Below are 72,089 nucleotides of genomic sequence, written 5' to 3'. Positions count from 1 at the left end.
AGGGGAGCATGCCAGGACCAGCAGCAGGTGAACCTAAAAATGAGGTGCCTACCTTGTGAAGCTACAACACAGGAACACATGCATGTTAAACAGTGGAAGCAGCATGCGATAGACAGAGCTAAGCAATCGACAACCAACAGATCAAATCAAAGCTTTGTAGTCCTGCCACATCCAGTTGTGAATGGTGGTGGACAATTAGACAGTTAACAGGAGGAGGAGGCTCTGTGAGCATTCCTATCCTCAATGATGGGGGAGCCCAGCACATCAGTGCAAAAGACAAGGCTGAAGCAATTGCAACAATGTTCAGCCAGAAGTGCCGAGTGGATGACCCATCTTGGCCTCATCTTGAGGTCCCCAGCATCACAGATCCCAGTCTTTAGCCAATTCGATTTGCTCCACGTGGATATCAAAAAACAACTGAACGCACTGGATACTGCAAAGGCTATAGGCCCTGATAACATCCCAGCTGTAGTGCTGAAGACTTGTGCTCCAGAACATGCCGCGCCCCTAGCCAAGCTGTTCCAGTACAGCCACAACACTGGCATCTACCCGGCAATGAGGAAAATTTCCCAGGTATGTCCTGTACACAAAAAGCAGGACAAATCCAATCCCGCCAATTACCGCCACATCAGTCTACCCTCAATCATCAGCAAAGTGATGGAAGGTGTCATCAACAGTGCTATCAAGCGGCATTTCCTCAGCAATAACCCGCTCAGTGATGCTCAGTTTAGGTTCCGCCAGGGCCACTCAGCTGCTGACCTCATTACAGCCCTGGCCAAACATGGATAAAAGAGCTGAATTCCTGAGGTGAGGTGAGAGTGACTGCCTTTGTGGCATCAAGGACCCCTAGCCAAATTGAAGTCAATAGGAATCAGCAGGAAAATTCTCCACTGGTTGGAATAGAACCTAGCACAAAAGAAGATGGTTGTGGTTGTGGTTGTTGGAGGCCAATCATCTCAGTCCCAGGACATTGACACAGGAGTTCCTCAGGGTAGTGTCCTAGGCCCAACCATCTTCAGCTGCTTCATCAATGACCTCCCCTCCATCATAAGGTCAGAAGTGGGGATGTTCGCTGATGATTGCACAATGTTCAGCACCATTCACGACTCCTCAGATACTGAAGCAGTCCACGTCTGCTTGCAGCAAAACCTGGACAACATTCAGGCTTGGGCTGAAAAGTGGCAAGTAGCATTCGTGCCACATAAAGTGCTAGGCAATGACCATCTCCAACAAGAGAAAGTCTAACCATCTCCCCTTGATGATCAATGGCATTACCATCACTGAATCCCCCACCATCAACATCCTGGGGGTCACCATTGACCAGAAACTTAACTGGACTAGCCATATAAATACCGTGGCTACAAGAGCAGGTCAGAGGCTGGGAATTCTGTGGTAAGTAACTCACTTCCTGACTCCCCAAATTCTGTCCACCATCTTCAAGGCACAAGTCAGGAGTGTGATGGAATACTCTCCACTTGCCTGGATGGGTGCAGCTCCAACAACACTCAAGAAGCTCGAAACCATCCAGGACAAAGCAGCCCGCTTGATTGGCACCCCATCCACAACCTTAAATGTTCACTCCCTTTACCAGTGACACACAGTGGCAGCATTGTGTACTGTCTATAAGATGCACTGCAGCAACTTACCAAGGCTCCTTAGACAGCACCTTCCAAACCCGCGACCTCTACCACCTAGAAGGACAAGGGCAGAAGATGCCTGGAAAGATCACCACCTACAAGTTCCCCTCTCGGTTATGCACCATCCTGACTTGAAAATATATTCTGGAACTCCCTCCCTAACAGCACTGGGTGTACCTACACCACATGGACTGCAGAGATTCAGGAAGGCAGCTCACCCCCACCTTCCCGGGGGCAATTAGGGATGGGCAATAAATGCTGGTCTTGTCAGCGTTGTCAACATCCCATGAATGAATAAAAAAATTAACACACTGTATGGTATAGAATACTGGGAAAGCACATGGTATATATTATATAGCAGAATAACATGCTAAATATTATACAGGGACTAACACAACTAACACTATTATATAGGGAGTAGAACACTATGCTGGGAATACCATAAGTTGTATAGATTTTAAAGGAAATAATGCAGAGTATATATTATACTGGGAAAAACACATGATATATAGTATATAGTATACAGTATACAGAAGATTGTGCACACAGCCTACAATATACTGGGAATAACACACAGCAGTTTATATTATTTAGAGATTAACACACAGTTTATAGTATGATGGTCACACCTGTACAATATGTCTTTGCTGTAAGAATGACGGAGACCAGCTTGTCTCTCACCATCTCTGCTATGTCTGGAGCAGCCTCTCTTTGATGTTTCCGGGTATTTTCCTTCCTGAGTGAGGGTTGCTTGCTCCACACAAGTGTGAGCTGCCAATGTCATGGAGACTGTTCTCAGCTGTACTGCAGGCCGCTGATTAAGCACCTCCTGACTCCCAGAAACCCAATGTTATTTGGATGGCCATAGACTCCAGGCCCACTGTATGCAGGGTAGCTGAACTGACTTGTTGTATTCTGTAACACTCCAGACAATCTCAAATCATAGGGACTCTGCGGCACTGAAGGATGCCTTGGATTTGGTGACTGGCTTGCATTGACAATGGGGAAATCCCGACCCCCTCCATTCTCCCAGACACTCTTCCCACAATCCTTACTGTTCAACGGAGGACCAAAAATGGAACTCAACTCCAGGGGATAGGTTGCCACTACACTGGCTACTGGTTTGTCTTCAGACACTGGAAGACTTTCCGGCCCAGGTGTCATATTGCTGAACGCATTGAAAACCAATGGTTGCCCATGGGTGGTTTGTTCATTTGAGCCTCTGCCGTCATTCCCATGATATGTAGGTGACGATGTTTCTTCACAGGCTGAGAAGTTACTGTGAAAGAAAAAGACAGTTCACATTGTTTTAAATGCTTAGAACTCTGAGCTTGCATAAAAGGGTGTGAGGCACTACGTCATAGAACACAAGATATAAATGTGTGCAAGATGCAGCTGTTCAGTAAACATTGTGAGACTGTAGAACATTGACCTCCAGGAACTAGCCAACCCTGACTCCCAGGATAATAAAAACAAAATACTGCAGATGCTGGAAATCTGAAATAAAAACGAAAAGTGCTGGAAATACTCAGCAGGTCTGGCAGCATCTGTGGAGAGAGAAGCAGAGTTAACGTTTCAGGTCAGTGACCTTTCATCAGAACTGCCATCTCAATTTCTCTGCTCCACTGACTCCCAGGAATTGGCCAACATTGACCCTCAGGAATTGACCAATGTTATCCTCCAGGAACTGGCCAACATAGGAAATAGGAGCAGGAGTAAGCCATTCAGCCACTTGAGCCTGCTCCTCCATTCAACTAGATCATGGCTGATCTTCTGCCTCAATGCCATTTTCCCACACTAACCCTATATCCCTTGACATCTTTAATATCTAGAAATCTATCACTATCTTTCTTGAACATACTCAATAACTGAGCCTCCACAGACCTCTGGGGTAGAGAATTCCGAAGAGTCGCCAACTTCTGAGTGAAGAAATTCCTCCTTATCTCAGTCCTAAATGGCCTACCTCTTATTCTGAGACAATGTCCCCTGGTTCTCCTAGCCAGGGGAAACATCCTTCCTGCATCAACCTTGTCGAGCCCAGTAAGCATTTTGTATGTTTGAATGAGATCACCTCTTATTCTTCTAAACTACATAGCATAAAGGTCCAGTCACCTTCCACCATCCCAGGAATCAGCCTGGTGAACCTTTGTTGCATTCCCTCTATGGCAAGTATATTCAGTTTAAATTCCACCACCTGCCACAGTGGGATTTGAACCCATGTTCGCAGGGCATTAGCCTGGGCCTCCAGATTACATGTTCAGTGACATTGTCACTACACCACTGTCTCCCGCACCCTCCCCTCCCAAATCAGTGAAAAATCCATCCCTGGGCGGTCTGAAACCACCAACCTTTCAATAAACAGCCAAATGGGCTGGCCGATTGCACCACAGAGACTGCAATGCAAACTTTCATGTTTCCAATTAGAAAAAGGAGCTTAGTGTCAATCGTTTTAATAGAATGCGGCAGATTTTATTCTGATCAGTGATCTCCCCAGGTAGTCAACTAGAGCGGCACAGTGGCACAGTGGTTAGCACCGCAGCCTCACAGCTCCAGCGACCCGGGTTCAATTCTGGGTACTGCCTGTGTGGAGTTTGCAAGTTCTCCCTGTGACTGCGTGGGTTTCCTCCGGGTGCTCCGGTTTCCTCCCACAGCCAAAAGACTTGCAGGTTGATAGGTAAATTGGCCGTTATAAATTGCCCCTAGTATAGGTAGGTGGTAGGGGAATATAGGGACAGGTTAGGAATGTGGGATTAGTGTAGGATTAGTATAAATGGGTGGTTAATGGTTGGCACAGTCTCGGTGGGCCGAAGGGACTGTTTCAGTGCTGTATCTCTAAATCTAAAAAAAATCTAAAAATCCAGAGAAAGCAGAACCAAATTCACTGTGAGCAGGGTTTGAACCTGTGCAGGAAAACCCCACTGGATTTCAAGTCCAATGCCTTAACCACTTGACCATCACAGCTCAAAAGCTTGTAGTGTCCCTAAGGGGAGAGTTGACCCATATGGGGATCAAACCCACAACCGTGGCATTATTAGTACCATATTCTAACCAACTGAGCTAACCAGCCTCTATTAAATGAATTTAAATTCACCAGTGGCCACGGCAGGATTTGAACTCATGCGCCTGGCTCTTTGTCCAGGCATCTGGATTACTAGTTCAGTAACATAACCACTATGTTACTGTAACCCATTAACCTCCAGAAACTGACCAACTCTGATCCCTAGCAACTGGCCAACATTGAACTCCAGGTATTGGCCAGAACTGACCTCCATGAGCTAGCCCACATTGACATTCAGGAACTGGCCAGCATTGCTCTACAGGAACTGGCCAGTACTGACCTTCATGAACTAGACAGCATTGACCTCCATGTACTGGCCAGCATAGACCTCCATGAACTAGACAGCATTGACCTCCAGGAACTGGCCAGCACTGACCTCCATGAACTAGACCGCATTGACCTCCATGAACTAGCCAGCATTGACCTCCAGGTACTAGCCAGAACTGACCTCCAGCAACTGACCAGAACTGACCTCCAGGAACTGGCCAGAATTGACCTCTGGGTACTGGCCTGAACTGATCTCCAGGAACTGGCCAGAACTGACCTCCAAGTACTGGCCAGAACTGACCTCTAGGTACTGGCCTGAACTGATCTCCAGGAACTGGCCTGAACTGACCTCCAGGAACTGGCCAGAACTGACCTCTAGGTACTGGCCTGAACTGATCTCCAGGAACTGGCCAGCCTTGCTGCAGGGTGGCAAGGATAATCCAGGAAATTATAGGCCGGTGAGCCTTACGTCAGTGGCAGGGAAACTATTACAGAGGATTCTTTGGGACAGGATTTACTCCCATTTGAAAACAAACAAACCTATTAGCAAGAGACAGCATGGTTTTGTGAAGGGGAGGTCGTGTCTTACTAATTTGATTGAGTTTTTTGAGGAAGTGACGAAGATGATTGATGAGGGAAGGGCAGTGGATGTTGTCTATATGGACTTTAGTAAAGCCTTTGACAAGGTCCCGCATAGCAGTCTGGTGCAAAAGGTGAAGTCACACGGGATCAGAGGTGAGCTGGCAAGATGGATACAGAACTGGCTCGGTCATAGAAGACAGAGGGTAGCAGTGGATGGGTGTTTTTCTGAATGGAGGGATGTGACTAGTGGGGTTCCGCAGGGATCAGTGCTGGGACCTTTGCTGTTTGTAGTATATATAAATGATTTGGAGGAAAATGTAGCAGGTCTGATTAGTAAGTTTGCGGACGACACAAAGGTTGGTGGAGTTGTGGATAATGATGAGGGTTGTCAGAGGATACAGCAGGATCTAGATCGGTTGGAGTCTTGGGCGGAGAAATGGCAGATGGAGTTTAATCCGGACAAATGTGAGGTAATGCATTTTGGAAGGTCTAATGCAGGTGGGAGGTATACAGTAAATGGCAGAAACCTTAGGAGTATTGACAGGCAGAGAGATCTGGGCGTACAGGTCCACAGGTCACTGAAAGTGGCAACACAGGTGGATAAGGTCGTCAAGAAGGCATTCGGCATGCTTGCTTTCATCGGTCGGGGCATAGAGTATAAAAATTGACAAGTCATGTTGCAGCTGTACAGAACCTTAGTTAGGCCACACTTAGAATATTGCATGCAATTCTGGTCGCCACACTACCAGAAGGACGTGGAGGCTTTGGAGAGGGTACAGAGGAGGTTTACCAGGATGTTGCCTGGTCTGGAGGGCATTAGCTATGAGGAGAGGTTGGAAAAACTCGGATTGTTTTCACTGGAACGACGGAGGTGGTGGGGCGACATGATAGAGGTTTACAAAGTTATGAGCGGCATGGACAGAGTGGATAGTCAGAAACTTTTTCCCAGGTGGAAGAGTCAGTTACTAGGGGACATAGGTTTAAGGTGCGAGGGGCAAAGTTTAGAGGGGATGTGCGAGGCAAGTATTTTACACAGACGGTGGTGAGTGCCTGGAACTTGCTGCCAGGGGAGGTGGTGGAAGCAGATACGATAGCGACGTTTAAGAGACATCTTGACAAATATATGAATAGGAAGGGAATAGAGGGATATGGACCCCGGAAGTGCAGATGGTGTTAGTTTCGGCAGGCATCAAGATTGGCGCAGGCTTGGAGGGCCGAATGGCCTATTCCTGTGCTGTACTGTTCTTTGACTGATGTCAAGCTAACTGGCCTACTCAGTATTGACATCCTTTTCTTCACTATAACTGCTGCTGTGAAATGGAATTCTACATCTACCCTATTGTTGCAGATGGTTCCAAGAACATCTTCTTCATCTTTCATTCTTATTTTCCCCTCAACAGCCCTATTTCCCCTCAACTCTCCATCAAGCTCAAGTTTATTCAAGCCTAAGATTGTCCAAGCACAGGTCTGTCCAAGCTCGAGGTGGTCTGAGCCCAAGGCTTCTCTGCTAGGATGATCTCTCTGTCCCTGAGGGAAAAGGTATCTGCTGGTGATGTGACATCAGGCTGACAGTCTGAGCCTGTCCCCCACCCAGTGTGTACACACACATTCCTTTCCAACAGGGATCACGGAACAACAATAGAAACCTTGGTGATATTTCCTTTCTTAATACAGGGGGTTCTGAGGCCAATTGTTGAAGTCCTCTTAATGCCCCAAACAAGGCCTGGAACTGGGATCATCTATCATCTTCATCTCTATGGCTCAGCTACTCACTGGATAAACTTGCTGAGGCACTGGGGGAACCATTTGAAAAACCCCATCGCCTAAAGAATACATCTCGATTTATACCAGCTTCTCATCTGCTGCTTTTTGACTTCAGTTGTTTGCTATTCTGTGGATCCGGCCCTTTTCTAAAGTTCCTGGAATAAGGAGGAAAAAATAAATCAGCTCAGCTTCCTGTTCCTTATCATTGATCCAGTGACCACTGCTGGAGGGGCTGCTGTGTAGACATTCAGCGAGATATGTTCAGATGCTGCAGGATTCCCTTGACAGTTCAGTGGTCCTTCAAGTCCACATACATGCTGTCCATTAGGGTAACATACAAAGGATGACTGACCAAGGGTAGAACTGTGGACCTTCCTGTCCTGTCCTCAGTCACATCTATCATTGCATTCATCAATGATGCCATTGGTGCAGCCTGCAAATGGAAAGCATTTAATGGCCTGAAATGTTAGCTCAAAGAATGAAACAAGAGTTTGTACCAGCACATGCTACTCACCACTGTGTCTCCTCCTTGCTTTGTGCTGACTGGCTATTATTTGTAATTGCCCAGTTTGCCCTGTTTAAAGTTGGGGGTATTAATGTGACCGAAGCATCTACTTCCTGGTTGGAAACACCTACGTTTGTACAGCAGACCAGACAAGGCCACTCGACTTCCAGAGATGCATCCTGTTTCTGCTGCTTACAATCTGTGGACCAAGAATAAAACACAGAGATTTTCTCAGTGTACACAATTCGGGTGTTACTCAGTATACGTAATCCAGGTGTTATTTAGTGTACACAATCCAGGTGTTACTCAGTGTACAGAATCCAGGAGTTATTCAGTATACACAATCCAGGTGTTTCTAGAAACAAAGGAACTGGAGTTGACCATTTAGCCCCTCAAGCTTATTTCCGCCATTCAGTTAGATCATGGCTGACCTGTATCTCAACTCCACCTACCCGCTTTGCTTCCCTGACCCTTTAATACCAGTAGCTAATAAAAATCTGTCAACCCCAGTTTTGAAATTTTCAATTGATCCCAACCTCAACAGTTTTTTGGAGGTGAGAGTTCTAGATTTCCTCTACCCTTTGTGTGAAGACGTGTTTCCTCACATCATCCTGAATAACTTGGCTCGAATTCTCAGATTTTGGTCCCTTTGTTCTGGGCTCCTACAGCAGAGGAAATGTTTTCTCTCTATCAAACCCTTTAAAATCATCCGACACACCACAATGAGATCTTCTGTATTCAGGGGAATTCAATCTAGTCTATGCAACCTGTCCTCATAAATTAACCCTTTTAGCCCTGGTATCATTCTGGTGAATCTGTGCTGTACGCCCAGCAAGGGCAATAGATCCTTCCTGAGGTGCAGTGCCCAGAACTGAGCACAGTGCTCCAAATGCATTATATAACATCCCTGTGTATTCCAGCCCTCTTGAGATAAAGTCTAAATTATTTTTGTACCTATTCGCTGGCTTTCGTGATCCCTGTATAGGGACAGCTAAATCCTTCTGCTCATCCACAGTTCCTAAATTCTCATCATTTTAGAAAATGCTCTGTTCTGTCTTTCTTAGGTCCAAAGTGGATCCAGGGGTTTGTCAGTGCGGATAATCCAGGAGTTTCTCAGTGCGGATAATCCAGGGGTTTCTCAGTGCGGATAATCCAGGAGTTTCTCAGTGCGGATAATCCAGGGGTTTCTCAGTGCGGATAATCCAGGGGTTTCTCAGTGCGGACAATCCAGGGGTTTCTCAGTGCGGATAATCCAGGAGTTTCTCAGTGCGGATTATCCAGGAGTTTCTCAGTGCGGACACATGTGGAGCACATACAAAGAGGAGAGAGAGCAACAAGTTTATTTTGAGTTTATTGTGATATTGCTCAGGGTCAGGCTGCAGGAAGTAGCAGATTCTGAGCAATTATGGAGCACTGACTGAGATTGAAAGCAGTAAAAGCAGTAAAACCAATAAAATCTGAATTCAGGTCTATGACCAAGGCCACTGCTTCAAGGCAGCTGAATACATTTAACTTGATTCTTGTTACTTTAGTTTACTTAGGTTTTATTGCTGTTTTGGCATCATGTTCTGAGACTCAATTTGTTTTACTGTGCAAGTTGAATTCCAATGGGCTCTCATGTTTGACAAACAATGAGTGTTGTAGGACATGTACTGGCCACAATCTATGGTGCAGCTATACATAACATCATAGGGGAAAAATGTAACATGCAGAAATGCAAACTTAGTGGTGGTGGGTTTAGGACGTTTTGCCAGGAGAGAATCTCTGATCATGTCAATTATTTTCTAAAGGGGAAGCCCTGAGGTCTTGTCCCTCCACAAACCCCAACATACCACCCAGGAAAATTCAGATTTTTAGCCTTTTTCGCTGGTGCAGTTAGAATCATAGAATCATAGAATGTTCAAGGCACAGAAAGAGGCCACTTGGCCCATCGTGTCTGTGCCAGTTGAAAAACGATCCACCTATTCTAATCCCACCTTCCAGCATTTGGTCCGCAGCCCTGCAGTTTACGGCACTTGAGGTGCATATCCAGACTTCTTTTGAATGAGTTGAGGGTCTCTGCCTCAAATACCCTTTCAGGAAGTGAGTTCCAGATCCCCACCACCCTCTGGGTGAAAACATTTTTCCTCATCTCCCCTCTAACTTTTCTACCAATCACTTTAAATCGATGCCTCCTCGTCACTGACCCTTCACCTCCACTCTATCCAGGCCCCTCAAGATTTTGTACATTTCAATCAGATCTCCCATCAGTCTTCTCGGTTCCAAGAACAACACCAGCCTATTCAATCTTTCCTCAAAGCTGCATTTTTCCAGTCCTGGCAACATCCTTGTAAATCTCCTCTCTACCCTCTCTAGTGCAATTACATCCTTTCTGTAATGAGGTGACCAGAACTGCACACAGTACTCAAGTTGTGGTCTAGACAATGAGTTATACAGTTCCAACATAATCTCCCTGCTCTTATATTCTATACCTCTGCTAATAAAGGAAAGGCTTCCATCTGCCTTCTTAACCACCTTATCGACCTGCCCTGCTACCTTCAGGGACCTGTGGACATTCACTCCAAGGACCCTCACTTCCTCTACACTTCTCAGTATCTTCCCATTAATCGTGTATTTCTTTGCCTTGTTTGACCTCCCCAAATGCATCACCTCACGCTTCACTGGGTTGAATTCCATTTGCCACTTTTCTGCCCACCTGACCAGACCATCAATATCTTCCTGCAGCCTACAGCTAACCTCCTCGCTATCTACCACACGGTCAATCTTTGTGTCATCTGCAAACTTCTTGATCATGCCCCCTACGTTTACGTCCAAATTGTTAATATATACCACAAAAAGCAAGGGACCCAGTACTGAGCCCTGCAGAGCACCACTGGAAACAGCCCTTCAGTCACTAAAACACCCGTCAGCAATTACCCTTTGTTTCCTGCCACTGAGCCAATTTTGTATCCACCTTGCTGCATTTCCCTGGATCCCATGGGCTTTTATTTTTTAACCAGTCTGCCATGTGGGACCTTGTCAAAAGTCTTGCTAAAATCCATGTAGACCACATCAACTGCACTACCCTCATCAATATTCCTTGTTACTTCTTCAAAAAATTCGATCAAGTTGGTCAAACAAGATCTTCCCTTAACACATCCACGCTGACTATCCTTGATTAACCTGTGCCTTTCTAAGTGACAGCTTATCCTATCTCTCAGAATAGATTCCAATAATTTGCCCACTACATGGTTAGAATGGCCAGTTTATCCTTTGCTCCCTTTTTAAACAGAGGTACAATGTTAGCAATTCTCCAATCCTCTGGCACCACACCTGTATCCAGTGAGGACTGGAAAATGATGGTCAGATCCTCTCCTATTTCCTCTCTTGCTTCTTTGAACAGCCTAGGGTACATTTCATCTGGCCCTGGTGATCTATCAACTTTTAAGGATGCTAATCTTCTTAATACTTCCTCTGTCCCCATGTTTATCACATCCAATACTTCACACTCTTCCTCCTTAACTACAATATCTGCATTGTCCCCCTCTTTTGTGAAGACAGATGCAAAGTATTCATTAAGAACCCTACCGACATCTTCCTACACATAGGTTACTCATTGGTCTTTTATGGGCCCTACTCTCTCCTTAGTTATCCTCTTACTCTTAATGTATTGATAAAACATCTTTAGGTTCACCTTGATTTTGCTTGCCAATATTCTTTCATGCCCTCTCTTTGCCTTCCTAACTTCCTTTTTGATTTCACCCCCGCACTTTCTATACTCCTTTCAGCTTTCTGTAGTATTGAGTTCTCGGTGTCGGGCATAAGCCTTCCTTTTCTGCCTTATCTTACCCTCTAAGCTCCTTGACATTCATGGAGCTCCAGATTTGGCCGTCTCACCCTTTTTATTTGTGGGAACATGTTTACTCTGAACCCCTTGAATCTACCCTTTGAATGTCTCCCACTGTTCTGACACTGATTTACCTTTGAGTAGCTGTTTCCAGTCCACTTTCGCTAAATCACTCCTCTGTTTAGTAAAATTGGCCTTGCCCCAATTGAGAACTCTAACTCCTGTTCTATCTCTGCCCTTTTCCATAATTATGTTAAAACTGACTGAATTATGGTCACTACTACCAAAATGCTCTCCCACTGCTACCCTTTCCACCTGCCCATCTTCATTTCCTAAAATTAAGTCTAAAACTGGACCCTTTCTTGTTGGACTTGCTGTATACTGGGCAAAAAAGTTCTCCTGAATGTACCTCAAGAATTCTGCTCCCTCAATTCCTTTCACACTAAAACTATCCCAGTTAATATTGGGGTAATTAAAATCCCTTACCATCACTTCTGACTGTTTTGGGGGTCTATAGTACACTCCCAGCAATGTGATTGCCCCTTTTTTGTTCCTTAGTTCAATCCATATGGCCTCATTTGATGAACCTTCCAACATATCATCCCTCCTCACAGCTGTAATAGTTTCCTTGACCAAAATTGCCACTCCCCCTCCTTTCTTATCTCCCACCCTATCGTGTCTGAAAACCCTGTAACAAGGAACGTTGTTGAGCTGCCATTCCTGTCCCTCCTTAAGCCATGTTTCTGTAATAGCTATGATATCATACTGTCACGTGTCCATTTGTGCCCTCAGCTCATCTGCTTTATTTGCTATACTTCTTGCATTGAAATAGATACCCTTGAGCACTGTCAAACTCTTTATTTTATTTTCTAACCCTCGATTCCTCTGCCTTCCAGACTCATCCATTCATTTTCTGCCTTCCATTTTCATTTCCGATTTTGTCCCAACTGAGTCTACCCTCAGGTCCCCATCCCCCTGCCAAACTAGCTTAAACCCTCCCCAACAGCACTAGCAAAACGTCCCACAAGGAACTCAGTCCCGGCTCTGTTCAGGTGCAACCCGTCCGGCCTGTACAGGCCCCATCTCCCCCAGAGCCGGTCCAATGTCCCAGGAATCTGAAGCCCTCCCTCCTGCACCATCTTTCCAGCCACACATTCATCTGTCTTGTCCTTCTATTTCTATACTCACTTGCGCGTGGAACTGGGAGTAATCCGGACATTACTACTTTTGAGGTCCTGCTTGCTAGTTTCTTACCTAGCTCCCCAAATTCGGACTGCAGGACCACATCCCTCTTTCTACCTATGTCGTTGGTTCCGATGTGGACCACAACTGCTGGCTGTTCACCCTCCCCCTTCAGGATGCTCTGCAGTCGCTCAGTGACATCCTTGACCCTGGCACCAGGGAGGCAACACACCATCCTGAATTCACGTCTGCGGCTGCAGAAAAACGCTGTCTGGTCCCCTGACTATTAAATCACCTATCAGTATGGCTCTTCCAGTCTTCCTTGTACCCCCCTCCCCACCCCCGTGCAGCTGAGCCATCCATGGAGCCATGGACTTGGCTCTGGCTGCACTTCCCAGGTGAAGCATCACTTTCCTCAGTATTCAGAACTGAGTACCTGTTGGAGAGTGAGATGCACTCAGGGGTCTCCTGCACTACCTGCCTTATTCTTTTTGACTGCCTGGTGGTCACCCATTCCCTCTCTCCCTGCATATCCTTTTATCTGTGGGGTGACCACATCTATAAACATGCTATCCATGAAGCTCTCAGCATCATGAATGCACCTCAGTGTCGCCAGCCACCGCTCAAGTTCCAAAACCCGGAGCTCAAACTGCTTCAATTGATGACACTTCCTGCACATATGGTTCTCCAGGATACAGGAAGGATCCTGGATCTCCCACATAGCACAGGAGGTGCACTCTTAAGGTTGAAGCACCCCTGCCATTCCTTTATTTATTAGTTGACCCTTTGTCACTGCTAAAAAAAAACCTTACCAATACTACAACACCTTAGAATTATTAATAAAACCTTACTGGTACTGCTAAATCCTACTAAAAATCAATACAGTTCACTAGTTATAATATACCTTACTCAAAAAAAAATTCACCAGCTACTCACTTGTTCCTTATTATTAATACTTAATTTTTTACTCTTTATTAGTCTGCCAGTTGTTGAGATGCTATAACCCAGCTATTTACACATGCACCATAACACTAATGTACTTTCCCAGCTATTTGCTGATACTCCCTAACAGCAGTTACGTACCAACCAATCACCTTGCAGCTTTCCTGTGATGTCACTGTTCACGTTGTTTTCAAACTCCGGCGTGCCTGGACTCCTATCCGCTGCTCTCCTGGAAGGTAAGTGCTGTAGGCGTGACTGGGCTATATTTATCCGCTCCCCACTCCATGTTCCTCCCACAGGTTTGCTCCTGTCCGCTACTGTCCCGGAAGGTAAGTGCTCTAGGCTGCGATCCTCGGGCTGTATTTATCAGCTTCCCGTTCCGTGTTCCTCCTACAGGTCCGCTCCTGTTCACTGCTCTCGCGGAAGGTAAGTGCTCTAGGCCTCGATCCTCGGGCTGTATTTATCTGCTCCACGCTCTGTGTTCCTCCCACAGGTCTGCTCCTCTCCACTCCTCTCCCGCAAGGTAAGTCAGCAGTAGTTCCTACTACAAGATACAGTTTCATGAACTCTGGAAGCTCCAGGGGTCCATACTGATACCCGCAGCATCACTAAACAGTCCGAGGATTCTGGGCAGTAGGTTGCAAAAGATGATTTTTCTTTTAATTATCCTATCTTGGGATGTGAGTGTCACTAATCAAGACCAGCATTTATTGTCCATCCCTAATTGCCCTTGAGAAGGTGGTGGTGCGCTGCCTTCTTGAACCACTGTATTCCATGTGGTGTAGGAACACCCACAGTGGTATTAGGAAGGGAATTCCAGGATTTTGACACAGTGACAGTGATAGTTCCAAGTCAGGATAGTGTGTGACTTGAAGTGGGACATGCAGGTGGTGGTTTTCCCATGCATCTGCTGCCCTTGTCCTTTCAGGTGGTAGAGGTCACGGATATAGAAGATGAAGCTGAAGGAGCCTTGCCGAGTTGCTGCAGTGCATCTTGTGGATGGTACACACTGCTGCCATTGTGCACTGGTGGGCGAGGGAGTGAATTTTTAAGATGATGGATGGGATGCTGATCAAGTAGGCTAGTTTGTCTTGGATGGTGTCGAGCTTCTTGAGTGTTGTTGGAGCTGTACTCATCCAGGCAAGTGGAATGTATTCCATCACATTCCTAACTCATGCCTTGTAGATGGTGGACAGGCATTGGAGAGTCAGGAGGTGAGTTGCTCACCACAGAGTTCCTAGACTCCGGCCTGACTTGAATCAGTTGCTTGTTTCACACACACTATACCCCATCCAACTCCCTATCCTCTCACACACACTGTACCTCATCCAACTCTACATCCTCTCACACACACTGTACCTCATCCAACTCTACATCCTCTCACACACACTGTACCTCATCCAACTCTACATCCTCCCACACGCACTGTACCTCATCCAATTCTACATCCTCTCACACACACTGTACTCCATCCAACTCCCCATCCTCTCACACACACTGTACCCCATCCAAATCTACATCCTCTCACACACACTGTACCCCATCCAACTCCCCATCCTCTCACACACACTGTACCTCATCCAACTCTACATCCTCTCACACACACTGTACATCATCCAACTCTACATCCTCCCACACACACTGTACCCCATCCAACTCTACATCCTCTCACACACACTGTACCCCATCGAACTCCCCATCCTCTCACACACACTGTACCACATCCAACTCTACATCCTCTCACACACACTGTACCCCATCCAACTCTACATCCTCTCACACACACTGTACCCCATCCAACTCTACATCCTCTCACACACACTGTACCCCATCCAACTCCCCATGCTCTCACACACACTGTACCCCATCCAACTCTACATCCTCTCACACACACTGTACCCCATCCAACTCCCCATCCTCTCACACATACTTTACCCCATCCAACTCTACATCCTCTCACACACACTGTACCCCATCCAACTCTACATCCTCTCACACACACTGTACTCCATCCAACTCTACATCCTCTCACACACACTGTACCCCATCCAACTCCCCATCCTCTCACACATACTGTACCCCATCCAACTCTACATCCTCTCACACACACTGTACCCCATCCAACTCTACATTCTCTCACACACACTGTACCCCATCCAACTCTACATCCTCTCACACACATGGTACCTCATCCAATTCTACATCCTCTCACACACACTGTACTCCATCCAACTCCCCATCCTCTCACACACACTGTACCCCATCCAACTCCCCATCCTCTCACACACATTGTACCCCATCCAACTCTACATTCTCTCACACACACTGTACCCCATCCAACTCCCCATCCTCTCACACACACTGTACCCCATCCAACTCCCCATCCTCTCACACACACTGCACCTCATTGAAATCCCCACCCTCTCACACACACTGTACCCCATCCAACTCCCCATCCTCTCACACACACTGTACCCCATCCAACTCTACATTCTCTCACACACACTGTACCCCATCCAACTCTACATTCTCTCACACACACTGTACCCCATCCAACTCTACATCCTCTCACACACACTGTACTCCATCCAACTCCCCATCCTCTCACACACACTGTACCCCATCCAACTCCCCATCCTCTCACACACATTGTACCCCATCCAACTCTACATTCTCTCACACACACTGTACCCCATCCAACTCCCCATCCTCTCACACACAATGTACCCCATCCAACTCCCCATCCTCTCACACACACTGCACCTCATTGAACTCCCCACCCTCTCACACACACTGTACCCCATCCAACTCCCCATCCTCTCACACACACTGTACCTCATCCAACTCTACATCCTCTCACACACACTGTACCCCATCCAACTCTACATCCTCTCACACACACTGTACCCCATCCAACTCCCCATCCTCTCACACACACTGCACCCCATCCAACTCTACATCCTCTAACACACACTGTACCCCATCCAACTCCCCATCCTCTCACACATACTGTACCCCATCCAACTCTACATCCTCTCACACACACTGTACCCCATCCAACTCTACATCCTCTCACACACACTGTACCCCATCCAACTCTACATCCTCTCACACACACTGTACCCCATCCAACTCTACATTCTCTCACACACACTGTACCCCATCCAACTCTACATCCTCTCACACACACGGTACCTCATCCAACTCTACATCCTCTCACACACACTGTACTCCATCCAACTCCCCATCCTCTCACACACACTGTACCCCATCCAACTCCCCATCCTCTCACACACATTGTACCCCATCCAACTCTACATTCTCTCACACACACTGTACCCCATCCAACTCCCCATCCTCTCACACACACTGTACCCCATCCAAATCTACATCCTCTCACACACACTGTACCCCATCCAACTCCCCATCCTCTCACACACACTGCACCTCATCGAACTCCCCACCCTCTCACACACACTGTACCCCATCCAACTCCCCATCCTCTCACACACACTGTACCCCATCCAACTCTACATCCTCTCACACACACTGTACCCCATCCAACTCCCTATCCTCTCACACACACTGTACCCCATCCAACTCTACATCCTCCCACACACACTGTACCCCATCCAACTCTACATCCTCTCACACACACTGTACCCCATCCAACTCTACATACTTTCACACACACTGTACCCCATCCAACTCCCCATCCTCTCACACCCACTGTACCCCATCCAACTCTACATCCTCCCACACACACTGTACCCCATCCAACTCTACATCCTCTCATACACACTGTACCTCATCCAACTCTACATCCTCTCACACACACTGTACCACATCCAACTCTACATCCTCCCACACACACTGTACCCCATCCAACTCTACATCCTCCCACACACACTGTACCCAATCCAACTCAACATCCTCTCACACACACTGTACCCCATCCAACTCCCCATCCTCTCACACACACTGTACCCCATCCAACTCTACATCCTCTCACACACACTGTACCCCATCCAACTCTACATCCTCTCACACACACTGTACCCCATCCAACTCTACATCCTCTCACACACACTGTACCCCATCCAACTCTACATCCTCTCACACACACTGTACCCCATCCAACTCCCCATCCTCTCACACACACTGTACCCCATCCAACTCTACATCCTCTCACACACACTGTACCCCATCCAACTCTACATCCTCTCACACACACTGTACCCCATCCAACTCTACATCCTCTCACACACACTGTACCCCATCCAACTCTACATCCTCTCACACACACTGTACCCCATCCAACTCCCCATCCTCTCACACATACTGTACCCCATCCAACTCTACATCCTCTCACACACACTGTACCCCATCCAACTCCCCATCCTCTCACTCACACTGTACCTCATCCAACTCTACATCCTCTCACTCACACTGTACCTCATCCAACTCTACATCCTCTCACACACACTGTACCCCATCCAACTCTACATCCTCTCACACACACTGTACCCCATCCAACTCTACATCCTCTCACACACACTGTACCCCATCCAACTCCCCATACTCTCACACATACTGTACCCCATCCAACTCGACATCCTCTCACACACACTGTACCCCATCCAACTCTACATCCTCTCACACACACTGTACCCCATCCAACTCCCCATCCTCTCACACACACTGTACCCCATCCAACTCTACATCCTCTCACAGACACTGTACCCCATACAACTCTACATCCTCTCACACACACTGTACCCCATCCAACTCTACATCCTCTCACACACACTGTACCCCATCCAACTCCCCATCCTCTCACTCACACTGTACCTCATCCAACTCTACATCCTCTCACACACACTGTACCCCATCCAACTCTACCTCCTCTCACACAAACTGTACCCCATCCAACTCTGCATCCTCTCACACACACTGTACCTCATCTAACTCTACATCCTCCCACACACTCTGTACCCCAACCAACTCTACAACCTCTCACACATACTGTACCCCATCCAACACTCCATCCTCTCACACACACTGTACCCCATCCAACTCTACAACCTCTCACACATACTGTACCCCATCCAACACTCCATCCTCTCACACACACTGTACCCCATCCAACTCCCCATCCTCTCACACACACTGTACCCCATCCAACTCCCCATCCTCTCACACACGCTGTACCCCATTCAACACTCCATCCTCACACACACACTGTACCCCATCCAACTCCCCATCCTCTCACACACACTGTACCCCATCCAACTCCCCATCCTCGCACACACACTGTACCCCATCCAGCTCCCCATCCTCTCACACACACTGTACCCCATCCAACTCCCCATCCTTTCACACACACTGTACCCCATCCAACTCCCCATCCTCTCACACACACTGTACCCCATCCAACTCCCTATCCTTTCACACACACTGTACCTCCTCCAACTCCTCACCCTCTCACACACTGTACCCCATCCAACTCCCCATCCTCTCACACACACTGTACCCCATCCAACTCCCCATCCTCTCACACACACTGCACCCTATCCAACTCCCCACCCTCTCACACACACTGCACCCCATCCAACTCCCCACCCTCTCACACACACTGGACCCCATCCAACTCCCCATCCTTTCACACACACTGTACCCCATCCAACTCCCCATCCTCTCACACACACTGTACCCCATCCAACTCCCTATCCTTTCCCACTCACTGTACCTCCTCCAACTCCTCACCCTCTCACACACTGTACTCCATCCAACTCCCCACCCTCACACACACACAGTACCCCCTCCAACTCCCTAGCCTCACACACTCACTGTACCCCATATGTAGTATAATGTGTTATAGCGTTGTTATTGGGCAGAATATATAAATAATCATCCTGAAGGTGATGGAACAGAACTTGTACCGAACCTTGTGTAGAGTGTAAGTGGAAGCCATAGTTGCAAGACGTGTGTAAATAAACTCCTGTTCCTGTAACCATCTGTCTCTTAGATATTTTGTTTTAAGCCTTAACTGGATCAGAATATTATATAGTGGCAACGGTAAACTGAGGAAAAGATGGAAAAATCTCAGCCCCTATCGGAGAACTTTGAAAAAGTAGCTGGACAGAACCAAGCAGAGGCATGGCCGAAAGGGCCCAAACGTTTGCAAGGTACCGTATTGCATTGGGTCTTGTGCAGAAGCCAGACAAGGAGCAGGTCAGTATTATATGCAATGGGGGAGCGTGTAAATGACATCCTCATTATATAAGGCATAGACGAAGGGAAAGCTATGTATGACGAAATCATTAAGGCACTGGAGTCTTACTTTAATGTAAGGAAAAATGTTATCGTCGAGCACACCAAAGCCAATAAGCGTTCTCAGCAGAGAGGAGAGAGTATTGATTCGTTTATCAATGACTTATATAGACTCACTGAAGATTGCAAATACGGCAGTTTGCAGGAAGAGTTAATCAGAGATTGGATTGTGGTAGGAGTAGCAGACGCTCTCTTGGATCATCTGCAGTTGAGAGATGATCTTACATTAACCAAGGCAATTCGGTTGAGCAGGCAAGTAAAGGTTAGACAATGTAATGGTGTTGTCACTCGAGGGGACAGGATGAGTCCAATCTCGAAAGTAGCAGACTCCATTGAATACTTAAAGAAAGCAAATGCAAAAAATGGCGGCCAAAGACAGGAAAGGCAGGAAGAGCAGCTCGAGGCAGCAGCGTCTCACTGCAGTAGGTGTGGCCGAGTGAGACACCAGCAGGAATTTTGCCCAGCCAGAGAAGCAGAGTGTTTCGTATGTATAAAGAGGGTGCACTTCCAATTGGTAAGTAGCAGAAAGAAACCACAGCTGCAAAATATTAAAGAAAATAAAAAAATTATTGAAGTACAGGATGTACAATGTGTTGAATGGCTGTTTCTAGGAGAAATCCACCGACTAAATGAAGATTCCTGGATGGCAGAGATTCTTGTAGGAGGCTATCAGACAAGATTCAAACTGGACACTGGAGCAGCAGTCTCAGTACTGACAGACATGGAGCTGTGGCTGAAGAAGATGAGCCATAAACCTGGAGGTAAAAAACTGTATAGACCTGGATGCATCGAGTTGAAGGTAATGGGAGAGTTGAAAACAATTCTGAGTTACCAAGGAAAAGAAATTCCTGAGGCATTATATATTATCAAGAATCAGAGTTGTTCACTCCTAAGCAGAAAGGCTTGCATAGACCTACAGTTAATACGTAGAGTAGAAGAGCTTAAAGGTATGGAGGAATAACCAAAGAATTTTAGGGCCGAATTCCCGAAATTATTCAAAAGATTGGGAAAACTAAAAACAGCCGACCGCATCACATTGAGAAGGAATGCAGAGCCATGTGTTTATATACATTGAGAAAAGCTTTGCATCCAATCCTAGAGAAAATTAAGAAAGAAATTGAATTAATGACCAAACAGAGAGTCATTTCAACTGTTACAAAACCTACAGGATGGTGTTCAGGTATGGTTCCAGCGAAGAAACCTAATGGCTCCATTTGAATTTGTTAGACCTCACACAAATGAATAAGGTCGTGGAAAGAGAAATCCATCCAATGTCATCAGTAGATGAGAGTTTGGCAAAGTTAGGGAAAAGCACAATTTCCACTAAATTAGAGACGAACAGCAGATTTTGGCAATTACCTGTGGATGAAGAATCTAAACTATTGACAACTTTTATCACACCATTTGGAAGATAGTTTTAACAGATTACCATTCGGAATTACATTAGCACTGGAGCTCTTTCAAAGGATGACGTTGAGAATCCTGGAAGGATTAGATGGGATCATCTGCCACATGGAAAACTTGTTGATCCACGGTGCCAATCAGCAGGAGCATGATACGAGAGTGCGAGCAGTGTTGCAGAGATTGGAGGAAGCAGGTCTAGCGTTGAATGAGAAATGTGTCTTTTCACAACAAATGGTGAGATTTCTAGGACATATTGATGGTTCAGGCATCAGAGTGGATCCTCAAAGGACAAAAGTCATTAAAGACTTTCCAGAGCCTAAAAACATCACAGGGTTGCAAAGGTTTATGGGCATGGTCAATCAGGTGGGGAAATTTCTACAAATCTAGCCATGATAAATGAGCCATTACGGCAGTTGTTAAAAAATGACAAGGCCTGGTGTTGGAGCATGGTTTAGCAAGGATCTTTTGAAAAAAATAAAGATGCTAGTTTCGTCAGAAGAATTCAATTTAAGATTGAAACAGATCACAAGTCATTAGTTACTGGACTAAATACAAAAGAACTAGCAAAGTTACCTCCAAGGTTTAGATTAAGAATGGTGAGATTCAGCACTAAAACCAGGGAAACAGCAGATGCGTTATCACGTATTTCATCCGCAGGACCTGAAGAAGGTAACATTTTATGTCTTGATGAAGTCAAAATGTTTGCTCTGACAACAACAGCAACTTCGCCTGCTTCAGCTGCGAAACTGGGTGAAATCAGGAAGGCTCAAAAAGGTGATGTTTGTGCAGCAATCAGAGAATATAGCGTACATGCAAAAAACCCCCAGTGTTAAGGCAATATTATGAACAAAGGGGTCATCTGAGTATTGTTGATGATTTATTGATCTACGATGAGACATTAGTTATCCCTAGGATACTGAGATTAGAGATCTTGGAGAGATTACACCAAGGACATTTAGGAATAACAAAGTACCGAGCCAGGGCAAGACAGTCAGTTTGGTGGCCTGGTATAGAGAAGATATCAAGCTGTATCACGTGTCCCATCAATCATCATGAGATGAAGCAGCCTCTCATGTCATCATTTTTTCATAGAGACCATGGAAGAGTCAAGGTCTGGATCTTTTCAAGCATAAAAATAAGATTTTCTTAATGCTGTTGATTACAATTCGAGGTGGATTGAAGTAAAGCAACTACAAGGTCAGGGTTCAGAAGCTGTAATCACATCCTTGAGAGAAATCTGTGCTATGCACAGGATTCCAGATATTGTAATTTCTGACAATGGGCCACAATCTGTAAATGAAGGCTTCAGAGAGTTTACCAGCAGCATATGGCTTTATCCACATCATCAGTTCACCGAGGTACCCTCAGGTGAATGGCGAAGCAGAGAGAGGTGTAAGGGGTACACTCGCACACACACTGTACCCCATTCAACTCCCCACCCTCCCATATACTTTATGTGAAAGCTTTATTAAAAAGAATGAAGATCTTCAATTAGGACTTCGATTGACACCACTTCAGAATGGTTTAGCCCCATGTGAATTGTCAATGGGAAGAACGTTGAAGACCCAACTTCCTATACTTCCAAGAACATTCAAGCCACAAGTGAGTGCAGAAGACTTGGAAAAAGTGAGGGAGAGGATAGAGAGAGATCAAATCAATCAGAGAATTATGACAAACATCATGGAAGCAAACACTTGACAGGCATACAACCTGGAGAATCAGTTTGGGTTAAAGATCAGAGAAGGTGTGGAGAAGTGATAGAACAATCGCCATATCCACGATCATACATTGTCCAAACTGACCAAGGGATGATAAGAAGAAATGGAAGGTCATTGGTGGTGATACCAAAAAAGCAGCAGATCCAAGAGGAACAATCATCTCAAGAAGTTGATGAACCAATGATACTGCAATCAGTCATCAATCCAGAGGACAACCAGAGTGAAGAACATGAGTCATCAAACAGTTTGACTGAAGTACAAAGGAATATGAAGAAGGAACTAGAAGACTCAAAACCTCAAGCCCTTCAATGAAAGACAAATGCGTTATGGCAGACTTGTAAACATGCCACAGTGGTTAACAATCTGAAAAGAAAAGTCAGAGATTTGGGGGAAGATGTAGTGTAATGTAATATAGGGTTGTTACTGGGCAGAATATGTAAATAGTCTGTGAGCGTCTTCACAGGAAGTGATGTAACAGAAGTTGTACAGAACCTTGTGTAGAGTGTAAGCGGAAACCATAGATGCAAGACATATGTAAATAAACTCCTGTTCCTGTAATCGTCTGTCTCTTAGATATTCTGTTCTAAGCCTTAATACTATCAGAATATAACACCATGCAACTCCCCACCTCACACACGGACTATACTCATCCAACACCGCCCCCCACACACAAACTGTACCTCATCTAACTTGCTCCCCCCTCCACACACATTGCCCCCATTCAACTCCCCATCTTTTCAAATACACTGTACCCCATCCATCTCCCCCCAGCACACACTGTACCCCATCCAACTCCCCACCCTCTCAAACACATGGTATCCCATTCAACGCCCCACCCTCTCACACACACACACTGCACCCCATCCAACTCCCCATCCAAACACACAAACTGTACCCCATCCAACTTTCCAACCTCACGCACACACTGTACCCCATCCAACTCCCTAACCTCACACACACACTGTACCCCATCCAACTCCACACCCTCACACACACACTGTACCCCATCCAACTCCCCACCCTCACACACACACTGTACACCATTCAACTCTCCAACCTCACACACACACTGTACCCCATCCAACTCCCCACCCTCACACACACACTGTACCCCATCCAACTCTCCAACCTCACACACACACTGTATCCCATCCAACTCCCCACCCTCATACACACACAGTACCCCATCCAACTCTCCAACCTCACACACACTGTATCCCATCCAACTCCCCACCCTCCCACATATTGCACCCAATCCAACTCTCCAACCTCACACACACACTATGCTCCATCCAACTCCCCACCCTCCCACATACTGTACCCATTCAACTCCCTATCCTACCTGATAATTTCTCCATTCCTTCCCCCCCCCCCCCATCCCACCTATTGCTATTATCTCCTCCTGCCCTGTAATCATTCACAAGCTCTGCTTTCCTCCTATTCTGACCTATTATGCAGCCTCTCGCTTCATGATGCACTTCATTTGACTTGGCCCTATGTTTTGGAATACCCTCCGGAAATCTCAGCATCTCCCTCTCCTCCTAAAGAACTTCCTTAACACCCAACTCCGACCAAGCTGTGGTTCCACTCCTGATGACTACTGCTTTGGCTCAGCTTTCATTGTTGTCTAATAATAGGCCGGTGAAGAGCCTTGGGATATGTTCTACATTAAATGCACTATCGAGATGCTAGGTGTTGTTCCTGTTGTTAGATCTGATGTTTGTTACAATGTTAGCATGATTCCTGTTGTGAAATCAATGTGTGCAGAGGTGGGAGAGAACCTTCAGCCCATCTGGGTGCTGCTTGGCGGGGTACCTGGTGCTATGGCATGGTTCAGAACCCCTTGTCACAGCTCCCTCTGTGTGTCTGGAGGCAGCCGCCATGCTAGCTGCTGCATGACTAGTGCGACAGTTTACCTGTGCTGGTGTCACAATCCCTCTCCTCAGCAGCCGGGCGTGTACGGCACTGTAAGACCATTGCTTCTCGCTCCCTGAAAGCACAGAAAGATCCACATTTAGGATGTTAGACCTCATCACTGAGGGATGCTGCTTATTACAATTACTGATAAAACAAGGATTCTCCTTTTTGGCTATTTAAGTAGGAAATGCAGCACAACTGAGAACAATGCTTTCCTTACCCACTGTCCAAACATGATACTTCCTGGCAATGATGACAGGGCAGTAAGCAGGAGTGAGAGCAGAGCAGTAACAGGAGCAGGAGCGGAATGGGAGCTGGAGCAGGAGTGGGAATGGGAGCTGCAGCAGGAACAGGAGCAGGAATGGGAGCTGGAGCAGGAGCAGGAGTGGGAATAGGAGCTGGAGCAGGAGCAGGAGTGGGAATAGGAGCTGGAGCAGGAGCAGGAGCGGGAATGGGAGCTGGAGCAGGAGCCGGAATGGGAGCTGGAGCAGGAGCCGGAATGGGAGCTGGAGCAGGAGTGGGAATGGGAGCTGGAGCAGGAACAGGAGCAGGAATGGGAGCTGGAGCAGGAGCAGGAGTGGGAATAGGAGCTGGAGCAGGAGCAGGAGCGGTAATGGGAGCTGGAGCAAGAGCAGGAGTGGGAATAGGAGCTGGAGCTGGAGCAGGAGCAGAAGTGGGAATAGGAGCTGGAGCAGGTGCCGGAATGGGAGCTGGAGCAGGAGCAGGAGTGGGAATGGGAGCTGGAGCAGGAGCCGGAATGGGAGCTGGAGCAGGAGCCGGAATGGGAGCTGGAGCAGGAGTGGGAATGGGAGCTGCAGCAGGAACAGGAGCAGGAATGGGAGCTGGAGCAGGAGCAGGAGTGGGAATAGGAGCTGGAGCAGGAGCAGGAGCGGGAATGGGAGCTGGAGCAGTAGCAGGAGTGGGAATAGGAGCTGGAGCTGGAGCAGAAGCAGAAGTGGGAATAGGAGCTGGAGCAGGAGCAGGAATGGGAATAAAAGTGTTTACTCTGTCATCCTTTAGTACTTACGTTTTACTGTTCATCCCATTGACCCTGAATCCCTTTGCAAAGGGATTATTATCGATCTTCAGCTGTGTAATCTGGGAGAAAGGGAACATCCGTCAGTACCACACTGACTCTCGGTGCAGTTACTCTGAGTAAAATGACTTTGGGTCTACAGTAACTCTGGGGTGCAGTGACTCTGCGGACCCTGAGTGTAGCACACTGGAGGTATAGTGTCCTTTAGTCGGATCTTCAAAGCTCACTGAATGCAGGAATGGAGGCGAGTGCGATTTGAAGCTTGCGTTCTCAGAGGTTCGCACTAGGACCTGCCACCTCCAGACTGCGACACCACTTTTAAAAAGATGCTGGGAGGCAGGGAATGGGTCAGGTATACACCTCCATTTAAATGCCTGCTGAGATCATTAAAGAGCTCATTAACAGGCTTGTCACTATCAGTGAAAGGCTGGGAATGGGGAAGGCACCATGGGGGGAATACAACAGTGCTGTGAAGATATGAATCATGTGGAGGGACAAGAGAGCTTTGGGAAGAGCTGATTAAACTAAAGCCGAGGCAGCAAATAAAGCTCAGCTGCTTCAGGTGTACCTCAGTGTGGTTATTGTTGCAGCTGGAAGAGTTGAATTTCTCATTGGTAAGTGGCAGGAAACCAGAGAGGGAGGTGAGCATGCTGGCATCACAGGGGCAGCTGGGGTTGGCAGGGGAAGGCCTGGTGAAGATACAAAGCCCAGCTGAGGGAGTTCAGATGGAAACAGGCTTCTCTGACATTGGACAGAGCAGCCAGGATGAGCTTCAGTAGATTCAACCTCCTGGAAATTTGCAGATAACACAAAAATTGGTCATGTAGTTGATAGTGAAGAGGATAGCTGTAGACTCCAGAATGATATCAACGGTTTGGTTGAGTGGGCGGAAAAGTGGCAAGTGGAATTCAATCTGGAGAAGTGTGAAGTAATGCATTTGGGGAGGGCAAGCAAAGCAATCGAATTCACAATAAACGGGAGGATATTGAGAGGGGTAGAAGAAGTGAGAGACCTTGGAGTGCATGTCCACAGGTCCCTGAAGGTGGCAGAACAGGTAGATAGAGTGGTGAAGAAGGTATATGGAATGCTTTCCTTTATTGGCCGAGGTATAGAATTCAAAAGCAGGGATGTGATGCTGGAACTGTATAAAACGTTGGTTAGGCCACAGCTGGAGTATTGCGTACAGTTCTGGTCACTGCATTACAGGAAGGACATCATTGCTCTGGAGAGAGTACAGAGGAGATTTACAAGAATGTTGCCAGGGCTTGAAAGTTGCATCTATGAGGAAAGATTGGATAGGCCAGGGTTATTTTCCTCAGAACAGAGGAAGCTGAGGGGTGACTTAATTGAGGTGTACAAAATTATGATGGGCTTAGAAAGAGTAGACAAGAAGGACCTGATTCCCCCTAGCAGAGAGGTCAATTACCAGAGGGTATAGATTTAAGGTGATTGGTAGAAGGATTAGAGGCGACATGAGGAAAAACATTTTCACCCGGAGGGTGGTGGGTGTCTGGAATTCACTGCCCGGAATGGTGGTGGAGGCAGAAACCCTCAACTCATTTAAAAATGTACCTGGACATGCACCTGAAGTGCTGTAACCGGCAAGGCTACGGACCAGGTGCTGGAAGGTGGGATTAGATTGGGCGGCTAGAATTTTTTCAGCTGTTGCAGACAGGATGGGATGAAGGGTCTCATTCTGTTCCGTAACTTTTCCATGGTTCTATAGGTCTGGGCCAGAGAAGCCCGGTGGGGGCCTGCAAGGGGAGGAAGGCATAGGGTGCACAGCCCAGGAGTCAGCTCCCTGCAAAGGACAGAGCGCCAGTGCCGGAGGAAGCTGCGCCTATCCAAACAGCTGTTCTCACTTCTGTGTGCTCTCTCATGGTCCCCTTTTTTCAGTCCCCTTCCTGTAGCCATCAGGGTCTCCGTTGCCCTGAACTTTTATGCAGCCAGGTCGTTCCAGGGGTCAGCTGTGGTCGCAGCTGGCATCTCGCAGTCAGCATCTCATCATGCCATCAAGCAGGTCCCAGATGCCCTTTTCAGGAGGGCAGGAGACTACACCATCTTTTACACAGATGGGCTTGTGCAGGCACAGAGGGCATTGGGTTCAGCCTCCATCGCTGGATTCTCCCAGGTGCAGGGCATCATCACTTGTGCACATGTGGGCATCAATGCCCCAAGTGACCGGCCAGTGAGATCCATTAACGGGAAGGGCTTCCACTCCTTCAACATCCAAATGGTCTGTGACTACAACAAGAGCCTCCTCCATGTGGGCACTCGCTTTCCTGGCAGCTGCCACGACTCCTTCATCTTCCGCTAGTCCAGGCTGCCTCGGATCTTCACTCCATCCTCCAAAGTGCATGGATGGATCCAAGGAGACAAGGGAAAAGCCTTGAAGAGATGGTTACTGACCCCTCTACAGAAGCCCCAGACAGAGGCACAGAGGTGATACAGCCAATGCCACCTCTTCAGCAGGACATTGAACAGGCCATTGGATTTCTGAAGATTTGATTCTAGTGCCTGGACCGGGCGTGTGCCACCCTCCAATACCCTTCTGCAAGGGTCTCTGTCATTGTGGTGGTCTGCTGCTCTCTCCATAACATGGCCCTCCAGAGAGGTGTGGACCTTGAGCACAGTGAGGCCCTGGAAGGAGGCAGCTCATTGGGGGAGGAGCAGGAAGTAGGGGAGGAGGAAGAAGAGGGGGTGGAGGGGGAATGCCACTGAACAGAGAGGTGCCCCTGCTGCACGAAGAGGTGGCCTCCTCCTGCCACCCTGCTGGAAGAGAACCTCCCTCCTCTCCCTCACGGCCTGCAGCATTAGATCCAGGTGGGCATCGATGAAGTGAGGGTCTGCCCTACCCCTGGTGCCAGGCCACCAGCTCCCCTATGACATCTCACTTTCCTCTGGTGCTGTGGAAGGCAGATCTCTCCCTCAGGACTACCAGCAGCCTCAGTGATGGCTGCTGTGGAAGTCTACATGAGCCCACACTTGATCTGACACACTGCCATTTTCAATCCCACTGGTTCTAAGTGGACAGGAAACCCATCTCCATATCAATTAAGCCTTTCCCGCTTGAAAATTGAATCTGAATCAGCTTCCCAGAGAACCCAGGTTTCAGACCTAAAACCAGACCCTGTTCCTATTTCCCAGCTCCATAATAAAAATGTAGCCTTCTGGGTCTACAGTCACTCTGGGGTACAGTCACAACTCTGAGGCACAGTAACTCTGGGACATAGAGACTCTGGAGGTACAATTACTCTGGGTACAGTGGTTCTGGGGATGCAATCACTCTGGGTCTACAGTGACTCTGGATACAGTGAGGCTGGGAGTACAGTGACTCTGGGGGTACAGTGACTCTCGGGGTACAGTGAGGCTGGGGGTACAGTGATTCTGGGTGCAGTGACTCTGGATACTGTTACTCGGGGGTTACAGTGGCTCTGGGGGTAGAGTGAGCCGAGGGGTACAGTGACTCTGGGGGTACGATGGCTCTGGGGGTACAGTGGCTCTAAAGGAACAGTGACTCTAAATGCAGTCATAGTCATAGAGTTATAGAGTTAACCAGCACTGAAACAGGCCCTTCGGCCCATCGTGCCCATGCCAGCCATCAAGCGCCTATCTATTCTAATCCCATTTTCCAGCACTTGGCCCATAGCCTTGTATGCTGTGGCGTTTCAAGTGCTATCTAAATACTTCTTAAATGTTGTGAGGGTTCCTGCCTCTACCACCTCTTCAGGCAGTGCGTTCCAGATTCCAACCACCCTCAGTGAAAATATTTTTCCTCAAATCCCCTCTAAACCTCCTGCCCCTTACCTTAAATCTATGCCCCCTGGTTATTGACACCTCCGCTAAGGGAAATAGTTTCTTCCTATCTACCCTATCTATGCCCATCATAATTTTGAATACTTCAATCAGGTCCCCCCTCAGCCTTTTCAGTCTCTCATCATAGCTGAAATGCTCCAGTCCAGGTAACACCCTGGTGAATCTCCTCCGCACCCTCTCCAGTGCAATCACATCCTTCCTATAGTGTGGCGACCAGAACTGGACACAGTACTCCAGCTGTGGCCTAACTACCATCTTATACAGCTCTATCATAACCTGCTCTTATATTCTATGCCTCGGCTAATAAAGGCAAGTATCCCATATTCCTTCCTAACCACCTTATCTACCTGTGCTGCCGCCTTCAGTGATCTATGGACAAATACACCAAGGTCCCTCTGACCTTCTGTACTTCCTAGGGTCCTACCATCCATTGTATATTCCCTTGCCTTATTAGTCCTCCCAAAATGCATCACCTCACACTTCTCAGGATTAAATTACATTTGCCACTGCTCCGCCCATCCTACCAGCCCATCTATATCTCCCTGTAATCTAAATCTTTCCTCCTCACTATTTACGACACCATCAATTTTTGTGTCATCTGCGAACTAACTGATCATATCTTCTATATTCACGTCTAAATCATTAATGTACACTACAAACAGTAAGGGTCCCAGCACTGATCCCTGTCATACACCACTGGTCACAGGCTTCCAATCACAAAAACAACCCTTGACCATCACCCTCTGCCTCCTTGCCACTAAGCCAATTTTGGATCCAATTTGCCAAATTGCCCTGGATCCCATGGGTTCTTACCTTCTTAACCAATCTCCCATTCAGGACCTTATCAAAAGCCTTACTGAAGTCCATGTAGACTACATCAACTGCTTTATCCTCATCTACACATCTAGTCACCTCAATTCAATCAAGGTTGTGACTCTGGGGTACACTGTGGGCTGACCTGGGACCTATACAAGTTTAACAATCTTCGCTACTCTTTGAATTCTGTACTTCTGGAAATAAATCCGTATTTTGTTTACATTTTTAATTGCTTTGCTAATCTGTGATGCTGCTTCAATTTGTTCACCTATATCCCTAGATCCCTTTGCTCTTCTGCCCTGTTCAGTGTTTTTTTTATTTTCTGAGGTGTAAGTGATAATTTAAGGATAAGGGGTAAGCCATTTAGCACTGAGATGAGGAGAAATTTCTTCACCCAGAGAGTGGTGAACCTGTGGAATTCTCTACCATAGAAAGCAGATGAGGCCAAATCATTAAATATATTCAAGAAAGAGTTAGATATAGTTCTTAGGGCTAAAGGAATCAAGGGATACAGGGAGAAAGCGGGAACAGGTTACTGAGTTTGGATGATCAGCCATCATCATATTGAATGGCGGTGCAGGCTCGAAGGGCCGAATGGCCTACTCTTGCTCCTATTTTTCTATATTTTTATGTTTCTATTCCATTTTCCTACCAAAATGCATAACCTCACATTTATCTATATTAATGTTTATTTTGCACTTAAATGTTCAGTCTGCAAGTTTTCTAATATATTCTTGTAATATGTTGCATTCTTGCTCAGTGTTAGTTCTACCCTGCAACTTGGTTTCATCTGGAAATTTTAGTATTGAGTTACTTGTTCCTAAGTCCAAATCATTCATGTAAATTATGAATAACAGTGATCTCAGTTCTGATGCTTGTGGAACACTGCTTTCTATCTTCCTCCAATAACTACCCTTTACCCCTACTCTCTGCTTTCTATTTTAACATCAGTTTGCTATCCATTTGGCTATTTATCCCTTGACTCCACATGCCCTAAGCTTTCGCATGAACTAACTGTGTGGTACCTCATCAAAGGCCTTTTGAAAATCAAATATATGACATCTACTACATTACACTTGCTTACTCTTTCCGTTACCTTTTCTTACTGGTTTGGAATGGCATTGTGCGAAACATCACAACTGCCCTCAGACTAGCTGTGAGCAATGTTAGGATTTTATAAATTGGGGGAGCAGTCAACACAGATTGCATTTGTAATATTCTGATGCTGATTAGACTTAGAATATTTTAGAGATTGATGGTTACAGGAACAGAATGTATTCGATATTTATGGCTTCCAGTTTCACTCTACACAAGGTTCTGTCGAAGTTCTGTTACATTACTTCCTGTGATGACACTCATAGACTATTTACATATTCTGCCCAGTAACAACCCTATTTACATTATCCTACATCTTCCCCCAAGTCTCTGACTTCACTTCTTAGAATGTCAACCACTGTGGCGTTTTTACAAGACTGGGATTCCATGCGTAGCAAAGATTTCTCTCAAGGATGTGATCACAGCTTCTGAACTCTGACCTTGCAGCTGCTTCACCTCGACCCACCTCGAATTAAGAACATCTTATTCTTATGGTTGTAAAGATCCAAACCCAGACATTCCCATGGTCTAGCCGGAAAAAGACGATGACATTAGTGGCTCCTTTGTCTCATGACGATTGATAGCACACGTGATACACCTCGATATCATCTCTTCGATCACTTTCGATATACCAGGATATCAAACTGCCTGTCCAGCCCTGGCTCTACATTTTGTTATTCCTAAATGCCTTTGGTGCAATCTTTCTAAGATCTCCAATCTCAGTATCCTGGCGTTATCTAATGTCTCGTCAACAAATCATCGATACTCAAATGACTTCATTGCTCATAATATTGCTTTATCACTGGGTTGTGTGGCATTTCTGCTGACTGTCATGCAAACAATATTCTCAAATTGCTGCACACACTTTGTCTTTTTGAGCCTTCCTGATTTCACTTAACTTCTGATTTGTAGCAGGTAAATACTCTGTAGTTGTTCGAGCAAACACTGTTACTTCCTCAAAAACTAGAATGTCACCTTCTTCAGATCCTGCTGATGTAATGAATGATGACGCACTTGCTGTTATTTGCTGTTTCCCAGTAAACATGGTTTCAGTGTCAAATCCATATCTCAATGGAAACTCTTGCAGTCTCAGAGGTAACTTTGCTAGTTCTTTTGTATTAGCCGAGTAACGGTTTGTGATCTGTTTCAATCTCCGATTGAAGACCAAGTAAAGTGTGGCTACCCAACCCGAACCCGACCAGACCCAACGACATGTGTCGGGTTCAGGTCGGGTCGGTCTCTCTTCCGGGTCGGGTTTGTGTCAGGTCGGGCTGGACGTGGACGGTGCTGCCTTGCCTTTCAAATGAACATTCAGGATGTCAAGGAGGGAGACATGCAGTCCGGACTCCACTCTTTCCAGTAAAGCCTGGCTACCCAACTCAAACCCGACTACATGTGTCAGGTTTGAGTCAGGTCGGGCATTTAAAAAATTAAAGGACCCGGGCCCAGGTTGGCTGTTGTCGAGTCGGGCCCAAGTCGGGTTTAAATCTTATACCCGAGCCAGGCTTTAAGACCTGGCACATAGTCAGAGAATTTCTCGCATGTCCAAGTTACTGCCAATGCTTAATGCTTCCTTCTTGATGATCACATATCCTTGGTCTGTTTCTGTCAAATAATGAGATGCAAAATACACAGGCCCGCAATTCCCATCACTTTGTACCTGAAGCAAGACTGCACCTAGCCCTGCTGCTATAATGGTTGGCAATTTTGGATCATAATGTGCTAGTACTTTTGAAGAAAGAGGTTTCTGCTAGATTTTTTCAAAAGATTCTTTTGGACCTCGCTCCAATTCTAGGCCTTGTTATTTTTTAATAACTGTGTCAGTGGTTTGTTTATTATCACCAGATTTGGCAGAAACTTTCCCATCTGATTGACCATCTTTGTGATCCTGTGATGTTTTTAGGCTCAGGAAAGTCTGGACTTTTGTCTTTTGAGGGTCTGCTCTGATGCCTGATCCACTAATAATATGACCTAGAAATCTCACTGTTTGTTGTAAAAAGACACACTTCTCATTCAGTATTAGATCAGCTTCCTGCAGTCTCTGCAACACTGCTCACACTCTCGCACACTCTCATCATATTCCTGCTGACCTGCACCGTCGATCAACACGTCATCCATGTGACAGATGATCTCTTCTAATCCCTCCAGGATTCTGGACATTTTGTTATTTGGAAAATTTCCAGTGCTGACCTAATTCCAAAAGGTAATCTGTTAAAACAGAATCTTCCAAATGGTGTTATAAAAGTTGTCAATAGTTTAGATTCTTCCTCCAAAGGTACTTGCCAAAATCCACTATTGGCATCTAATTTAGTAAAAATTGTGCTTTTCCCTCGCTTTGCCAAGCTCTCATCCACTGATGGCATTAGAGGTATTTCCAGCTCTACAGCCTTGTTTAATTGCATAAGGTCTACACAAATCTGGATGGACCCATTTGGTTTCTTCACTGGAACCATACCGAAACACCATCCAGTAGGCTTAGTAACTGGGGAGATGTCTCCCTGTTTGGTCATTAGCTCGATTTCTTTCTTAACTTTCTCTAAGAGTGGGTGGAACTTCTCTTGGTGTATATATACACAATGGTTCTGCATCTTTTCTTAATGTGATGTGGTTTGCTGTTTTTAGTTTTCCTTTGAATAATTTAGGGAATTTAGCCCTAAAATTTCTTGGCTGTTCCTCAATGCCTTTCAGCTCTTCAACTCTGCATATTAGCTGTAAATCTATGCAAGCTTTGCAGCTTAATAACAAGCAATTCTGATTCTTGATAATATATAACATCTCGGGAATTTCTCTTCCCGGTAACTCGGAATCGTCTTCAGCTCTCCTATTACCTTCAGCTCACTGCTTCCAGGTCCATACAGTTTTTACCTGTAGGTCTGACGCTTACTTTCTTCAGCCACAGCTCCATGTCTGTCAGTACTGAGACTACTGCTCCAGTGTCCAGTTTGAATCTTGTCCGATAGCCTCCTACAAGAATCTCTGCCGTCCAGGAATTTGCACTTGCTCCGTGGATTTCTCCTAGAAACAGTCATTCAACACATTGTACATCCTGTACTTAGTTAACTTTTTGATTTTCTTTGGATTTTCCCTTTTATATTTTGCAGCTCTGGTTTCTTGCTGCTACTTACCAATTGGAAGTGCCCCCTCTTTATACATATGAAACATTCCGCTTCTCTGGCTGGGCAATTTTCCTGCCGGTGCCTCACTCGGCCACACCTGCTGCAGTGAGACGCTGCTGCCTCGAGCTGCTCTTCCTGCCTTTCCTGTCTTTGGCCGCCATTTTTTTGCATTTGCTTTCTTTAAGTATTCAATGGAGTCTGCTACTTTCGAGACTGGACTCTTCCTGTCACCTCGAGCGACAACATTGACTAACCTATACTTGCCTGCTCAACCGAATCGCCTTGGTTAATGTAAGATCATCTCTCAACTGCAGATGATCCAAGAGAGCGTCTGCTACTCCGACCACAATCCGGTCTCTGATTAACTCTTCCTGGAAACTGCCGTATTCACAATCGTCAGTGAGCTGGTATAAATCATTGATAAACGAATCAATACTTTCTCCTCTCTGCTGAGACCATTTATTGAACTAATGTCCTTTAGGGAAGGAAATCTGCTGTCCTTACCTGGTCTGGCCTACAAGTGAATCCAGACCCACAGCAATATGGTTGACTCTTACATGCCTTCTGAAATGGCCTAGCACGCTACTCAGTTGTATCAAACCGCTACGAAGTCAAGAATGAAACTGGACGGACCACCCGGCATCGACCTAGGCACTGGAAGTGACAACGGAAAACCCAGCCCGTCGACCCTGCAAAGTCCTCCATACTAACATCTGGGGGCTGTGCCAAAATTGCAAGAGCTGTCCCACAGACTAGTCAAGCAACAGCCTGACATAGTCTTTCACACGGAATCATACCTTACAGACAATGTCCCAGACACCGCCATCACCAACCTCGTGCATCTCTTGTCCCACTGGCAGGAAAGACCCAGCAGAGGTGGCAGCACAGTGGTATACAGCTGGGAGGGAGTTGCCCTGGGAGTCCTCAACATCGACTCTGGACCCCATGAAGTCTCACGACATCCGGTCAAGGAAACCTCCTGCTGATTACCACCTACCGCCCTCCCTCAGCTGATGAGTCAGTACTACCCCATGTTGAGCACCAAATGGAGGAAGCACTGAGAGTGGCAAGGGCGCAAAATATACACTGAGTGGAGGTATTCAATGTCCATCAACAAGAGTGGCTCGGTAGCACCACTACTGACCGAGCTGGCCGAATCCTAAAGGGCATAGCTGCTAGACTGGGTATGCGGCAGGTGATGAGAGAACCAACAAGAGGGAAAAACATAGTTGACCTCATCCTCACCAATCTGCCTGCAGCAGATGCATCTGTCCATGACAGTATTGGTAGGAGTGACCACCACACAGTCCTTGTGGAGACTAAGTCCTGCCTTCACCTTGAGGATACCCTCCATCGTGTTGTGTGACACTATCATTTTGCTAAATGGGATAGTTTCGAACAGATCTAGCAACACAAAACTGGCATCCATGAGGCGCTGTGGGCCATCAGCAGCAGCAGAATTGTACTCAACAACAATCTGTAACCTCATGGCCCGGCATATCCCCCACTCTACCATTACCATCAAGCCGGGAGACCAACTCTGGTTCAATGAAGAGTGCAGGAGGGCATGCCAGGAGCAGCACCAGGCATGCCTCAAAATGAGGTTTCAACCTGGTGAAGCTACAACACAGGACTATCTGCGTGCCAAACTGCCAAAGCAGCACGCAATAGACAGAGCTAAGCGATCCCATAACCAATGGATCAGATCTAAGCTCTGCAGTCCTGCCACATCCAGCCGTGAATGGTGGTGGACAATCAAACGACTAACTGGAGGAGGTGACTCCACAAATATCCCCATCCTCAATGATGGGGGAGCCCAGCACTTCAGTGTAAAAGATAAGGCTGAAGCATTTGCAACAAGCTTCAGCCAGAAGTGCCAAGTTGATGATCCATCTACGCCTCCTCCTGAAGTTCCCAGCATCTCAGATGCCAGACTTCAGCCAATTCAATTCACAAGTGTGATATCAAGAAACAACTGAAGGCACTGGATGCTGCAAAGGCTATGGGCCCTGACAATATTTTGGCAATAATACTGAAGACCTGTGCTCCAGAACTTGCCGCGGCCATAGCCAAGCTGTTCCAGTTACAACACTGGTATCTACGCGACAATGTGGAAAATTGCCCAGGTATCTCCTGTACAGGTAAAACAGGACAAGTCCAACCCGGCCAATTACTGCCCCATCGGTCTACTCTCAACCATCAGTAAAGTGATGGAAGGTGTCATCGACAGTGCTATCAAGTGGCGCTTGCTTAGCAATAACCTGCTCAGTGACGCTCAGTTTGGGTTCTGCCAGGGCCACTCAGCTCCTGACCTCATTACAGCTTTGGTTCAAACATGGATAAAAGAGCTGAACTCAAGAGGTGAGGTGAGAGTGACTGCCCTTGACACCAAGGCAGCATTAGACCCAGTACAGCATCACGGAGCCCTGAGCCAGGGCGGCACAGTGGCGCAGTGGTTAGCACCGCAGCCTCACAGCTCCAGGGACCCGGGTTCGATTCCGGGTACTGCCTGTGTGGAGTTTGCAAGTTCTCCCTGTGTCTGCGTGGGTTTTCTCCGGGTGCTCCGGTTTCCTCCCACAAGCCAAAAGACTTGCAGGTTGATAGGTAAATTGGCCATTATAAATTGTCACTAGTATAGGTAGGTGGTAGGGAAATATAGGGATAGGTGGGGATGTTTGTTGGGAATATGGGATTAGTGTAGGATTAGTATAAATGGGTGGTTGATGTTCGGCACAGACTCGGTGGGCTGAAGGGCCTGTTTCAGTGCTGTATCTCTAATCTAATCAAAACTGAAGTCAATGGGAATCAGGGTGAAAACTCTCCGCTAGTTGGAGTCATATCTAGCGCAAAGGAAGATGGTTATGGTTTTTGGGAGGTCAATCATCTGAGCTCCAGGACATCACTGCAGGAGTTCCTCAGGGTTGTGTCTTAGGCCCAAACATCTTGAGCTGCTTCGTCAATGGCCTTCCTCAATCATAAGGTCAGAAGTGGGGATGTACGCTGATAATTGCACAATGTTCAGCACCATTCGCGACTCCTCAGATACTGAAGCAGTCTATGTAGAAATGCAGCAAGACCTGGACAATATCCAAGCTTGGGCTGATAAGTGGCAAGTAACATTCGCACCACATAAGTGCTAGGCAATGACCATCCCCAACAAAGAGAATCTAACCATCTCCCCTTGACATTCAATGGCATTACAATTGCTGAATCCCCCACTACCAACATCCTGGGGATTACCATTGAACAGAAACTGAACTGGAGTAGCCATATAAGTACCTTGGCTACAAGAGCAGGTCAGAGACTAGGAATCCTGTGACGAGTAACTCACCTCCTGACTCCCCAAAGCCTGTCCACCATCTACAAGGCACAAGTCAGGAGTGTGATGGAATACTCTCCACTTGCCTGGATGGGTGCAGCTCCAACAACCCTCAAGAAATTCGACACCATCCAGGACAAAGCAGCCCGCTTGATTGGCACCCCATCCACCAACATTCACTCTCTCCATCACTAACGTATAGTGGCAGCAGTGTGTACTATATACAAGATGCACTGTAGCAATGCACCAAGACTCCTTTGATAGCACCTCCCAAACCTGTGGCCTCTACCAACTAGAAGGACAAGGGCAGCAAATGCATGGGAACACCACCACCTGGTGGATGTTCCCCTCCAAGTCACACACCATCCTGACTTGGAACTATATCACCGTTCCTTCACTGTCGCTGGGTCAGAATCCTGGAACTCCCTTCCTAACAGCACTGTGGGTGTACCTACCCCAAATGGAGTGCAGCGGTTCAAGAAGGCAGCTCACCACCACCTTCTCAAGGGCAATTAGGGATGGGCAATAAATGCTGGCCTGGCCAGCAACACCCACATCACACGAATTAATAAAAAAAAAATGTGCAAGCTCAACGTTCAGGTTTAGTCTGACATTGAAGCAAGACTCCAGAGCCTTAATGACCTCCTCGTACATAGCTTTTTCTTCATCTATGCCCTGTGTTATGAGGATGTCATCCGCACATTGTCTCATGGCATATAACATACTGACCTGCTCCTTGTCGGCTTCTGTGCGACACCTGATGCAGTACAGTACCTAGTAAATCTTTGGACCCATTTCAGACACACCTCTGCTTGGTTCTTTCCAGCTACTTTCTCGAAGTTCTCCTGTAAGGGCAGTGATTTTGCTATTTCTTCTTCACTTGACCGTAACCACCATATAATATTCTGATGCTGCTTAGTCTTAGAATACCTGACAGATTGACGGGTACAGGAACAGGAGTTTATTTACATGGATCTGACTTCTGTGGCTTCCAGTTTCACTCGACATTAGGTTCTGCACAAGTTCTGTTCCATCATTTCCGGTGATGACACTCACAGTCGGTTTATGCAACAGTAACAACCCTATATTACATTGTACTGCAGTATTCATCCATCATGCTTTTAGGAATTATTGATCCAGAGTCACTGCACGCAGAGTCACTGCACCCAGACTCACCGCACCCTTGTCACTGCAGCCATAGACACTGAACGCAGAGTCACTGCACCCAGTGACACCGTACCCGCAGTCACTACACCCGCAGTTACTGCACAAAGAGTCACTGCAACCAGAGTCACCGCACTCAGAGTCACTCTACCCAGAGACACTGCATCCAGCGTCACTTCACCTAGTGTTACCACACCCGTAGTCACTGCACCGCAGTCACAGCACAAAGAGTCACTGCAACCAGAGTCACCACACCCAGAGTCACTGCACCCAGAGTCAATGCATCCAGAGTCACTGCATCCAGAGTCACTGAACCCAGAGTCACCGCACCCAGAGTCACAGCACCCAGAGTCACTGCAACCAGTCACCGCACCTATAGTGACAACACCCAGAGTCACTGCAACCAGTGTCACGGCACCCAGAGTCACTGCACCCAGAGTCATTGCACCCAGAGTCACTGCATCCAGTGTCATTGCACCCAGAGTCACAGCACCCAGTCAACGCACCAAGAGTCACTGGACCCAGAGTCACTGCACCCAGATCACTGCATCCAGTATCACTGCTCCCAGAGTCACTGCACCCAGTCAATGCACCCAGAGTCACTGAATCCAGAGTCACTGAACAAAGAGTCACCGCACACAGAGTCACTCCACCCAGAGACACTGCATCCAGCGTCACTTCACCTAGTGTTACCACACCCACAGTCACTGCACCGCAGTCACTGCACAAAGAGTCACTGCAATGAGAGTCATCACACCCAGAGTCACTGGACCCAGAGTCACTGCTCCCAGACTCACTGCACACAGAGTCACTGCAACCAGTCACCGCACCGATAGTGACTACACCCAGAGTCACTGCATCCAATGTCATGGCTCCTAGAGACACTGCACCCAGTCAACGCACCAAGATTCATTGGACCCAGAGTCACTGCAACCAGAGTCACTGCACCCAGAGTCACTGCATCCAGAGTCACTGCATCCAGAGTCACTGTACCCAGAGTCACCGCACCCAGAGTCACCGCACCCAGAGTCACTGCAACCAGTCACCGCATCGATAGTGACTGTGCCCAGAGTCACTGCATCCAGTGTCATGGCACCCAGAGTCACTGCACTCAGTCAACGCACCCAGAGTCACTGCACCCAGAGTCATTGCACCCAGAGTCATTGCGCCCAATCAACGCACCCAGAGTCACTGCACCCAGAGTCACAGCTCCCAGACTCACTGCACCCGGAGTCACTGCAACCAGTCACCGCACCGATAGTGACAACACCCAGAGTCACTGCATCCAGTGTCACGGCACCCAGAGTCACTGCACCCAGAGTCATTGCACCCAGAGTCACTGCACCCAGTCAACGCACCAAGAGTCATTGGACCCAGAGTCACTGCACCCAGATCACTGCATCCAGTGTCACTGCTCCCAGAGTCACTGCACCCTGAGTCACTGCACCCAAGTCACTGTACCCAGAGTCACCGCACCCAGAGTCACTGCACCCAAGTCACTGCAACCTGTCACTGCACCAATAGTGAATGCGCCCAGTCACTGCATCCAGTGTCATGGCACCCAGAGTCACTGCACCCAAGTCACTGCAAACAGCCACCGCACCAATGGTGACTGCGCCCAGAGTCACTGCATCCAGTGTCATGGCACCCAGAGTCACTGCACCAAGTCAACGCACCCAGAATCACTGCACCCAGAGTCATTGCACCAAGAGTCATTGCGCCCAGTCAACGCAACCAGAGTCACTGCACCCAGATTACTGCACCCAGAGTTACTGCTCCCAGACTCACTGCACTCAGAGTCACTGCAACCATTCTCCGCACTGATAGTGAATACAACCAAAGTCACTGCATCCAGTGTCATGGCACCCAGAGTCACTGCACCCAGAGTCACTGGAACCAGAGTCACTGCACCCATATCACTGCATCCAGTGTCACTACTCCTAGAGTCACTGCACCCACAGTCAACACGCCCAGAGTCACTGCATTCACAGTCACTGCATCCAGAGTCACTGCACCCAGAGTAACTGCACCCAGTGTCACCGCACCCAAGTCACTGCACCCAGAGTCACTGCACCCAGAGTCACTGCACCAAGAGTCACCGCACCCAGAGTCACCACACCCAGAGTCACCGCACCCAGAGTCACCGCACCCAGAGTCACTGCACCCAGAGTCACTGCACCCAGAGTCACTGCACTGAGTGTCACCGCACCCGCAGTCACTACACCCACAGTCACTGTACAAAGAGTCACTGCACCCAGAGTCACTACACCCAGTGTCACCGCACCCAAGTCACTGCACCCAGAATCACCGCACCCAAGTCATTGCACCCAGAGTCACCGCACCCAAGTCATTGCACCCAGACTCACTACACTCAGTGTCACCGCATCAGCAATCACTGCACCGCAATCACTGCACAAAGAGTCACTGCACCCAGAGTCACTGCACCCAGAGTCACTGCATCCAGAGTCACTGCATCCAGAGTCACCACACCCAGAGTCACTGCACCCAAGTCACTGCAACCAGTCACTGCACCAATAGTGAATGCACCCAGTCACTGCATCCAGTGTCATGGCACCCAGAGTCACTGCACCAAGTCAACGCACCCAGAATCACTGCACCCAGAGTCATTGCACCAAGAGTCATTGCGCCCAGTCAATGCACCCAGAGTCACTGCACCCAAGTCACTGCACCCAAGTCACTGCACCCAGAGTCACTGCACCCAGAGTCACTGCTCCCAGACTCAGTGCACCCAGAGTCACTGCAACCAGTCACCGCACTGATAGTGACTACACCCAGAATCACTGCATCCAGTGTCACCGCACCCAGGTCACTGCACCCAGAGTCACTGCACCCAAGTCATTGCGCCCAGACTCACTGCACCAGCAATCACTGCACCGCAGTCACTGCACAAAGAGTCACTGCACCCAGAGTCACTGCACCCAAGTCACTGCAACCAGTCACTGCACCAATAGTGACTGCGCCCAGTCACTGCATCCAGTGTCATGGCACCCAGAGTCACTGCACCCAAGTCACTGCAACCAGCCACCGCACTGATAGTGACTGCGCCCAGAGTCACTGCATCCAGTGTCATGGCACCCAGAGTCACTGCACCAAGTCAACGCACCCAGAGTCACAGCACCCAGAGTCATTGCACCAAGAGTCATTGCGCCCAGTCAACGCACCCAGAGTCACTGCACCCAGAGTTACAGCTCCCAGACTCACTGCACATCAGAGTCACTGCAACCATTCACCGCACTGATAGTGAATACAACCAAAGTCACTGCATCCAGTGTCATGGCACCTAGAGTCACTGCACCCAGTCAATGCACCCAGACTCACTGCACCCAGAGTCATTGCACCCAGAGTCAATGCACCCAGTCAACGCACCAAGAGTCACTGGACCCAGAGTCACTGCACCCATATCACTGCATCCAGTGTCACTGCTCCCAGAGTCACTGCACACAGAGTCACTGCACCCAGAGTCACTGCAACCAGTCACCGCACCGATAGTGACTATACCCAGAGTCACTGCATCCAGTGTCATGGCACCCAGAGTCACTGCACCCAGATCACTGCATCCAGTGTCACTGCTCCCAGAGTCACTGCACCCTGAGTCACTGCACCCAAGTCACTGTACCCAGAGTCACCGCACCCAGAGTCACCGCACCCAAGTCACTGCAACCTGTCACTGCACCAATAGTGAATGCGCCCAGTCACTGCATCCAGTGTCATGGCACCCAGAGTCACTGCACCCAAGTCACTGCAAACAGCCACCGCACCAATGGTGACTGCGCCCAGAGTCACTGCATCCAGTGTCATGGCACCCAGAGTCACTGCACCAAGTCAACGCACCCAGTGTCACAGCACCCAGAGTCATTGCACCAAGAGTCATTGCGCCCAGTCAACGCAACCAGAGTCACTGCACCCAGAGTTACTGCACCCAGAGTTACTGCTCCCAGACTCACTGCACTCAGAGTCACTGCAACCATTCACCGCACTGATAGTGAATAAAACCAAAGTCACTGCATCCAGTGTCATGGCACCCAGAGTCACTGCACCCAGAGTCACTGGAACCAGAGTCACTGCACCCATATCACTGCATCCAGTGTCACTGCTCCCAGAGTCACTGCACCCACAGTCAACACGCCCAGAGTCACTGCATTCACAGTCACTGCATCCAGAGTCACTGCACCCAGAGTAACTGCACCCAGTGTCACCGCACCCAAGTCACTGGACCCAGAGTCACTGCACCCAGAGTCACTGCACCAAGAGTCATCGCACCCAGAGTCACCACACCCAGAGTCACTGCACCCAGAGTCACTGCACTGAGTGTCACCGCACCCGCAGTCACTACACCCACAGTCACTGTACAAAGAGTCACTGCACCCAGAGTCACTACACCCAGTGTCATCGCACCCAAGTCACTGCACCCAGAGTCACCGCACCCAGAATCACCGCACCCAAGTCACTGCACCCAGAGTCACTGCACCCAGAGTCACTGCACCAAGAGTCACTGCACCCAGAGTCACCACACCCAGAGTCACCGCACCCAGAGTCACCGCACCCAGAGTCACTGCACCCAGAGTCACTGCACCCAGAGTCACTGCACTGAGTGTCACCGCACCCGCAGTCACTACACCCACAGTCACTGTACAAAGAGTCACTGCACCCAGAGTCACTACACCCAGTGTCACCGCACCCAAGTCACTGCACCCAGAATCACCGCACCCAAGTCATTGCACCCAGAGTCACCGCACCCAAGTCATTGCACCCAGACTCACTACACTCAGTGTCACCGCATCAGCAATCACTGCACCGCAATCACTGCACAAAGAGTCACTGCACCCAGAGTCACTGCACCCAGAGTCACTGCATCCAGAGTCACTGCATCCAGAGTCACCACACCCAGAGTCACTGCACCCAAGTCACTGCAACCAGTCACTGCACCAATAGTGAATGCGCCCAGTCACTGCATCCAGTGTCATGGCACGCAGAGTCACTGCACCAAGTCAACGCACCCAGAGTCACTGCACCCAGAGTCATTGCACCAAGAGTCATTGCGCCCAGTCAATGCACCCAGAGTCACTGCACCCAAGTCACTGCACCCAAGTCACTGCACCCAGAGTCACTGCTCCCAGACTCAGTGCACCCAGAGTCACTGCAACCAGTCACCGCACTGATAGTGACTACACCCAGAATCACTGCATCCAGTGTCACCGCACCCAGGTCACTGCACCCAGAGTCACTGCACCCAAGTCATTGCGCCCAGACTCACTGCACCAGCAATCACTGCACCGCAGTCACTGCACAAAGAGTCACTGCACCCAGAGTCACTGCACCCAAGTCACTGCAACCAGTCACTGCACCAATAGTGACTGCGCCCAGTCACTGCATCCAGTGTCATGGCACCCAGAGTCACTGCACCCAAGTCACTGCAACCAGCCACCGCACCGATAGTGACTGCGCCCAGAGTCACTGCATCCAGTGTCATGGCACCCAGAGTCACTGCACCAAGTCAACGCACCCAGAGTCACAGCACCCAGAGTCATTGCACCAAGAGTCATTGCGCCCAGTCAACGCACCCAGAGTCACTGCACCCAAGTCACTGCACCCAGAGTTACAGCTCCCAGACTCACTGCACATCAGAGTCACTGCAACCATTCACCGCACTGATAGTGAATACAACCAAAGTCACTGCATCCAGTGTCATGGCACCTAGAGTCACTGCACCCAGTCAATGCACCCAGACTCACTGCACCCAGAGTCATTGCACCCAGAGTCAATGCACCCAGTCAACGCACCAAGAGTCACTGGACCCAGAGTCACTGCACCCATATCACTGCATCCAGTGTCACTGCTCCCAGAGTCACTGCACCCAGAGTCACTGCACCCAGAGTCACTGCAACCAGTCACCGCACCGATAGTGACTATACCCAGAGTCACTGCATCCAGTGTCATGGCACCCAGAGTCACTGCACCCAGATCACTGCATCCAGTGTCACTGCTCCCAGAGTCACTGCACCCTGAGTCACTGCACCCAAGTCACTGTACCCAGAGTCACCGCACCCAGAGTCACTGCACCCAAGTCACTGCAACCTGTCACTGCACCAATAGTGAATGCGCCCAGTCACTGCATCCAGTGTCATGGCACCCAGAGTCACTGCACCCAAGTCACTGCAAACAGCCACCGCACCAATGGTGACTGCGCCCAGAGTCACTGCATCCAGTGTCATGGCACCCAGAGTCACTGCACCAAGTCAACGCACCCAGTGTCACAGCACCCAGAGTCATTGCACCAAGAGTCATTGCGCCCAGTCAACGCAACCAGAGTCACTGCACCCAGAGTTACTGCACCCAGAGTTACTGCTCCCAGACTCACTGCACTCAGAGTCACTGCAACCATTCACCGCACTGATAGTGAATACAACCAAAGTCACTGCATCCAGTGTCATGGCACCCAGAGTCACTGCACCCAGAGTCACTGGAACCAGAGTCACTGCACCCATATCACTGCATCCAGTGTCACTGCTCCCAGAGTCACTGCACCCACAGTCAACACGCCCAGAGTCACTGCATTCACAGTCACTGCATCCAGAGTCACTGCACCCAGAGTAACTGCACCCAGTGTCACCGCACCCAAGTCACTGGACCCAGAGTCACTGCACCCAGAGTCACTGCACCAAGAGTCATCGCACCCAGAGTCACCACACCCAGAGTCACTGCACCCAGAGTCCTTGCACTGAGTGTCACCGCACCCGCAGTCACTACACCCACAGTCACTGTACAAAGAGTCACTGCACCCAGAGTCACTACACCCAGTGTCACCGCACCCAAGTCACTGCACCCAGAGTCACCGCACCCAAGTCATTGCACCCAGAGTCACCGCACCCAAGTCATTGCACCCAGACTCACTACACTCAGTGTCACCGCATCAGCAATCACTGCACCGCAATCACTGCACAAAGAGTCACTGCACCCAGAGTCACTGCATCCAGAGCCACTGCATCCAGAGTCACTGCACCCAGAGTCACCGCACCCAGAGTCACTGCACCCAAGTCACTGCAAACAGTCACTACACCAATAGTGACTGCACCCAGAGTCACTGCATATAGTGTCATGGCACCCAGAGTCACTGCACCCAGTCAGCGCACCCAGAGTCACTGCACCCAAGTCACTGCACCCAAGTCACTGCACCCAGAGTCACTGCTCCCAGAGTCAGTGCACCCAGAGTCACTGCAACCAGTCACCACACTGATAGTGACTACACCCAGAATCACTGCATCCAGTGTCACCGCACCCAAGTCACTGCACCCAGAGTCACTGCACCCAAGTCATTGCACCAAGACTCACTGCACCAGCAATCACTGCACTGCAGTCACTGCACAAAGAGTCACTGCACCCAGAGTCACTGCACCCAAGTCACTGCAACCAGTCACTGCACCAATAGTGACTGCGCCCAGTCACTGCATCCAGTGTCATGGCACCCAGAGTCACTGCACCCAAGTCACTGCAACCAGCCACCGCACCGATAGTGACTGCACCCAGAGTCACTGCACCAAGTCAACGCACCCAGAGTCACAGCACCCAGAGTCATTGCACCAAGAGTCATTGCGCCCAGTCAACGCACCCAGAGTCACTGCACCCAAGTCACTGCACCCAGAGTTACTGCTCCCAGACTCACTGCACTCAGAGTCACTGCAACCATTCACCGCACTGATAGTGAATACAACCAAAGTCACTGCATCCAGTGTCATGGCACCTAGAGTCACTGCACCCAGTCAACGCACCCAGACTCACTGCACCCAGAGTCATTGCACCCAGAGTCAATGCACCCAGTCAACGCACCAAGAGTCACTGGACCCAGAGTCACTGCACCCATATCACTGCATCCAGTGTCACTGCTCCCAGTGTCACTGCACCCAGAGTCACTGCAACCAGTCACCGCACCTATAGTGACTATACCCAGAGTCACTGCATCCAGTGTCATGGCACCTAGAGTCACTGCACCCAGTCAACGCACCAAGAATCACTGGACACAGAGTCACTGCACCCAGATCACTACATCCAGTGTCGCTGCTCCCAGAGTCACTGCACCCAGAGTCAATGCACCCAGACAACGCACGCAGGGTCACTGCATCCAGAGTCACTGCACCCACAGTCACTACACCCGCAGTCACTGTACAAAGAGTCACTGCACCCAGAGTCACTACACCCAGTGTCACCGCACCCAAGTCACTGCACCCAGAGTCACCGCACCCAAGTCATTGCTCCCAGACTCACTGCACCCAGAGTCACCGCACCCAGAGTCACTACACTCAGTGTCACCGCACCAGCAATCACTGCACCCAAGTCACTGCACAAAGAGTCACTGCACCCAGAGTCACTGCATCCAGAGTCACTGCATCCAGAGTCACTGTACCCAGAGTCACCGCACCCAGAGTCACTGCACCCAAGTCACTGCAACCAGTCACTGCACCAATAGTGAATGCGCCCAGTCACTGCATCCAGTGTCATGGCACCCAGAGTCACTGCACCAAGTCAACGCACCCAGAGTCACAGCACCCAGAGTCATTGCACCAAGAGTCATTGCGCCCAGTCAAGGCACCCAGAGTCACTGCACCCAAGTCACTGCACCGCAGTCACTGCACAAAGAGTCACTGCAATGAGAGTCATCACACCCAGAGTCACTGGACCCAGAGTCACTGCAACCAGAGCCACTGCACCCAGAGTCACTGCATCCAGAGTCACTGTACCCAGAGTCAATGCACCCAGAGCCACTGCACCCAAGTCACTGCACCCAGAGTCACTGCTCCCAGACTCACTGCACCCAGAGTCACTGCAACCAATCACCGCACCGATAGTGACTACACCCAGAGTCACTGCATCCAATGTCATGGCACCTAGAGTCACTGCACCCAGTCAACGCACCAAGATTCACTGGACCCAGAGTCACTGCAACCAGAGTCACTGCACCCAGTCAACGCACCAAGATTCATTGGACCCAGAGTCACTGCAACCAGAGTCACTGCATCCAGAGTCACTGCGTCCAGAGTCACTGTACCCAGAGTCACCGCACCCAGAGTCACCGCACCCAGAGTCACTGCACCCAGTCAACGCACCCAGATTCACTGCACCCAGAGTCATTGCACCCAGAGTCATTGCGCCCAATCAAAGCACCCAGAGTCACTGCACCCAAGTCACTGCACCCAGAGTCACAGCTCCCAGACTCACTGCACCCGGAGTCACTGCAACCAGTCACCGCACCGATAGTGACAACACCCAGAGTCACTGCATCCAGTGTCACGGCACCCAGAGTCACTGCTCCCAGACTCACTGCACCCAGAGTCACTGCTCCCAGACTCACTGCACACAGAGTCACTGCAACCAGTCACCGCACCGATAGTGACTACAGCCTTAGTCACTGCATCCAATGTCATGGCTCTTAGAGACACTGCACCCAGTCAACGCACCAAGATTCATTGGACCCAGAGTCAATGCAACCAGAGTCACTGCACCCAGAGTCACTGCATCCAATGTCATGGCTCCTAGAGACACTGCACCCAGTCAACGCACCATGATTCACTGGACCCAGAGTCACTGCAACCAGAGTCACTGCACCCAGAGTCACTGCATCCAGAGTCACTGTACCCAGAGTCACCGCACCCAGAGTCACCGCACCCAGAGTCACTGCACCCAGTCAACGCACCCAGAGTCACTGCACCCAGAGTCATTGCGCCCAATCAAAGCACCCAGAGTCACTGCACCCAAGTCACTGCACCCAGAGTCACAGCTCCCAGAGTCACTGCACCCGGAGTCACTGCAACCAGTCACCGCACCGATAGTGACAACACCCAGAGTCATTGCATCCAGTGTCACGGCACCCAGAGTCACTGCACCCAGAGTCATTGCACCCAGAGTCACTGCACCCAGTCAACGCACCAAGAGTCACTGGACCCAGATTCACTGCACCCAGATCACTGCATCCAGTGTCACTGCTCCCAGAGTCACTGCACCCTGAGTCACTGCACCCAAGTCACTGTACCCAGAGTCACCGCACCCAGAGTCACTGCACCCAAGTCACTGCAACCTGTCACTGCACCAATAGTGAATGTGCCCAGTCACTGCATCCAGTGTCATGGCACCCAGAGTCACTGCACCCAAGTCACTGCAAACAGCCACCGCACCAATGGTGACTGCGCCCAGAGTCACTGCATCCAGAGTCATTGCACCAAGAGTCACTGCACCAAGTCAACGCACCCAGAGTCACAGCACCCAGAGTCATTGCACCAAGAGTCATTGCGCCCAGTCAACGCACCCAGAGTCACTGCACCCAGAGTTACTGCACCCAGAGTTACTGCTCCCAGACACACTGCACTCAGAGTCACTGCAACCATTCACCGCACTGATAGTGAATGCAACCAAAGTCACTGCATCCAGTGTCATGGCACCTAGAGTCACTGCACCCAGTCAATGCACCCAGAGTCACTGCACCCAGAGTCATTGCACCCAGAGTCAATGCACCCAGTCAACGCACCAAGAGTCACTGGAACCAAAGTCACTGCACCCATATCACTGCATCCAGTGTCACTGCTCCCAGAGTCACTGCATCCAGAGTCACTGTACCCAGAGTCACCGCACCCAGAGTCACCGCACCCAGAGTCACTGCACCCAGTCAACGCACCCAGAGTCACTGCACCCAGAGTCATTGCGCCCAATCAAAGCACCCAGAGTCACTGCACCCAAGTCACTGCACCCAGAGTCACAGCTCCCAGAGTCACTGCACCCGGAGTCACTGCAACCAGTCACCGCACCGATAGTGACAACACCCAGAGTCATTGCATCCAGTGTCACGGCACCCAGAGTCACTGCACCCAGAGTCATTGCACCCAGAGTCACTGCACCCAGTCAACGCACCAAGAGTCACTGGACCCAGATTCACTGCACCCAGATCACTGCATCCAGTGTCACTGCTCCCAGAGTCACTGCACCCTGAGTCACTGCACCCAAGTCACTGTACCCAGAGTCACCGCACCCAGAGTCACCGCACCCAGAATCACCGCACCCAGAGTCACTGCACCCAAGTCACTGCAACCTGTCACTGCACCAATAGTGAATGTGCCCAGTCACTGCATCCAATGTCATGGCACCCAGAGTCACTGCACCCAAGTCACTGCAAACAGCCACCGCACCAATGGTGACTGCGCCCAGAGTCACTGCATCCAGTGTCATGGCACCCAGAGTCACTGCACCAAGTCAACGCACCCAGAGTCACAGCACCCAGAGTCATTGCACCAAGAGTCATTGCGCCCAGTCAACGCACCCAGAGTCACTGCACCCAGAGTTACTGCACCCAGAGTTACTGCTCCCAGACACACTGCACTCAGAGTCACTGCAACCATTCACCGCACTGATAGTGAATGCAACCAAAGTCACTGCATCCAGTGTCATGGCACCTAGAGTCACTGCACCCAGTCAATGCACCCACAGTCACTGCACCCAGAGTCATTGCACCCAGAGTCAATGCACCCAGTCAACGCACCAAGAGTCACTGGAACCAAAGTCACTGCACCCATATCACTGCATCCAGTGTCACTGCTCCCAGAGTCACTGCACCCAGAGTCACTGCACCCACAGTCAACACGCCCAGAGTCACTGCATTCACAGTCACTGCATCCAGAGTCACTGCACCCAGAGTAACTGCACCCAGTGTCACCGCACCCAAGTCACTGCACCCAGAGTCACTGCACCCAGAGTTACTGCTCCCAGACTCACTGCACTCAGAGTCACTGCAACCATTCACCGCACTGATAGTGAATACAACCAAAGTCACTGCATCCAGTGTCATGGCACCTAGAGTCACTGCACCCAGTCAACGCACCCAGACTCACTGCAGCCAGAGTCATTGCAGCCAGAGACAATGCACCCAGTCAACGCACCAAGAGTCACTGGAACCAGAGTCACTGCATCCAGAGTCACTGCACCCACAGTCAACACGCCCAGAGTCACTGCACCCAGAGTAACTGCACCCAGTGTCACTGCACCCAGAGTCACTGCACCGAGAGTCACTGCACCGAGAGTCACCGCACCCAGTGTCGCTGCACCCAGTGTCACAGCACCCAGAGTCACTACACCCAGTGTCACCGCACCCAAGTCACTGCACCCAGAGTCACCACACCCAGGTCATTGCACCCAGACTCACTGCACCCAGAGTCAGTGCTCTCAGTGTCACCGCACCCGCAGTGCACCGCAGTCACTGCACAAAGACTCACTGCACCCAGAGTCACTGCATCCAGAGTCACTGCAGCCAGTGTCACCACACCCGCAGTCACTACACCCACAGTCACTGTACAAACAGTCACTGCACCCAGTGTCACAGCACCCAGAGACACTGCACTCAGTGTTACCGCTCCCGCAGTCACTGCACCGCAGTCACTGCACAAAGAGTCACTGCACCCAGAGTCACTGCATCCAGAGTCACTGCATCCAGTTTCACTGCACCCAGAGTCAGTGCGCCCAGTGTCACTGTACCCAGAGTCACGGCAACCAGTGTCACTATACACAGAGTCACTGCACCCAGTGTCACCACACCCACAGTCACTGCATTCAAGTCACTGCACCCAGAGTCACTGCTCCCAGACTCATTGCACCCAAAGTCACTGTGACCAGTCACCGCACCGATCGTGACTGTGCCCAGATTCACTGCATCCAGAGTCACTGCACCCAGTTTCACTGCACCCGTAGTCACTACACCCACAATCACTGCACAGTCACTGCAACCAGAGTCACCACACCCAGAGTCAGTGCACACAGATTCGATACACCCAGTGTCACTGCACCCAAGTCACTGCACCCAGAGTCACTGCTCCCCGACTCACTGCACCCAGAGTCACTGCAACCAGTCACCGCAACGATAGTGACTGCACCCAGAGTCACTGCATTCAGAGTCACTGCACCCAGTGTTACCACACCCGCAGACACTGCACCAAGAGTCACTTCACCCAGAATCACTGCATCCAGTGCATCCAGAGTCACTACACCCAGAGTCATGGCAACCAGAGGCACTACACCCAGAGTCACTGCACCCAGTGTCATGACACCAAGAATCACTGCACCAAGAGTCACTGCACCCACAGTCACTGCACCAACAGCCACTGCACCCAGAGTCACTGCACCCCGTGTTACCGCAACCAGAGTCACTGCACAAAGACTCACTGCAACCAGAGTCACCGCACCCAGAGTCACTGCACCCAAGTCACTGCATCCAGAGTCACTGCACCCAGTGTTACCACACCCGCAGACACTGCACCAAGAGTCACTTCACCCAGAGTCACTGCACCCAGTGTCACTGCCCTCAGATTTACTGCACCCAATCAGCACACCCAGTGTCACTGCACCCAGAGTCACTGCATCCAGTGTCACCGCACCCATAGTCACTGCACCCAGAGTCACTGCTCCCTGAGTCGTTGCATCCATAGTCACTGCATCCAGTGTCACTACACCCAGAATCACTGCACCCAGTGTCACTGCACCCAAGTCACTGCACCCAAGTCATTGCACCCAGAGTCACCACACCCAGAGTCCCTGCACCCAGTGTCACAGCACCCAGAGTCACAGCACCCAGAGTCACAGCACCCAGAGTCACTGCACCCAGAGTCACCAAACCCAGAGTCACTGCACCCAAGTGACTGCACCCAGAGACCCAGCTCCCAGACTCACTGCTCACAGAGTCACTGCAACCAGTCACTGCACCGATAGTGACTGCGCCCAGAGTCATTGCATCCAGTGTCATGGCATCCAGAGTCATTGCACCCAGTCAATGCACCCAGAGTCACTGCACCCAAGTCACTGCACCCAGAGTCACTGCTCCCCGACTCACTGCACCCAGAGTCACTGCAACCAGTCACCGCACCGATAGTGACTCTACCCAGATTCACTGCATCCACAGTCACTGCACCCAGTGTTACCACACCCGCAGACACTGCACCCAGAGTCACTGCCCCCAGATTTATTGCACCCAATCAGCACACCCAATGTCACTGCACCCAGAGTCACTGCATCCAGTGTCACTGCACACAGAGTCACTGCACGCAGAGTCACTGCACCCAGACCACTGCATCCAGTGTCACTGCACCCAGAGTCAGTGCGCCCAGTGTCACTGTACCCAGAGTCACAGCAGCCAGAGTCTCTATACACAGAGTCACTGCACCCAGTGTCACCACACCCACAGTCACTGCATCCAAGTCAATGCACCCAGAGTCACTGCTCCAAGAATCATTGCACTCAAAGTCACTGTGACCAGTCACTGCACCGATCGTGACTGTGCCCAGAGTCACTGCATCCAGAGTCACTGCACCCAGTGTCACCGCACCCATAGTCACTGCACCCACAATCACTGCACAGTCACTGCAACCAGAGTCATCACACCCAGAGTCAATGCACCCAGAGTCGATACACCCAGTGTCACTGCACCCAAGTCACTGCACCCAGAGTCACTGCAACCAGTCACCGCAACGATAGTGACTGCACCCAGATTCTCTGCATCCAGAGTCATTGCACCCAGTGTTACTACACCCGCAGACACTGCACCAAGAGTCACTTCACCCAGAGTCACTGCATCCAGTGCATCTAGAGTCACTGTACCCAGAGTCATGGCAACCAGAGGCACTACACCCAGAGTCACTGCACCCAGTGTCACGACACCAAGAATCACTGCACCAAGAGTCACTGCACCCACAGTCACTGCACCCACAGCCACTGCACCCAGAGTCACTGCACCCCGTGTTACCGCAACCAGAGTCCCTGCACAAAGAGTCACTGCAACCAGAGTCACTGCACCCAGAGTCACCGCACCCAGAGTCACTGCACCCAAGTCACTGCATCCAGAGTCACTGCACCCAGTGTTACCACACCCGCAGACACTGCACCAAGAGTCACTTCACCCAGAGTCACTGCACCCAGAGTCACTGCCCCCAGATTTACTGCACCCAATCAGCACACCCAGTGTCACTGCACCCAGAGTCACTGCATACAGTGTCACTGCACCCAGAGTCACTGTACGCAGAGTCACTGCACCCAGTCAACACACCCAGAGTCACTGCACCCTGAGTCACTGCTCCCAGACTCATTGCACTCAAAGTCAATGTGACCAGTCACCGCACCGATAGTGACTGTGCCCAGAATTACTGCATCCAGAGTCACTGCACCCAGTGTCACCGCACCCGTAGTCACTACACCCGCAGTCACTGCACAGTCACTACAACCAGAGTCACCACACCCAGAGTCAATACACCCAGTGTCACCGCACCCAAGTCACTGCACCCAGAGTCACTGCACCCAGAGTCACTGCATCCAGAGTCACTACATCCAGAGTCACTACATCCAGAGTCACCACACCCAGAGTCACTGCACCCAGTGTCACCGCACCCGTAGTCACTACACCCGCAGTCACTGCACAGTTACTACAACCAGAGTCACCACACCCAGAGTCAATGCGCCCAGTGTCAATACACCCAGTGTCACCGCACCCAAGTCACTGCACCCAGAGTCACTGCACCCAGTGTCACTGCACCCACAATCACTGCACAAAGAGTCACTGCAACAAGAGTCACTGCACCCAGAGTCACTGCACCCAGAGTCACTGCATCCAGAGTCACCACACCCAGAGTCACTGCACCCAGTGTCACAGCACCTAGAGTCACTACACCCAGTGTCACCACACCCAGTGTCATCGCACCCAAGTCACAGCACCCAGAGTCACTACACCCAGTGTCACCGCACCCAGGTAACTGTACCCAGAGTCACTGCATCCAGAGTCACTGCATCCAGAGTCACTGCATCCAGACTCACCACACCCAGAGTCACTGCACCCAAGTGACTGCACCCAGAGACCCAGCTCCCAGACTCACTGCTCCCAGACTCACTGCTCACAGAGTCACTGCAACCAGTCACCGCACCGATAGTGACTGCGCCCAGAGTCACTGCATCCAGTGTCATGGCTCCCAGAGTCATTGCACCCAGAGTCACTGCATCTAGTGTCACTGTACCCAGAGTCACAGCAACCAGAGTCACTATACACAGAGTCACTGCACCCAGTGTCACCACACCCACAGTCACTGCATCCAAGTCACTGCACCCAGAGTCACTGCTCCCAGACTCATTGCACCCAAAGTCACTGTGACCAGTCACTGCACCGATAGTGACTGCGCCCAGAGTCACTGCATCCAGTGTCATGGCTCCCAGAGTCATTGCACCCAGAGTCACTGCATCTAGTGTCACTGTACCCAGAGTCACAGCAACCAGAGTCACTATACACAGAGTCACTGCACCCAGTGTCACCACACCCACAGTCACTGCATCCAAGTCACTGCACCCAGAGTCACTGCTCCCAGACTCATTGCACCCAAAGTCACTGTGACCAGTCACTGCACCGATAGTGACTGTGCCCAGAGTCACTGCATCCAGAGTCACTGCACCCAGTGTCACCGCACCCGTAGTCACGACACCCGCAGTCACTGCACAGTCACTGCAACCAGAGTCACCACACCCAGAGTCAATGCGCCCAGAGTCAATACGTCCAGTGTCACCGCACCCAAGTCACTGCACCCAGAGTCACTGCACCCAGAGTCGGTGCATCCATAGTCACTGCATCCAGAGTCACTACACCCAGAATCACTGCACCCAGTGTCACAGCACCCAGAGTCACTACACCCAGTGTCACTGCACCCAAGTCACTGCACCCAAGTCACTGCACCCAGAGTCACCACACCCAGGGTCACTGCACCCAGTGTCACAGCACCCAGAGTCACAGCACCCAGAGTCACTGCACCCAGAGACACTGCATCCAGAGTCACTGCATCCAGAGTCACCATACCCAGAGTCACTGCACCCAAGTGACTGCACCCAGAGACCCAGCTCCCAGACTCACTGCTCCCAGACTCACTGCTCACAGAGTCACTGCAATCAGTCACTGCACCGATAGTGACTGCGCCCAGAGTCACTGCATCCAGTGTCATGGCTCCCAGAGTCATTGCACCCAGAGTCACTGCATCTAGTGTCACTGTACCCAGAGTCACAGCAACCAGAGTCACTATACACAGAGTCACTGCACCCAGTGTCACCACACCCACAGTCACTGCATCCAAGTCACTGCACCCAGAGTCACTGCTCCCAGACTCATTGCACCCAAAGTCACTGTGACCAGTCACCGCATCGATAGTGACTGTGCCCAGAGTCACTGCATCCAGAGTCACTGCACCCAGTGTCACCGCACCCGTAGTCACGACACCCGCAGTCACTGCACAGTCACTGCAACCAGAGTCACCACACCCAGAGTCAATGCGCCCAGAGTCAATACGTCCAGTGTCACCGCACCCAAGTCACTGCACCCAGAGTCACTGCACCCAGAGTCGGTGCATCCATAGTCACTGCATCCAGAGTCACTACACCCAGAATCACTGCACCCAGTGTCACAGCACCCAGAGTCACTACACCCAGTGTCACTACACCCAGTGTCACTGCACCCAAGTCACTGCACCCAAGTCACTGCACCCAGAGTCACCACACCCAGAGTCACTGCACCCAGTGTCACAGCACCCAGAGTCACAGCACCCAGAGTCACTGCACCCAGAGACACTGCATCCAGAGTCACTGCATCCAGAGTCACCATACCCAGAGTCACTGCACCCAAGTGACTGCACCCAGAGACCCAGCTCCCAGACTCACTGCTCACAGAGTCACTGCAACCAGTCACTGCACCGATAGTGACTGCGCCCAGAGTCATTGCATCCAGTGTCATGGCATCCAGAGTCACAGCACCCAGAGTCACTGCACCCAGTCAATGCACCCAGAGTCACTGCACCCAGTCAATGCACCCAGAGTCACTGCAACCAGTCACCGCACCGATAGTGACTCTACCCAGATTCACTGCATCCACAGTCACTGCACCCAGCGTCACTGCCCCCAGATTTACTGCACCCAATCAGCACACCCAGTGTCACTACACCCAGAGTCACTGCATCCAGTGTCACTGCACGCAGAGTCACTGCATCCAGTCAACGCACCCAGAGTTACTGGACACAGAGTCACTGCACCCAGACCACTGCATCCAGTGTCACTGTACCCAGAGTCACGGCAGCCAGAGTCACTATACACAGAGTCACTGCACCCAGTGTCACCACACCCACAGTCACTGCATCCAAGTCACTGCACCCAGAGTCACTGCTCCAAGAATCATTGCACCCAAAGTCACTGTGACCAGTCACCGCACCGATCGTGACTGTGCCCAGAGTCACTGCATCCAGAGTCACTGCACCCAGTGTCACCGCACCCATAGTCACTGCACCCACAATCACTGCACAGTCACTGCAACCAGAGTCACCGCACCCAGAGTCAATGCACCCAGAGTCACTGCACCCAGAGTCACTGCACCCAAGTCACTGCACCCACAGTCACTGCACCCACAGTCACTGCACCCAAGTCACTGCACCCAGAGTCACTGCCCCCACCGTCACTACTCCCAAAGTCACTGCACCCAGTGTCAGCATACCCAGAGTCTCTGCACCCGGTGTCACTGCACCCGGAATCACTGCACCCGGAGTCACTGCGTCCAGAGTCACTGCACTAGTGACACCCATGTTTATTGTGATACATATTGAGTCAATGTGGCACCAACAGAAGCCATCCCTCCAGAAACCTCAAACTTCCATTGTTGCCCGTCACTCCAGTATCCTTACTCCCAATTGAAGCCCATTTCTATAGCATCCTCACTCCCCATTAGACATCCTACCATTGTCCTCACTTCCCTATTGAAGCCCATTCCTCCAGTGTCCTCATTTCCCCACTAAGAACCATACCTCCACTATCCTCACTCCCCACTCCCTCCAGTATCCTCACTGAGGGCCATCCCATCACATTGAGGATAGAACTAATATCACAAAGAAGAATTCTTTGTACAAACTGTTGGAGGAAGTGAAAAAGTGACTGTAAATCTGAACTCCAATCTAAACGTTGGGGATCTATCTGGTCAGAATTCAACTGGAATCTCTAATTGCTCTGTTTGAATGGGTGTGGAGACAGAGCTTTGAAGAGTCAGTGAGGGAGTGGTTACCTGGGAATTCTGGTAGGCTGTTACTGCAATGAAGACCATCTCAGGGAACACAAACGTGGCAAAGCTGTTCCAGCAGAGACTGTACAGGTCATTGGCCTGCACAACATGAAAGCGGGGCTGGTATCTGTGCATGGAGTGCAGGATGATCTGGAAGAGCAAGTTTTTGCCTGAGGTTAGACAACCTGTCAGAAATTGGAATCCTCGAATGTTTAATGCACAGGACAAATACAAGTGAGGTAGACCATTCAGCCCATCTTAACTGTCCCATCCACTTTCCCCATTTCTTAAAGTATTCCTGGCTTTCCATTTCCCTTGTCCTGTCTGTGGCTGCATTCCATGTATGGAGCACTCCATGTGTGTGAAGAGACTCCTAGCCATTTGGAGATGGTGAAGTCTCTTTGTCTGCTATTTTAACCCGGGTCTTAACCCATTTTATTTTAAATATGAATATTCAAAAGGTCTGATTCCAAGACTGTTGAATCAAGTGCAGCAGGATCTGCAGATATAGATGGGGGGCATCTAAGCGAGTGCAGCCAATCAGGCGAGTGCTAGCTATGACCACTTCTCATGCAGTAACATTACAATGGGGACACAGTGTGATCGGGATGTTTGTGAGCCACCCATATTTCTGTGGCACCATTGGAGCTTCCTTTAAGGAGTTTCCTTTAAGAACAGAGCTCTCTAAGTGCACTGCTCACCTGACACCTCACCTGAAGTACAATCAGAGGTGGGCATTGTTCACATACTTTAAATGCAATGGCTGTGGTTATGTAGGAACCTTTTGTTGGGGAGGCTCTGGGAGAGTAAAAATGACCACCCTAAGCTGCCAAACAGAAAAGGCAGGCTGCCACGAGAAGGGTGAAAACTCAATTTCTTGCCATGTCGAGTTGTCAACTTCCCGGAGTCACCAGGGATTAAATATTAATTTCATGAACACTACAGCCAGGAGGAAAATCGTATGGCCATAAGAAAGTATTGGAGATGGGAATAAAGGTTATTTGACTCAATCAGAAATCATCCAATCAGGTAAGAGTCTGTTTACTCTCCAATTGGAAAGATGTGAGTATCAATGTGTCAGGTGACCAATAAGGGGAGCATGGAAGTTGCAGCTGGGAGGTCATGTGATGAAACTTACAGGAATACGACCAATCAGAGTTGGCAACTCTGTTGCCAGATCTCCTATTGGACATTGCCCATTGGCAGCAAAGCCCCAGAGAATCAGTACTGATTACTGGGCAGCCGATGAAGGCCACAAACTGGGTGACAGATTTGCTGAGATAGACAACTCATTACACTGGGGTTGGCGATGGGTGTCCTGCTGTATATGGATTCTCAAGCTCATAGTTTGATGCATTTGTAATGGTCAAATTAACATCTGAAGGAGAAAACAATCTACGACAAGGAACTGGCAAAGAGTCTAATCATTTACACAATAGCCATCTATTATCATTCATATTGTGGACAGGCAAATGTCTGCACCAGCTTACGATTATAAACCTCAAGAGCACAAATTAACTTTGACTGAACTTCCTGATTGATTAATATCCAGCATCAGAACCTTACCTAAAGTAAGAGGATATTCCATTGCTCAGCACTCACATCCCTGAGGATCAAATTCACCAAAAACTATCAGTACATCTGATCCATTCATCCACCCAGAAAGTCTTTTAGTCTTGACATATGTTTATACAAGCAACAGTGAATCTTGTGCTGGTGCAGAACCTCATGTTCAGATGGAACCTCATACTGAGGCAGAACCTTTTGCTGAGGTAAACTTCATATTGAGTAGAAACTCATGTTAAATAAAACCTGCTGTTAGGCAATTGGCTGAAACAGGCCCTACTCCAACAAGTCAGAGAGCTCCCAAACGTTTGTTATCTTACATGTCCGTGCTGGTCAAGAGTGTTGTTAGTTAGCTTGAGCTTGTGGAAGGAGATCGGCTTGCTCATCCATGAGGATCCGAAGCTCGGAGAATCTGGGTGGATGTAGAACCGCCGAGGGAGGTTGGGTTCTGCTTTCCCTCCTGCTTCCCAACACTTGGACAGCCACTTATAGCGTATGTTATCCACTGGAACAATGTCCATTAGCATAGTGTATTGAGAATGGGGATCCAGACCCGACACACTCACACGGCACTGAGGGAAAGTCCGTCTGTCAGAGAGACAAAAGAACACAGAATTAGGAGCTTCCATCAGTAAGGAATCACAAAATACCCCAGTCTGCACTCATCAAACTACTCTTGGGGATTTTGTATGGCTGGTTCTTTTAGTTTGGCAGATCACCTGGTGGTGCTGACTCTGTACTGGGTTCAGTCCCATAATGATCCACCCCAGCTCTGGTACCTCATCCAGTGGTCAATCCTCACGCCGACATGAACCTAAATACTGAGACTATTCAATCATGGTCTGCAACATGTCTACGTCTGTGCCTGTCCTCAGCCGGCATCCACATACACACACACGTGCACCATTCAGTATTGTTCTGTTGACAGTGACCAGGTGAAGTTGATTTTCCATCTCTTTAACCCGGGGGTATGAGACTGCCTGAAGTTCCCTACTGCTGCCCCACTTCAGCACAGCAATATCAGGGCCTAAAAGACACTGAACAAAAAGTAGTTTGACCTTCTGTGATCAACACCAACGAAATGTGCTGACCATCTTTACCAGGACACAGGGAGTTCTGGAAAATTCGTCTCTGGTACCGCCATATTAGGAATAATTTTGACGTTCGGCAACGCGTTAAAAATACCTTCCACAACTTCAGAAGGACAGACAAACAATACATAAAAAGGGTAAGCTGTTTGTCAGGAGGAAATCCAGAGGGGTAAGGGCACTGACTGATAATCTGTAGTGCAATTTATTAATTGATAACCTGCAGTGTGATTTATTGATTGATAACCTGAACTGTGATTTACTAATTGATAACCTGAACTATGATTTACTAATTGATAACCTAAAGTGTGATTTACTAATTGATAACCTGAACTATGATTTACTAATTGATAACCTAAAGTGTGATTTACTAATTGATAACCTGAACTATGATTTACTAATTGATAACCTAAAGTGTGATTTACTAATTGATAACCTGAACTATGATTTACTAATTGATAACCTAAAGTGTGATTTACTAATTGATAACCTGAACTATGATTTACTAATTGATAACCTAAAGTGTGATTTACTAATTGATAACCTAAAGTGTGATTTACTAATTGATAGCCTGCAGTGTGATTTACTAATTGATAACCTAAAGTGTGATTTACTAATTGATAACCTGAACTATGATTTACTAATTGATAACCTAAAGTGTGATTTACTAATTGATAACCTGAACTATGATTTACTAATTGATAACCTGAACTATGATTTACTAATTGATAACCTAAAGTGTGATTTACTAATTGATAACCTGAACTATGATTTACTAATTGATAACCTGAACTATGATTTACTAATTGATAACCTAAAGTGTGATTTACTAATTGATAACCTAAAGTGTGATTTACTAATTGATAACCTGAACTATGATTTACTAATTGATAACCTGAACTATGATTTACTAATTGATAACCTAAAGTGTGATTTACTAATTGATAACCTGAACTATGATTTACTAATTGATAACCTGAACTATGATTTACTAATTGATAACCTAAAGTGTGATTTACTAATTGATAACCTGAACTATGATTTACTAATTGATAACCTGAACTATGATTTACTAATTGATAACCTAAAGTGTGATTTACTAATTGATAACCTGAACTATGATTTACTAATTGATAACCTGAACTATGATTTACTAATTGATAACCTGAACTATGATTTACTAATTGATAACCTAAAGTGTGATTTACTAATTGATAACCTGAACTATGATTTACTAATTGATAACCTGAACTATGATTTACTAATTGATAACCTAAAGTGTGATTTACTAATTGATAACCTGAACTATGATTTACTAATTGATAACCTGAACTATGATTTACTAATTGATAACCTAAAGTGTGATTTACTAATTGATAACCTGAACTATGATTTACTAATTGATAACCTGAACTATGATTTACTAATTGATAACCTAAAGTGTGATTTACTAATTGATAACCTGAACTATGATTTACTAATTGATAACCTGAACTATGATTTACTAATTGATAACCTAAAGTGTGATTTACTAATTGATAACCTGAACTATGATTTACTAATTGATAACCTGAACTATGATTTACTAATTGATAACCTAAAGTGTGATTTACTAATTGATAACCTAAAGTGTGATTTACTAATTGATAACCTGAACTATGATTTACTAATTGATAACCTAAAGTGTGATTTACTAATTGATAACCTAAAGTGTGATTTACTAATTGATAGCCTGCAGTGTGATTTACTAATTGATAACCTAAAGTGTGATTTACTAATTGATAACCTGAACTATGATTTACTAATTGATAACCTAAAGTGTGATTTACTAATTGATAACCTGAACTATGATTTACTAATTGATAACCTAAAGTGTGATTTACTAATTGATAACCTGAACTATGATTTACTAATTGATAACCTGAACTATGATTTACTAATTGATAACCTAAAGTGTGATTTACTAATTGATAACCTGCAGTGTGATTTACTAATTGATAACCTGAACTGTGATTTACTAATTGATAACCTGAACTATGATTTACTAATTGATAACCTAAAGTGTGATTTACTAATTGATAACCTAAAGTGTGATTTACTAATTGATAACCTGAACTGTGATTTACTAATTGATAACCTAAAGTGTGATTTACTAATTGATAACCTGCAGTGTGATTTACTAATTGATAACCTGAACTGTGATTTACTAATTGATAACCTAAAGTGTGATTTACTAATTGATAACCTGCAGTGTGATTTACTAATTGATAACCTGAACTATGATTTACTAATTGATAACCTAAAGTGTGATTTACTAATTGATAACCTGCAGTGTGATTTACTAATTGATAACCTAAAGTGTGATTTACTAATTGATAACCTGCAGTGTGATTTACTAATTGATAACCTGAACTATGATTTACTAATTGATAACCTAAAGTGTGATTTACTAATTGATAACCTGCAGTGTGATTTACTAATTGATAACCTAAAGTGTGATTTACTAATTGATAACCTGCAGTGTGATTTACTAATTGATAACCTGAACTATGATTTACTAATTGATAACCTAAAGTGTGATTTACTAATTGATAACCTGCAGTGTGATTTACTAATTGATAATCTGAACTATGATTTACTAATTGATAACCTAAAGTGTGATTTACTAATTGATAACCTGCAGTGTGATTTACTAATTGATAACCTGAACTGTGATTTACTAATTGATAACCTGAACTATGATTTACTAATTGATAACCTAAAGTGTGATTTACTAATTGATAACCTGCAGTGTGATTTACTAATTGATAACCTAAAGTGTGATTTACTAATTGATAACCTGCAGTGTGATTTACTAATTGATAACCTAAAGTGTGATTTACTAATTGATAACCTAAAGTGTGATTTACTAATTGATAACCTGCAGTGTGATTTACTAATTGATAACCTAAAGTGTGATTTACTAATTGATAACCTGCAGTGTGATTTACTAATTGATAACCTAAAGTGTGATTTACTAATTGATAACCTGCAGTGTGATTTACTAATTGATAACCTAAAGTGTGATTTACTAATTGATAACCTGCAGTGTGATTTACTAATTGATAACCTGAACTATGATTTACTAATTGATAACCTAAAGTGTGATTTACTAATTGATAACCTGCAGTGTGATTTACTAATTGATAACCTAAAGTGTGATTTACTAATTGATAACCTGCAGTGTGATTTACTAATTGATAACCTGAACTATGATTTACTAATTGATAACCTAAAGTGTGATTTACTAATTGATAACCTGCAGTGTGATTTACTAATTGATAACCTGAACTATGATTTACTAATTGATAACCTAAAGTGTGATTTACTAATTGATAACCTGCAGTGTGATTTACTAATTGATAACCTGAACTGTGATTTACTAATTGATAACCTGAACTATGATTTACTAATTGATAACCTGAACTATGATTTACTAATTGATAACCTAAAGTGTGATTTACTAATTGATAACCTGAACTATGATTTACTAATTGATAACCTAAAGTGTGATTTACTAATTGATAACCTGAACTATGATTTACTAATTGATAACCTGAACTATGATTTACTAATTGATAACCTAAAGTGTGATTTACTAATTGATAACCTGAACTATGATTTACTAATTGATAACCTAAAGTGTGATTTACTAATTGATAACCTGAACTATGATTTACTAATTGATAACCTAAAGTGTGATTTACTAATTGATAACCTGAACTATGATTTACTAATTGATAACCTGAACTATGATTTACTAATTGATAACCTAAAGTGTGATTTACTAATTGATAACCTGAACTATGATTTACTAATTGATAACCTGAACTATGATTTACTAATTGATAACCTAAAGTGTGATTTACTAATTGATAACCTGAACTATGATTTACTAATTGATAACCTAAAGTGTGATTTACTAATTGATAACCTGAACTATGATTTACTAATTGATAACCTGAACTATGATTTACTAATTGATAACCTAAAGTGTGATTTACTAATTGATAACCTGAACTATGATTTACTAATTGATAACCTGAACTATGATTTACTAATTGATAACCTAAAGTGTGATTTACTAATTGATAACCTGAACTATGATTTACTAATTGATAACCTGAACTTTGATTTACTAATTGATAACCTAAAGTGTGATTTACTAATTGATAACCTGAACTATGATTTACTAATTGATAACCTGAACTATGATTTACTAATTGATAACCTGAACTATGATTTACTAATTGATAACCTAAAGTGTGATTTACTAATTGATAACCTGAACTATGATTTACTAATTGATAACCTGAACTATGATTTACTAATTGATAACCTGAACTATGATTTACTAATTGATAACCTGAACTTTGATTTACTAATTGATAACCTAAAGTGTGATTTACTAATTGATAACCTGAACTATGATTTACTAATTGATAACCTGAACTATGATTTACTAATTGATAACCTGAACTATGATTTACTAATTGATAACCTGAACTATGATTTACTAATTGATAACCTGAACTTTGATTTACTAATTGATAACCTAAAGTGTGATTTACTAATTGATAACCTGAACTATGATTTACTAATTGATAACCTGAACTATGATTTACTAATTGATAACCTGAACTATGATTTACTAATTGATAACCTAAAGTGTGATTTACTAATTGATAACCTGAACTATGATTTACTAATTGATAACCTGAACTTTGATTTACTAATTGATAACCTAAAGTGTGATTTACTAATTGATAACCTGAACTATGATTTACTAATTGATAACCTGAACTATGATTTACTAATTGATAACCTGAACTATGATTTACTAATTGATAACCTAAAGTGTGATTTACTAATTGATAACCTGAACTATGATTTACTAATTGATAACCTGAACTTTGATTTACTAATTGATAACCTAAAGTGTGATTTACTAATTGATAACCTGAACTATGATTTACTAATTGATAACCTGAACTATGATTTACTAATTGATAACCTGAACTATGATTTACTAATTGATAACCTAAAGTGTGATTTACTAATTGATAACCTGAACTATGATTTACTAATTGATAACCTGAACTATGATTTACTAATTGATAACCTAAAGTGTGATTTACTAATTGATAACCTGAACTATGATTTACTAATTGATAACCTGAACTTTGATTTACTAATTGATAACCTAAAGTGTGATTTACTAATTGATAACCTGAACTATGATTTACTAATTGATAACCTGAACTATGATTTACTAATTGATAACCTGAACTATGATTTACTAATTGATAACCTGAACTATGATTTACTAATTGATAACCTGAACTTTGATTTACTAATTGATAACCTAAAGTGTGATTTACTAATTGATAACCTGAACTATGATTTACTAATTGATAACCTGAACTATGATTTACTAATTGATAACCTGAACTATGATTTACTAATTGATAACCTAAAGTGTGATTTACTAATTGATAACCTGAACTATGATTTACTAATTGATAACCTGAACTATGATTTACTAATTGATAACCTGCAGTGTGATTTACTAATTGATAACCTGAACTATGATTTACTAATTGATAACCTGAACTATGATTTACTAATTGATAACCTAAAGTGTGATTTACTAATTGATAACCTGAACTATGATTTACTAATTGATAACCTGAACTATGATTTACTAATTGATAACCTGAACTATGATTTACTAATTGATAACCTAAAGTGTGATTTACTAATTGATAACCTGAACTATGATTTACTAATTGATAACCTGAACTATGATTTACTAATTGATAACCTAAAGTGTGATTTACTAATTGATAACCTGAACTATGATTTACTAATTGATAACCTAAAGTGTGATTTACTAATTGATAACCTGAACTATGATTTACTAATTGATAACCTGAACTATGATTTACTAATTGATAACCTGAACTATGATTTACTAATTGATAACCTAAAGTGTGATTTACTAATTGATAACCTGAACTATGATTTACTAATTGATAACCTAAAGTGTGATTTACTAATTGATAACCTGAACTATGATTTACTAATTGATAACCTGAACTATGATTTACTAATTGATAACCTAAAGTGTGATTTACTAATTGATAACCTGAACTATGATTTACTAATTGATAACCTAAAGTGTGATTTACTAATTGATAACCTGAACTATGATTTACTAATTGATAACCTAAAGTGTGATTTACTAATTGATAACCTGAACTATGATTTACTAATTGATAACCTAAAGTGTGATTTACTAATTGATAACCTGAACTATGATTTACTAATTGATAACCTGAACTATGATTTACTAATTGATAACCTAAAGTGTGATTTACTAATTGATAACCTGAACTATGATTTACTAATTGATAACCTAAAGTGTGATTTACTAATTGATAACCTGCAGTGTGATTTACTAATTGATAACCTGAACTATGATTTACTAATTGATAACCTAAAGTGTGATTTACTAATTGATAACCTGAACTATGATTTACTAATTGATAACCTAAAGTGTGATTTACTAATTGATAACCTGAACTATGATTTACTAATTGATAACCTGAACTATGATTTACTAATTGATAACCTAAAGTGTGATTTACTAATTGATAACCTGAACTATGATTTACTAATTGATAACCTAAAGTGTGATTTACTAATTGATAACCTGCAGTGTGATTTACTAATTGATAACCTGAACTGTGATTTACTAATTGATAACCTAAAGTGTGATTTACTAATTGATAACCTGAACTATGATTTACTAATTGATAACCTGAACTATGATTTACTAATTGATAACCTAAAGTGTGATTTACTAATTGATAACCTGAACTATGATTTACTAATTGATAACCTGAACTATGATTTACTAATTGATAACCTAAAGTGTGATTTACTAATTGATAACCTAAAGTGTGATTTACTAATTGATAACCTGAACTATGATTTACTAATTGATAACCTAAAGTGTGATTTACTAATTGATAACCTAAAGTGTGATTTACTAATTGATAACCTGCAGTGTGATTTACTAATTGATAACCTGAACTGTGATTTACTAATTGATAACCTAAAGTGTGATTTACTAATTGATAACCTGAACTATGATTTACTAATTGATAACCTGAACTATGATTTACTAATTGATAACCTAAAGTGTGATTTACTAATTGATAACCTGAACTATGATTTACTAATTGATAACCTGAACTATGATTTACTAATTGATAACCTAAAGTGTGATTTACTAATTGATAACCTGAACTATGATTTACTAATTGATAACCTAAAGTGTGATTTACTAATTGATAACCTGCAGTGTGATTTACTAATTGATAACCTGAACTGTGATTTACTAATTGATAACCTAAAGTGTGATTTACTAATTGATAACCTGAACTATGATTTACTAATTGATAACCTAAAGTGTGATTTACTAATTGATAACCTGAACTATGATTTACTAATTGATAACCTAAAGTGTGATTTACTAATTGATAACCTAAAGTGTGATTTACTAATTGATAACCTGCAGTGTGATTTACTAATTGATAACCTGAACTGTGATTTACTAATTGATAACCTGAACTATGATTTACTAATTGATAACCTAAAGTGTGATTTACTAATTGATAACCTGAACTATGATTTACTAATTGATAACCTAAAGTGTGATTTACTAATTGATAACCTGAACTATGATTTACTAATTGATAACCTAAAGTGTGATTTACTAATTGATAACCTGCAGTGTGATTTACTAATTGATAACCTGAACTGTGATTTACTAATTGATAACCTGAACTATGATTTACTAATTGATAACCTAAAGTGTGATTTACTAATTGATAACCTGAACTATGATTTACTAATTGATAACCTGAACTATGATTTACTAATTGATAACCTAAAGTGTGATTTACTAATTGATAACCTGAACTATGATTTACTAATTGATAACCTAAAGTGTGATTTACTAATTGATAACCTGAACTATGATTTACTAATTGATAACCTAAAGTGTGATTTACTAATTGATAACCTGCAGTGTGATTTACTAATTGATAACCTGAACTGTGATTTACTAATTGATAACCTAAAGTGTGATTTACTAATTGATAACCTGAACTATGATTTACTAATTGATAACCTAAAGTGTGATTTACTAATTGATAACCTGAACTATGATTTACTAATTGATAACCTAAAGTGTGATTTACTAATTGATAACCTGAACTATGATTTACTAATTGATAACCTAAAGTGTGATTTACTAATTGATAACCTAAAGTGTGATTTACTAATTGATAACCTGCAGTGTGATTTACTAATTGATAACCTGAACTGTGATTTACTAATTGATAACCTGAACTATGATTTACTAATTGATAACCTAAAGTGTGATTTACTAATTGATAACCTGAACTATGATTTACTAATTGATAACCTAAAGTGTGATTTACTAATTGATAACCTGCAGTGTGATTTACTAATTGATAACCTGAACTGTGATTTACTAATTGATAACCTGAACTATGATTTACTAATTGATAACCTAAAGTGTGATTTACTAATTGATAACCTGAACTATGATTTACTAATTGATAACCTAAAGTGTGATTTACTAATTGATAACCTGCAGTGTGATTTACTAATTGATAACCTGAACTATGATTTACTAATTGATAACCTGAACTATGATTTACTAATTGATAACCTAAAGTGTGATTTACTAATTGATAACCTGAACTATGATTTACTAATTGATAACCTAAAGTGTGATTTACTAATTGATAACCTGAACTATGATTTACTAATTGATAACCTAAAGTGTGATTTACTAATTGATAACCTGCAGTGTGATTTACTAATTGATAACCTGAACTGTGATTTACTAATTGATAACCTGAACTATGATTTACTAATTGATAACCTAAAGTGTGATTTACTAATTGATAACCTGAACTATGATTTACTAATTGATAACCTAAAGTGTGATTTACTAATTGATAACCTAAAGTGTGATTTACTAATTGATAGCCTGCAGTGTGATTTACTAATTGATAACCTGAACTATGATTTACTAATTGATAACCTAAAGTGTGATTTACTAATTGATAACCTGAACTATGATTTACTAATTGATAACCTAAAGTGTGATTTACTAATTGATAACCTGAACTATGATTTACTAATTGATAACCTAAAGTGAGATTTACTAATTGATAACCTGAACTATGATTTACTAATTGATAACCTAAAGTGTGATTTACTAATTGATAACCTGAACTATGATTTACTAATTGATAACCTAAAGTGTGATTTACTAATTGATAACCTGAACTATGATTTACTAATTGATAACCTAAAGTGTGATTTACTAATTGATAACCTGAACTATGATTTACTAATTGATAACCTAAAGTGTGATTTACTAATTGATAACCTGAACTATGATTTACTAATTGATAACCTAAAGTGTGATTTACTAATTGATAACCTGAACTATGATTTACTAATTGATAACCTAAAGTGTGATTTACTAATTGATAACCTGAACTATGATTTACTAATTGATAACCTAAAGTGTGATTTACTAATTGATAACCTGAACTATGATTTACTAATTGATAACCTAAAGTGTGATTTACTAATTGATAACCTGAACTATGATTTACTAATTGATAACCTAAAGTGTGATTTACTAATTGATAACCTGAACTATGATTTACTAATTGATAACCTAAAGTGTGATTTACTAATTGATAACCTAAAGTGTGATTTACTAATTGATAGCCTGCAGTGTGATTTACTAATTGATAACCTGAACTATGATTTACTAATTGATAACCTAAAGTGTGATTTACTAATTGATAACCTGAACTATGATTTACTAATTGATAACCTAAAGTGTGATTTACTAATTGATAACCTGAACTATGATTTACTAATTGATAACCTAAAGTGAGATTTACTAATTGATAACCTGAACTATGATTTACTAATTGATAACCTAAAGTGTGATTTACTAATTGATAACCTGAACTATGATTTACTAATTGATAACCTAAAGTGTGATTTACTAATTGATAACCTGAACTATGATTTACTAATTGATAACCTAAAGTGTGATTTACTAATTGATAACCTGAACTATGATTTACTAATTGATAACCTAAAGTGTGATTTACTAATTGATAACCTGAACTATGATTTACTAATTGATAACCTAAAGTGTGATTTACTAATTGATAACCTGAACTATGATTTACTAATTGATAACCTAAAGTGTGATTTACTAATTGATAACCTGAACTATGATTTACTAATTGATAACCTAAAGTGTGATTTACTAATTGATAACCTGAACTATGATTTACTAATTGATAACCTAAAGTGTGATTTACTAATTGATAACCTGAACTATGATTTACTAATTGATAACCTAAAGTGTGATTTACTAATTGATAACCTGAACTATGATTTACTAATTGATAACCTAAAGTGTGATTTACTAATTGATAACCTGAACTATGATTTACTAATTGATAACCTAAAGTGTGATTTACTAATTGATAACCTGAACTATGATTTACTAATTGATAACCTAAAGTGTGATTTACTAATTGATAACCTGAACTATGATTTACTAATTGATAACCTAAAGTGTGATTTACTAATTGATAACCTGAACTATGATTTACTAATTGATAACCTAAAGTGTGATTTACTAATTGATAACCTGAA

The 72,089-nt window shown here is 46.2% G+C and overlaps 1 protein-coding gene and 2 non-coding genes across 3 annotated transcripts; all 3 read right to left on the bottom strand.

Annotated features, from left to right (window-relative positions):
* Nucleotides 1-4,516: 4,516 nt before the first annotated feature.
* Nucleotides 4,517-4,598, bottom strand: trnas-uga (transfer RNA serine (anticodon UGA)). Its single transcript has one exon. It is a non-coding gene; the product is annotated as a tRNA-Ser (tRNA).
* Nucleotides 4,599-4,630: 32 nt separating this feature from the next.
* Nucleotides 4,631-4,704, bottom strand: trnai-aau (transfer RNA isoleucine (anticodon AAU)). Its single transcript has one exon. It is a non-coding gene; the product is annotated as a tRNA-Ile (tRNA).
* A 20,413-nt stretch (nt 4,705-25,117) lies between these two features.
* Nucleotides 25,118-60,975, bottom strand: LOC137382932 (T-box-containing protein TBX6L-like). Its single transcript, XM_068055507.1, has 5 exons — nt 60,968-60,975; nt 60,486-60,753; nt 58,603-58,749; nt 26,163-26,233; nt 25,118-25,208 (listed from the first exon to the last, which is right to left on the bottom strand). Exons 1-5 carry the CDS (start codon nt 60,973-60,975, stop codon nt 25,118-25,120), a joined length of 585 nt encoding a protein of 194 aa, XP_067911608.1.
* Between the last annotated feature and the right edge of the window lie 11,114 nt (nt 60,976-72,089).

This window comes from Heterodontus francisci, chromosome 23 (genome assembly GCF_036365525.1).
Source record: "Heterodontus francisci isolate sHetFra1 chromosome 23, sHetFra1.hap1, whole genome shotgun sequence".
NCBI lineage: Eukaryota > Metazoa > Chordata > Chondrichthyes > Heterodontiformes > Heterodontidae > Heterodontus > Heterodontus francisci.
The sequence above is the reverse complement of the archived record's forward strand: the minus strand, read 5'-3'. Positions and strand labels throughout refer to the sequence as shown.

What these genes read in the sequence shown, in the direction of transcription:
- LOC137382932 (XM_068055507.1), bottom strand. An exon ending in CTCTTGACCAGCACGGACAT is followed by an intron (nt 58,750 to 60,485) that starts GTAAGATAACAA and finishes TTGCTCTTCCAG; the next exon opens with ATCATCCTGCACTCCATGCA. An exon ending in AATGGGATGAACAGTAAAAC is followed by an intron (nt 25,209 to 26,162) that starts GTAAGTACTAAA and finishes CTGTGCTTTCAG; the next exon opens with GGAGCGAGAAGCAATGGTCT.